The sequence below is a fragment of the Bombina bombina genome, chromosome 3 (genome assembly GCF_027579735.1).
Source record: "Bombina bombina isolate aBomBom1 chromosome 3, aBomBom1.pri, whole genome shotgun sequence".
Lineage (NCBI taxonomy): Eukaryota > Metazoa > Chordata > Amphibia > Anura > Bombinatoridae > Bombina > Bombina bombina.
Genome location: NC_069501.1, coordinates 197,947,781 through 198,019,869, shown reverse-complemented (window position 1 = coordinate 198,019,869; position 72,089 = coordinate 197,947,781).

Genomic DNA, 72,089 nt, shown 5'->3' with positions numbered 1-72,089 from the left:
GTAAAATTCTAGCAATTCTAAAAGAGTAAGTCTTCCAAACTCGATAATAAATCTTTCTAGAAACAGATTTATGAGCCTGCAACATAGTATTATTCACAGAGTCAGAAAAACCTCTATGACTAAGCACTAAGCGTTCAATTTCCATACCTTCAAATTTAATGATTTGAGATCCTGATGGAAAAACAGACCTTGAGACAGAAGGTCTGGCCTTAATGGAAGTGGCCAAGGTTGGCAACTGGACATCCAAAAAAAAGATCCGCATACCAAAACCTATGAGGCCATGCTGGAGCCACCAGCAGCACAAATGTAAGGAATATCCAATAAAGGAACACAAAATACAGATATTATAATATGTTTGTATCACTGCTAGTAATGAGTACCCAATTTCTTTAAGGCAATCTGATACAGCAGTGAGTTAATCTAGAATGATTGTGTCATAAGAACCAAAACTAATGTGGTTCTGATAGAGTTAATTAAAAAAAAAGAAATGGCAAATAGATGTGGAATTCAGAGTATCAAATATCAGGAATGAAAGGTAATTTAACTTAGCTATCCTTTTGTGAAAAACAACTGAGGAGAACAATTATAAGCACATATATTGTTAGATTATCACAGAATATTATAAAGTATAAAGGCTTAGTAGTCTTATTAAACAGTTCCACAATACATCGATAAAGCAGAGATGTTGAAATGCTTTCAGTTTCCCAGAAATGTATTAGGCAAAGATAGTTGTTAATGTCTCAATTTGATACCTTATTCCCCAGCAGAGAGTTATCCCTTTTACCTGTCAGCACTCTGGTATTGAGCTGTGCTGTGAGACACTGGTTTGTGTTTAACAGGAAGTTCCGGTTTTAGTCCAGAGGCCTTCTGGGAAATTTAGTTCAATACTGCATGGAAGGCAATAAACAAAGTAAAATGTAAATACTTGCTGTTTAAGGATTAGGAGTAAAGTACAGCTTACCAGGTCGAAATACTCAATCTCCAGTAAGTTGAAGGAAGGTAAGTGAGGAATCCTGTCCTGTAGTGGAGCTGGTAATGACACAGCTTAGTCGTGCAGAGATGAGAGATTCAGCTTACTGAACTTGGAAAAGAGGCTTGGCACTCAGGTGTTCGTAGAAACGAATTAGAATAACAAAGCAATGATGCTTAGTTGTTCTTGCTATTTAAAGGGGAATTACCCAATTAACAGGTAGAATGAATTAAAGGCACAGTATCCCTTACAACAAATGATTGCTCCATGATGATTTTGGAGATCACTCTTGGAACTAAAGGCGGAAAAATATAAGCAGGTTGATAACACCAAGGAAGTGTCAACGCATCCACTGCTACCGCCTGAGGATCCCTGGACCTGGACAGGTACCTCGGAAGTTTCTTGTTTAGATGAGATGCCATCAGATCTATTTCTGGAAGACCCCACATCTGAACAACCTGAGAAAACACATATGGATGGAGAGACCACTCTCACGGATGTAAAGTCTGACTACTGAGATAATCCGCTTCCCTATTGTCTATACCTGGGATATGAACTGCAGAAATTAGACAGGAGCTGGATTCTGCCCAAGCAAGTATCTGGGATACTTGTTTCATAGCTTGGGGACTGTGAGTCCCACCCTGATGATTGATATATGCCACAGTTGTGATATTGTCTGTTTGAAAACAAATGAATGGTTCTCTCTTCAACAGAGGCCAAAACTGAAGAGCTCTGAAAATCGTACAGAGTTCCAAAGTATTTATTGGTAATTTCGTCTCTTGAGATTTACAAACCCCATTGTGCTGTTAGAGATCCACAAACAGCTCCCCAGCCTGAAAGACTCACATCTGTTGTGATCACAGTCCAGGTTGGACGAACAAAAGAGGCCCCTAGAACTATATAATGGTAATATAACCACCAAGTCAGAGATAGTCGAACATTGGGATTTAAGGATATTAATTGTGATATCCTTGTATAATCCCTGCACCATTGGTTCAGCATACAAAGCTGGAGAGGTGTCATATGAAAATTAGCAAAGGGGATCGCGTCCGATGCTGCATTCATGAGACCTAAAACTTCCATGCACATAGCTACTGAAGGGAATGATTGAGACTGAAGGTTCCGACAGGCTACAACCAATTTTAAACATCTCTTGTCTGTTAGAGACAGAGTCATGGACACTGAATCTATCTGGAAACCTAAAAAGGTGACCCTTGTCTGAGGAATCAAAGAACTTTTTGGTAAATTAATCCCCCAACCAAGTTTTTGAAGGAACAACACTAGTTGATTTGTGTGAGATTCTGCAGAACGCGAAGACTGAGCAAGTACCAAGATCTGGATGAATCGGAATATGAAGATAAGCATCCTGTAAGTCTATTGTGGACATATAATGCCCTTGCTGAACAAAAGGCAGAATAGTCCTTATAGTCACCATTTTTAAAGTTGGTACTCTTACATAACGATTCAAAATGTTTAGATCCAAAACTGGTCTGAATTAATTTTCTTTCTTTGGAACAATGAATAGATTTGAATAAAACCTCTGACCCTGTTCCTGAAATGGAACTGGCATGATTACCCCTGAAAACTCCAGGTCTGAAACACACTTCAGGAAAGCCTGAGCCTTTATTGGGTTTGCTGGGATGCGTGAGAGAAAAAATCTTTTCACAGGCGGTCTTACTCTGAATCCTATTCTGTACCCCTGAGAGACAATACTCTGAATCCATTGATTTTGGACAGAATTTGTCCAAACATCCTTGAAAAATCTTAATCTGCCCCCTACCAGTTGAGCTAGAATGAGGGCCGCACCTTCATGCGGACTTGGGGGCTGGCTTTGATCTCTTAAATGGCTTGGATTTATTCCAATTTGAGGAAGGCTTCCAATTGGAAACAGATTCCTTGGGGGAAGGATTAGGTTTCTGTTCCTTATTTTGTCGAAAGGAATTGAAAACGTTTAGAAGCTTTAGATTTACCCTTAGGTCTTTTATCCTGAGGCAAAAAAACTCCATTCCCCCAGTGACAGTTGAAATAATCGAATCCAACTAGGAACCAAATAATTTATTACCTTGGAAAGAAAGAGATAGCAATCTGGACTTAGAAGTCATGTCAGCATTCCAAGATTTAAGCCACAAAGCTCTTCTAGCTAAAATAGCTAAAGACATAGATCAAACATCAATTTTGATGATATCAAAAATGGCATCACAAATAAAATGATTAGCATGTTGAAGCAAGCGAACAATGCTAGACAAATCAGGATCCAATTCTTGTTGCACTAAATTTTCCAACCAAAAAGTTGAAGCAGCTGCAACATCAGCCAAAGAAATTGCAGGCTTGAGAAGATGACCTGAATATAAATAGGCTTTCCTTAGATAAGATTCAAGTTTCCTATCTAAAGGATCTTTAAAAGATGTGCTATCTTCCATAGGAATAGTAGTACGTTTAGCAAGAGTAGAGATAGCCCCATTAACTTTGGGGATCTTTTCCCAAAACTCTAAAGTAACTGCTGGCAAAGGATACAATTTTTTGAACCTTGAAGAAGGAATAAAAGAATTACCAGGCTTATTCCATTCTTTAGAAATCATATCAGAAATAGCATCAGGAACTGGAAAAAGCTGTGGAATAACCACAGGAGGTTTATTAACAGAATTTAAACGTTTACTAGTTTTAATATCAAGAGGACTAGTTTCCTCCATATCCAATGTAATCAACACTTCTTTTAACAAAGAATGAATATACTCCATTTTAAATAAATAAGTAGATTTGTCAGTGTCAATATCTGAGGCAGGATCTTCTGAACCAGATAGATCCTCATCAAAGGAGGATAATTCAGGATGTTGTCGGTCATTAGAAATTTCATCAACTTTATGAGAAGTTTCAAAAGACCTTTTACATTTCTTAGAATGCGGGGTGGCAGACAAAGCTTTCTGAATAGAATCAGCAATAAATTATTTTAAATTTACAGGTATATCTTGTGCATTAGATGCATTGGAACAGCAACAGGTAATGAACTACTACTGATGGATACATTTTCTGCATGTAAAAGTTTATCATGACAACTATTACAAACCACAGCTGGAGATATAATCTCCACAAGTTTACAACAAATGCACTTAGCTTTGGTAGAACTGTTATCAGGCAGCAGAGTTCCAACAGTGATTTCTGAGACAGGATCAGATTGAGACATCTTGCAAATGTAAGAGAAAAAAAACAACATATAAAGCAAAATTATCAATTTCCTTATATGGCAGTTTCAGGAATGGGAAAATAATGCAAACAGCATAGCCCTCTGATAGAGAAAAAAGGCAAGAGGCATATAGGAATGGGGTTTTAAATAATGAAAATATTTGGCGCCAAGTATGACGCACAAAACAAACAGAAACATTTTTTTTGGCACTAACAACATCCGGAAATGACGCACTCGCGTCATAGAAGACGCAACCTTGTGAAAGGACTCGCCGTCGACTAAGATGCCGGAAATGACGAATTTGCATCATCAAACGTAACTTCGCGCCAAAAAAATCTTGCGCCAGGAATGGTGCGATATACTTTGGCATTTTGCGCCCTCGCAAGCCAAATTCTGCCCGCAAATTTAAAAGACAGTCAATTGAAAAAGAGACTATACCCCAGGTAAGAAATAAATGTTTCCTAAAAAAAAAGCATTTCCCAGATATGAAACTGACAGACTGCAAAAGGAAATATACTGAAAACCTGAATCATGGCAAATATAAGTACAATACATATATTTAGAACTTTATAAAAATACATAAAGTGCCAAATCATAGCTGAGAGTGTCTTAAGTAATGAAAACATACTTACCAAAAGACACCCATCCACATATAGCAGATAGCTAAACCAGTAGTGAAACGGTTTTCAGTAGAGGTAATGGAATATGAGAGTATAGCGTCAATCTGAAAAGGGAGATAGGAGATGAATCTCTACGACCGATAACAGAGAACCTATGAAATAGATCTCCCGTGAGCAAAACCATTGCATTCAATAGGTGATACTCCCTTCACATCCCTCTGACATTTACTGTACTCTGAGAGGAATCGGGCTTCAAAAATTCTGAGAAGCGCATATCAACGTAGAAATCTTAGCACAAACTTTGCGCCAAAAATTTGCGCCATAAATTCGCGCTAAAAAATCACATTTCAAAAGTTTGTTAGAATGTTAGCCCCCATTTCTAGTATGTCTTAATTTGTGAATTTTTGTATATTGTTGTCTTTGGATTTATTATATTTCCATAATACTCCTTTTGTGTCCGCTTTCCGGATGTTTATACCGGATATGTATACCAACCGGAAGTGACGTATATTTGCGGACACTTTGGGTGCAAATTTACAAACCATCCTATTGGCTATCAGAATACATTTAAGGTGTAGAAGCCAGATAGCTGCTACCAGTCTTGAGAAAGGTCCCTGAGGACCGAAACGCGTTGGCTATATACTGGTATTGCAGCTCAGAATATATCTGGTGAGTAGAATACTTATATTGCTTTTTTATGGTGATTTTATTGCACTATGTCCGTTTTCTGTACACTTTTTTAGGTACAGGAGGATATCCCAATACATTGATAACCCTTTGAGAAGAGGCACATCAACCCAGCACCTTATACATCCATATTTGGATTAATTTGGAGCTATTCACAACCCTTATATTGTTTATTTGAACATTATTAGACAATTATTTGATTATTTCACTTCATAATTTAAATACATTTTTTCTCTTCACAAGGATTCACAATTTGCAAGGACTTTCATAGGCCATTTTTTTGGATATATTTTTTATGACACATTTTTAGGTGTACACCTTCACTACATCGACTTATTATTTATATATATATATAATTTTTCCCATATGGGTTGCTGATCCCAACTCATATATTTTTATATTTTTATTTTTTATATTTTATATATCTTTTTTCATATATTTTTTCCACACAATTTTTGATTTTTTCACCTGGATTGGAGTTTTCAACACATCACACACATATATATATATATATATATATATATATATATATATATATATATATATATATTTGTATTGCCACTCACACATAACAATTTTTTAGTCACTCAGCTTTGGACACCTAACTTATTATATTTTTGGGACACTAATTGTTTTTGGACACATTTTTTGGACATTTTTGTATGGGACTTTACTCATTGAGCATTGTATGGGACATTCCATTAGTTTGGATACCAATTTTAATTTTAATTTTATTTTAATAAAACGATTGTTATTCTTATTTTTACAATTTATAAATTTTATAAAGTTTACAAATTTGTATTTCACACCCTCAACTTTTTTACGTTTTTTATAGTACCATTTTTATATTAATTTTTATATAATATATATATCTATAGTCGTGGACACCATCTTTAGCCACACAACCCTCATTGGGGGTACCTTGGCATTCTATTTTTTAGTAACTCAAATAACCACTCATTACAACCAAAGTATGCAGAATACCATCTCTGAAAGCACAATACATATAACATTGAAGCAGATGGGCTACAGCAGCAGAAGACCACACAGGGTGCCACTCCTGTCATCTAAGAACAGGAAACTGAGGCTACAATTCGCACAGGCTCACCAAAATTGGACAATAGATGATTGGAAAAATGTTGCCTGGTCTGATAAGTCTCAATTTCAGCTACGACATTCAAATGGTAGGGTCAGAATTTGGCGTAAACAACATGAAAGCATGGATCCATCCTGCCTTGTATCAACGGTTCAGGCTGGTGGTGTAATAATGTGGGGGATATTTTCTTGGCACACTTTGGACCCCTTAGTACCAATTGAGCATTGTTTAAATGCCACGGCCTACCTGCATATGTTTGCCGACCATGTCCATCCCTTTATGACTACAGGGTACCCATCTTCTGATGGCTACTTCTAGCAGGATAAAATCCAATAGAGCACATTTGGGATGTGGTGGAATGGGAGATTCACATCATGGATGTGCAGCCAACAAATCTGCAGCAACTGCGTAATTCTATCATGTCAACATGGACTCAAATGCCTGAGGAATGTTTCCAACACCTTGTTGAATCTATGCTATTAAGTATTAAGGCAGTTCTGAAGGCAACCTGGTACTAGCAAGGTGTACCTAATAAAGTGGCCGGTGAGTGTATATATGTGTGTATGTATAATAACAAACATATGAAACACAATGTGCATTAATATAAAAAATATAAATGCAGCATGCCTTGTCTTCTTGGCAGAGAGATCCTGGGCAGCCACAATTTCAGAGGCAGTATCCTTTATAATGCTGTCTGCATAAACACTGTGAATGCAGAACATTTGAATACTAAAATTTAATTTAAACACTTTCCCAAATACCAGCTATAACCAGCTTACATATTTGCAGTTTAGCTAAAAATAAAATTCTTCATGGAGTTCCTACTGCTTAAGGAAAGCAGCAAACGCACCAGCCGACACCAAGGCTTTAGAGATTGGCACACGCACGTCAACAGAACAGCCCTCAAATATGGCCCCCATGACATTGCGTCCGGATGATGTCACAGTTAGATGGCGGCCTCCAAAAGACAGCTTCTGGTAAAGTGTCCACCGCCTGAACAGGACCACAGTGCCCCAAGGACAAAGAACTTTGCTGTGCAATAAAAATGGGTAAGTATAACCCTAGGGAAGCCAGGTAATGCCCACACACCAACGAAAGAAACAAAAAAAATGTACAATATATATGCTGCAATATAAATATTTAAACCTTTTCAATGTAAGCAGTTCAATTTATATATCCAAAAGGTTTCTTGCACTTTGAGCAAACGATTATGTTGAGAAGAATGTACCTGATCCATTACTTGAACTGAAAGAGATTTAAGGTCACTTTTCTGATGTTTGGAAATGTTTGGACACACTATGTTTGGTGAGTTTTCCTTTAATATTATACACATGTTCATTAATCCGTGTCCTTATTTTCCTCTTTGTGTGTCCTACATAAATGTAACCACACCCACAGGTAAGTATACAACATATGTGGAATCACAATTGAAACAATGTTTGATATTAAATACCTCAGTGTTATCAAAGTTCTTAAAGATAACCGAACGGTTGATGTGACTACACATGTTGCATACTGCTTTACCACATTTTAAGGTTACTTATATATTATTCAACCAATTTGATTGAGTAACTTTATATATATATTTTTTAGGTTTCTATTTTTCCTAAAAGTAATAGAAGGGCATTCTTCTAAGGATGGCCCTAAAAAAGGAACTGCTTTAAGGACTGCCCAATGTTTATTAAGGGCTTTTTGAGTAAGGGGGGGCAATCTAATTTATATTGTTGTTATTATTAATGCGACTACCTGTGGGTTGTATAAGCTCTGCTTTTGGATTCTTCTATAAGCTGACTATCATACCCTTTTTCCAGGATTTTTTTGTCCAATATCTCTGATTCTTTAAGGAAATTTTCCGTATAGGAACAATTTCTTCTCATTCAGAGATATTGGCCATAGGGAATATTTTGAATCCAGCTATATTTATGTGCACTGGAAGCATTGCTATAGCTTTTCTTTTCTGTAGGTTTCCTAAAATTGGATACTGCAATTTTAATAGACTTGCCTATAAACAAATTTAGATCTAAAAACTCTATATTTTTATTAGAATATTTACCTACAAATTTAAGATTATGGGGCCAAATTATCAAGCTCCAAATGAAGCTTGATGCCCCTTGTTTCTGTTGTCGGTATATATCGATGTGCAGCGGACATGATACGCTACATTGTATCATGTCCGCTTGCACTTTGATAAATATGCCCCTATATAAGTTCTTATTAAGATATTCTAAATAAAATTGGGATAGACAAAATATCATTACCTTTCCAAAGAATGATTATATCATCTATGTAGCATTTATACTCCATGATTTTCTTCTGAAATGGGTTATTAGACCAAATGTATTTTTCCTCAAATTAATTCATATAAATATTAGCACAGGATGGGGCAAAAGTGGTCCCCATCGCTGTGCCTTTTGTTTGGATATAATATTTTTGTTGAAACAAAAAAATAATTATGTATCAAAGAGAAAAGGGGCGTCCCTTTTCTCTTTGATTCAGATTCTCAAGGTAAATGGACATCGTTCCCTGAAGTGAAGGTGAAGCTGCCTCTCATATCGCTGCTATTTTTCGATTTGAAGTTGGACTTTTGTTCTCATTCAATACAGACATTGATCATATGGTTTGTTTTATTAAGACTATTTATATTTTTTGTTCCACTGTTTATTTCACTATAGTTCATCAAATTGTGTATTTATCACTAATTGCTACCAGCATATCCAGCTGTGCGCCACCTTTCTAAAGTCTTTTTTTCTCAAAAAATAATTATGTTCAAGGATAAACTTAATGCTATCCTAAAGGAATTCTGAATGGTGTACAGGAATACTCCAGTGCATTAGTTCATCATTGACTGCTTTAATACCTGTCTCATGAGGTATGCATGTATATAAAGCTACAGCGTCGCAAGTTATTAACCAGAAATCTGATTCCCATCTAATTCCCTCAAAAATGTTGATAACTTCTACAGTATCTTTAAGGAAGGCCTTTGTCTTCATTACAATCGGTTGTAGATAGGAATCTACATATTTGGAAAGGTTATCGCAGGAGATGGGAAGCCATATTCTTGTTTTTAGCCGTTGATGTATGTGTCTTTGATGTATATTTAATCACATATGTTTTTTAGGTATGGTTTAGCCTCCACTTATGGTTTTATATTAGTACATTTACTATTGGATCTTTCCAATTGTTGACTCTAAAGGGCAGGATTAAATAGCCGTAACTGTGCAGGAATCTACACTTCCCTCTTAAGAAAGCCTGACTATGGATCGGACGAAACACATTGAGGAATGTTGTCTCTTTTCAGTACCCGTAGATAAACACGCAACTTTGTGTTGACCTCTGGGAACCTGTTTCCATAGACTAGCTTGGATTACTGTGGAAAACGCCATAAGGTAACACCACTTGTTGCAGGACGGGGAACCTCAAGAAAAGACTCATGTTTTTATTGCAAAGCTTTTATCTTTTGTTTAGTAAGTGCCTGAATATTTGCACACTATCTGGGATGCGCTTGTGTTCTTCATTTTTCTTTACAGTTCCTTCCCCAGGTTTGAAGAGGAATCGCTCTTTACACTTTTCTGCAATTCTTTGGAAGATTAATGTTTTGACACGGCCAGATTACATTTCCAGATGCGACAGGGACCCTCACCAATTACTGTTTATATGTGCTCTGTTTTTATGGGCTCTGACTGTGGGGTAGATTTATTAATGGTCGAGCGGACATGATTCGCTGTAGCAAATCATTTCCACTTGACCTAGCTAAATGCCGACAGCATACACTGTCGGCATTTAACATTGCACAAGCATTTTTGATGACATGTTAATGCAATGCTGCCCCCTGCTCACTGGCGGCCAATCAGCCGCTAGCAGGGGCCATCAATCATCCCAATTGTATCGGGATGATTTCAGTCCACCACCTAAAAGGTGGCAGCGAAGTTAAGGAGCAGCGGTCTTATGGCAGCTGCTTCTTAAATTCCATTTCTGGCGGACCAGAAATGATGGGGCATCAATGCAGCATCCTCTGCTTAATAAATCGACCCCCATACCTCTGTTTTGTTATTATATGAGAGCCACTCATTTTGTGGAACTCCACAGAAGAGTCACTAGAGAGGGAGGGATAAAACTAATAACAGACATTTTCCACTGAAAATAGTTTTTTCTCATAGTTGAAAAGAAAAATAAAACACGGAGTTCTAAAATATTGATTGGTAACCTCGCCTCTTGAGATTTCCAAACCCCTTGTGCTGTCAGAGATCCCCAGACAGCTCCCCAACCTGAAAGACTTGCATCTATTGTGATCACAGTCCAGGTAGGACGAACAAAATAAGCCCCTTGAACTATACGATGGTGATCTAACCACCAAGTCAGAGAGAGTCGAACATTGGGAATTAAGGATATTAATTGTGATATCTTTGTATAATCCCTGCACCATTGATTCAGCATACAAAGCTGGAGAGGTTTCATATGAAAACGAGCAAAGGGGATCGCGTCCGATGCTGCAGTCATAAGACCTAAAACTTCCATGCACATAGCTACTGAAGGGAATGATTGAAACTGAAGGTTCCGACAAGCTGAAACCAATTTTAAACATCTCTTGTCTGTTAGAGACGGAGTCATGGACACTGAATCTATCTGCAAACCTAAAAAGGTGACCCTTGTCTGAGGAATCAAGAAACTTTTTGGTAAATTGACCCTCCAACCATGTCTTTGAAGAAACAACACTAGTTAATTTGTGTGAGATTCGGCAGAATGTAAAGACTGAGCTAGTACCAAGATAACATCCAAAAAAGGAAACACTGCAATACCCCGTTCTCTGATCACAGAGAGTAGGGCACCAATAACCTTTGAAAAGATTCTTGGAGCTGTCGCTAGGCCAAATGGAAAAGCGAAAAATTGGTAATGCTTGTCTAGAAAAGAGAATCTCAGAAACCGATAGTGGTCTGGATGAATAGGAATATGAAGATATGCATCCTGTAAGTCTATCATGGACATATAATGACCTTGCTGAACAAAAGGTAGAATAGTCCTTATAGTCGCCATTTTGAATGTTGGCACTCTTACAAAGCGATTCAAAATTTTCAGATCCAGAACTGGCCTGAATGAATTTTCTTTCTTTGGGACAATGAATAGATTTGAATAAAACCCCAGACCCTGTTCCTGAAACGAAACTGGTATGACTACCCCTGAAAGGTCCAGATCTGAAACACACTTCAGAAAAGCCTGAGCTTTTACTGGATTTGCTGGGATGCGTGAGAGAAAAAATCTTCTCACAGGATGTCTTACTCTGAATCCTATTCGATACCCTTGAGAGACAATACTCTGAATCCATGGATTTTGGACAGAATCTGCCCAAATGCTTTGGAAAAATCTTAATCTGCCCCCCCACCAGCTGAGCTGGAATGAGGGCCGCACCTTCATGCAGACTTGGGGGCTGGCTCTGGTTTCTTAAAAGGCTTGGATTTATTCCAACTTGAAGAAGGTTTCCAATTGGAACCAGATTCTTTGGGGGAAGGATTGGGTTTCTGTTCCTTATTTTGTCGAAAGGAACGAAAACGGTTAGAAGCTTTAGATTTACCCTTAGGTCTTTTATCCTGAGGCAAAAAACTCCCTTCCCCCCAGTGACAGTTGAAATAATCGAATCCAACTGAGAACCAAATAAATTATTACCTTGGAAAGATAGAGATAGTAATCTAGACTTAGATACCATGTCAGCATTCCAATATTTGAGCCACAAAGCTCTTCTAGCTAAAATAGCTAAAGACATAGATCTAACATCAATTTTGATGATGTCAAAAATGGCATCACAGATAAAATGATTAGCATGTTGAAGCAAGCGAACAATGCTAGACAAATCAGGATCCATTTCCTGTTGCGCTAAACTTTCCAACCAAAAAGTTGATCCAGCTGCAACATCAGCCATAGAAATGGCAAGCCTGAGAAGATAGCCAGAATATAAATAAGCTTTCCTTAGATAAGATTCAAGTTTCCTATCTAAATGGTCCTTAAAGGAAGTACTATCTTCCATAGGAATAGTAGTACGTTTGGCAAAAGTAGAAATAGCCCCATCAACTTTGGGGATCTTTTCCCAAAACTCCAATCTAACTGCTGGCAAAGGATACAATTTTTTAAACCTTGAAGAAGGGATAAAAGAAGTACCAGGCCTATTCCATTCCTGGAAAAACCTCTGGAAAAACCTCTGGAGTAACCACAGGAGGTTTATAAACAGAATTTAAACGTTTACTAGTTTTAGTATCAAGAGGACTAGTTTCCTCAATATCCAAAGTAATCAACACCTCTTTTAACAAGGAACAAATATACTCCATTTTAAATAGATAAGTAGATTTGTCAGTGTCAATATCTGAGGCAGGATCTTCTGAATCAGATAGATCCTCATCAGAGGAGGATAATTCAGTATGTTGTCGGTCATTTGAAATTTCATCAACCTTATGAGAAGTTTTAAAAGACCTTTGACGTTTATAAGAAGGCGGAATATCAGACAAAGCCTTCTGAATTGAATCAGCAATAAAATCTTTTATATTCACAGAGATATCATGTACATTAGATGTTGAATGAACAACAGGCATTGTACTAGTACTGATGGATACATTCTCTGCATGTAAAAGCTTATCATGACAACTATTACATACTGCAGCTGGAGATATAATCTCCACAAATTTACAACAGATACACTTAGCTTTGGTAGAACTGTTATCAGGCAGCAGGGTTCCAACAGTGGTTTCTGAGACAGGATCAGATTGAGACATCTTGCAAATGTAAGAGAAAAAACAACATATAAAGCAAAATGATCAATTTCCTTATATGGCAGTTTCAGGAATGGGAAAAAAATGCAAACAGCATAGCCCTCTGACATAGAAAAAGGCAAGAGGCATATAGGAAATGGGGTTTTAAATAATGAAATGAACAACAACATCTGGAAATGACTCACTCGCGTCATTGCAGACGCAACCTTGTGCAAGGAAACTCGGCGTCAACTAAGACGCCGGAAATGACGCAATAAACATCAGCATTTTGCGACCTCGCGAGCCTAATTTTGCCTGCAAAAATTTAATGAGAAAGTAGTCAATTTGAAAAAAAGACTAAACCCCAGGTAAGAAAAATATTTTCCTGAATTTGTTTCTTCCCAAATATGAAATTGATAGTCTGCAAAAGGAAATATACATAAACCTGACTCATGGCAAATATAAGTACAATATAAATATTTAGAACTTTATATTAAAACATAAAGTGCCAAATCATAGCTGAGAGTGTCTAGACTCTTAAGTAATAAAAACATACTTACAGAAAGACACCCATCCACATATAGCAGATAGCCAAACCAGTACTGAAACAGTTATCAGTAGAGGTAATGGAATATGAGAGTATATCGTCGATCTGAAAAAGGGAGGTAGGAGATGAATCTCTATGACCGATAACAGAGAACCTATGAAAAGATTTCCCATGAGGGAAACCATAGAATTCAATAGGTGATACTCCCTTCACATGCCTCTGACATTCACTGTACTCTGAGAGGAATCGGCTTCAAAATGCTGAGAAGTGCATATCAACGTAGAAAATCTTAGCACAAACTTACTTCACCACCTCCATAGGAGGCAAAGTTTGTAAAACTGAATTGTGGGTGTGGTGAGGGGTGTATTTATAGGCATTTGGAGGTTTGGGAAACTTTGCCCCTCCTGGTAAGATTGTATATCCCATACGACACCAGCTCATGGACTCTTGCCAATTACATGAAAGAAATTAACTGTGTAAACCAGATTTCTTTATTTTTCATCATGCCAAATTGTACAAAATTATTCCAATCTAGGTATATTATAAATACAGTTGTCACTGACACAATTCACTGTACATATTTATACAAAATGTATGGATAAACAAATAGAAACAGTGAGTCCCAAAACAATTACAAGTTAAAAATCCCCAAAATAAAATAAAAATACAAGGAAAGACACAGGGCCTGCTCTAGGGTTTGTGAGGCCAGGTGCAAGGTAAAATGTGAAGCCATTTGAATTTAAGAGCAAATTGTCAAATTGTTAAAAGTTTAAAAATACAGCTTTATTTGGTACAAAAAATGTTAAAATCAGTTGCATGTAAAAACATGAAAGAAAAAGCAAAAATCAGCTACAGTCCTGTAACTGACAGAGCAACAGCAGCCAAACATGTTTCGGGGCTAGTGTCAGCCCTTGTTCACTGGCATAACTAGTGCTGGGAAAAGCCTTAATTTAAAGGGAAAGTTAATTATCAATTACATGCATCTGTTGAATTAACCCATGACTACCTAGATAGTCATGGTTAAAGGTAAATTATCATTAATTGTTTTTTTGTTTCTTATATTAAACATTTTCATTTTAAAGCAAACATAAATGTTAAGTGTGTTTATTTAAAACTGTCAGATGGCTAGATATATATGAAAAAAAAATTTTTATTACTCTGATTTGATCCTAAATGGATGTAGAACTCAATCTCCACTTAAAGATATTTTTTACTTAAAGATATTGTTTTTTATACTTTAATTCATTTTCTCTTTTGTCAAAAAGGAGAGAAAATGAAAAAAACAATCATAAATCTATTAGTAAAATAAATCAACATCCATTATGGAATTTAGACCAAAGGGGTGCTTTGTTTTAAGATGGAAAATCCAAAACACTTCCCTTTGGTCCAAAAGTCTCTCTCTATCGCCCCCTCTCCTGTGTCTAGGGACATGGTCAATGCCTTGTACTGTCAAGAGGGTATCATTAGAATTATGTTCCTCTCTAAAGTGCTTAGCTATTGGTGTATTGCAATCCAGGTTGCCAATATCTCTGAGATGTTGTAAGAACCTGTCACGCAGGGCACGTTTAGTGCGCCCCACGTACTGTTTTTTACATCCTTGGGATGTAAGTAAATAAATGACAAATTTGGTGTTATATAAAATGCTGAAGCGTATTTCAAACTCCCTATTTGTTGTACTTGATACAAATGTGGGACCCTGTTGGATGTGTTTGCAGGTTTTACAAATATTTCCTTGACATTTCATGGAACCTATTCTTCTCTTTAACCAAGATTGGTTAGTTTGTGACGGTAGCATTGAGGGAGCTAATAAGCTTCCTAAGGTCTTTGCTTTACGTGCTGAAAAATTACAGCCGTGTTGAACTATTTTGCTTAACTTGGCATCACTTTTTAAAATTGGCAAACAGTTACGAATAATGTCACAAATTTTGTTATAGTCTTTACTGTAATTTGTTGTAAAGTATGGTTTATTGTTATATCTCTTATTCTGTGTTTTACTCACACATTTGGTAGTAAGAAGATCATCTCTGTTTAATTTATCCACTCTATTCTTGGTTTCCTTTAATAATTTCATATCATAACCTCGGGCTTCCAATCTGTGGCCGGTGTTGGCTGCATGTGATTGAAATTTGTCCTCAGTGGTGCAATTCCTTTTAGTCCTAATCATTTGGCCATAGGGTATGGAATTGATGGTGTGTTTTGGGTGACAGGAGGAAGAGTGAAGAATGGTATTACCCGCTGAACTTTTTCTGTATAACTCTACCTCCAAAGAATGTGTGTCAGTATGTGAAGTGAGTGTGATATCCAAAAAGTTTAGGCAATCACTACTTTCAAACATGGTGAATTTAAGGTTTAGATTATTGCTGTTGGCGTGTTCAAGGAACAGTAGAACCGAATGACTGTCCCCATCCCACACCAAAAGCAAATCATCTATATACCTACCAAAATAAACAATGTTCTCACGAAAGGGATTAGTATCCCCAAAGACGTGGCACAGCTCCCAAAACCCCATATACAAATTTGCATATGAGGGTGTGAATTTCGCACCCATGGCTGTGCCACGATAGTACTTGCCCTCAAACATAAAAAAATTGTGTGTAAGTAAATATTCAACAGCAGTGTACAAAAATTGAATTGTCAAAAAATCATAAGTAGTGAAATTCGTAAGGAAAAACATTAATGCTTGTAATCCCATATCGTGAGGGATGGATGTGTATAATGATGTCACATCCATTGTGACTAATCTGTAATTCTCACACCAAGTTATGTGTTAGACCTGTGCAATAAGTGCTGTAGTGTCTCGTAAATAACCATATAGATTAGTAACTATAGGCTGTAAAAACGTATCAACTAGATCCGAAAGTCTTTCATTAAGTGAACCAATACCAGCCACGATCGGACGGCCCGGAGGGTTTTTGGGATCTTTGTGAAGTTTAGGCAAGTGGTGGAATATCGGCATAGTTGGATGTTTAGGTAATAGATATTCCACCACCTTCTCAGAAATCACTCCATCCAGTTTAGCTTTGTGAACTATCTCAGCTAATGATCTACGAAAGTTGTCAGTAGGGTCACAGATCAAGGGCTGGTATACAGTCTCATTGGCAAGTTGCCTATTGGCTTCTGCCACATAATCACATTTGTTTAAGATAACAGTATTACCACCCTTATCTGATTCCCTAATGACTATATTCGGATCATTTTTAAGATCAATGATGGCTTTTCTTTCAAGTGCAGTCAAATTGTTATTTTTATAACCTTTACTAGTAGTGCTTTTATTTTTGCTGTCCAATTCAATGAGCTGAGTCTCAAGTGTCTGTTGAAAGACCTGTAAGTTTAAGCCTCTACTATGTATAGGATAAAAATAGGTTTTATCTTTAAATCTACCAAGATCAATATCTTTTTCTGAGGGGCCAAATCTTTGATCAACATTGCTATCCCTCATTAGTTCCAGCATGTCTGTCATGGCTGCTTGATCGTTAAAGTTAAAATTGAAATGATGTGTTGACTCAATAGTAGTACTATTATCACCATCTTTTTGTGTTACACTATGTTCCTCTGACTCATCATTAAAATAATGTTTCTTCAAAGTAAGGTCTCTTACAAATCTATTTACATCTAGAATGGTGGAAAATAAATCAAAACTAGGGGCAAAGCTCAAACCTTTTTGTAAAAGTCAAATTTCCTGTTTGTTCAAATTTCTAGATGATAGATTAATAACATTATTTAAGGAGGGGTTGTCCTGTAAGACACTCTTTTCCTTTGAGGATACCTGTTGTAATTTGCACTTTCCCCCTCTTCCCCGACTCCCTCTACGTATTTTCTTTTGGTTTTTATCTTTATATTTGGTTTGCTGGGGCCCACCCCGTTTTTTGACTGGGAGGATGTGCCTGGGGTTAGGGGATCTAATACAGAAATGGTGTCTCCTACTGAATTACCACTAGATGTGTTTTGTTGTGATGTTTCCTGGTCAGAAGTATCATAGTCGTATTCAGTTTCACTGAATGTAACTTTTTTGGATTGTTTAGGCCCTGCATTTGTGTTACCCATGCCTTTCTTATGTGTAACTCTATTCTTATATGGCGTCCTATGTTCATTACTACTGGACCACTTATAGACCTTATTAAGTTCATAATCAAGCTTGTCCCTGTGCATTTTTTGTTGTTTGAACAACCACAATTCCCTTTTGAAGGACCTCATGTTGTCCTGGAATTGTTTATCATAATCTTTAAATTCCTTTTGATGTTGATGTTTTTTTAGGTCTCCCTGTAACTCCTGCATATGTTGGATAAGTTGCAATCTCTGTTTCTTTTTGTATTCAATCAACAAATCTATTAATGCTTTGGAACAGGCTGTCAATACATCATTCCATTTGGTTATAAAATCTTGGCAGGTCACTTGAAAAGAGGGAAATTTAGAAATTCTCAGGCCTCGTGGAATCCTAGACTGTTGTTGGTAAATCTGAAAAGTTTTAATGTCCAGTTCTAGTCTAATGTCCCTTTTTCTGAGATTATCCATTTGATGAAATAAGTCATCCAACACAGTCTCTATATCCTCCAAAATGTCCTCCATATCAGAGGAATCACAGTCTATATTAATGTCCTTTAAGACATAAATGCCTTCCATTTTTACGTAAAAAAAAGGAGATATAGCAAGAGTGTGTTTGTGGTAACTGAAAAAACTCCCAGAGGGAACAGCTGAAGTTTTTTTTTTTTTTTTTCACAATCTTTATTGAGCAAAATCAACTTTACACATAATTGTTTTCACATAAATGCATAGATCATATATAGATACAGAGTGTCAATGAAAACTGGCTAACATGTGGTGAGTCCTACAGGCAGAATGTGATCAAGAAATATGTCCATCTGTTGGGTCTGTAGGCATAGGATTTTGCTCATTATTTTTTTACTTTTTTTTTGTTTTTTTGTTTTCTTTTTTTGTTTTTGGTTTTACCACAGGTCTTAAAAAGATATTATTTAACATAAATTGTCAAGACATATAAAAGTAATATTCTTCAACAATATCTTACCTGTTCTTATATGTATAAACTAATAGGAGTCACAGAACTTCGGACTCCGATATGTAATAAGATATGCAAAAAGTTAACTTCACATGTTACTACAGAATTCTCTACTCTCTCACGACCAGTACACTCGGTGCATGGGTTACATGTGATTTACAGACACCGAGTCATCCAGGGCGGGCCCCGATCACCATCAACATCTCTCTCTCATACTGCTATGCTTAGGTAGCCATCCTATTGGAATGATCTGCTGACCACATTGTCAGCATTGTCTCGTGGGTGTCCAATATACCTATTAAGAAATAGTGGTATCTCTCCAGTTGTAGTGTGAGATTTACCCTTGTCTTCCATTCTGAGTGGGTGGGTGTACAAGTAGTTTTCCAATTAAGGGGGATCAGGGCCTTAGCACTTGACAACATTAAAATTAGTAAAGCCTTTTGTGCCTGTGTTTGAAATTTAAGTGGGAGGTGGAATAGCAAGGTTTCAGGAGTTCTAGGTACTGGGATTCCAGTGATTGCGCAAATATCTTTCCAGACCTCCCCCCAGTACTGTTCAATTAGTGGGCAGTCCCACCATATGTGTACCATTGTACCCTCCAACCCGCAGCCTCTCCAACACTTCCCCGTTGTAGACGGATAGATTTTTTTCAGTCTACTTGGCGTAAGGTACCACCTGCTCAGCAATTTGTAATGTGATTCTTGTGTGCGTGCCGAAACCGACACTTTTTTCCCCAGTGCGAACATTTGGTTCCACTCTTCAATTGTGAAGTTGGTTCCTAGTTCTTTATGCCACTGTGTGGCATATTGTGGGAGAGGATTTTCGGTAGACGTCAGAATGATCCTATATATGATTGAAATCATGTGTTTAGGTGCGATTGGGGACACACATAACTGTTCAAACTTTGTCAGGTCCCTGGCAAAAAGAGTCTTTGCTTTATGTGTGCTGATGTAATGCTGCAGTTGTTTGTATTTAAACCACAAATTGGCTAATGTCGGATAGTCCTTCCTCAGTTCTTGTGGGTTTTTAAGTCTCCCTTGTGTTATTAGATTGTACATGCAATTTAGTGGGAAGGTGAGTAAGTCAGACGTCCCCGCCTTGTGTAATGGTAGGTCATGATTATCGAATATTGGCGTAAGAGGTGCACATCTAGTGGAAACATGTGAATCTGTAGAGATTACCTTGTCCCACTCATTGAGCAGCTCCTCCAACAATGGTAATTTCAGTGCGTCTGGGGGTCTATGTTTTTTATCGGTCCAGAACAGTGTGGCTAGGTTGGTGTTTTGTATAGTGTGTAGACCTATCTGTTTCCATGCTTTGTCGGCATGGGTCCAGCACCACTCCACTACTCTATGAAGCAGTACTGCTCTTCTGTATGACTGGATATGGGGAATACCCAAGCCTCCCTGCTCCCTTGGTAGGTATAGTGTCTGTCTATTAATCCTTGGTTTGATTCCTTTCCAAATGTATTCCTCAATTAAAGACTGTAAAGAGGGGATAAAGGAATGTGGGAGAGCAATCGGTACAGTTTGTAGTAGGTATAGAATCCTAGGTAGGACATTCATTTTAATGACCCCAACTCTTCCTAGCCAGGATATAGTTTTATTTTTCCATTCTGAGAGGTCTCTGACTATTTCCTTTTTTATCTGTGCATAATTTGAATCAAATATTACAGAGTTGAATTCTGATATGTAAACTCCCAGATATTTTAGCTTTTTAAATTTTTGTATGAAAGGGGAATGGTCTGTGAGCCAAGCTTGTGTCTCTGTGGTTAGGGAGATCCCCAAAAGTTCTGATTTTGAGAGGTTAAGTAAAAAGTTGGATACTGTCCCATATGATCTATATTCCAACAGTGCTGCTGGTATTGATGTCTCTAGTTCTGTGATGGTTAGCATTAGGTCGTCAGCATATATCGCTAGTTTATTTTCGGTGTGTCCTGTCAGTATACCTTTTATCTCCGGGTTATTTCTAATGTTGCTAGCCAGTGCTTCAATTACAATGGTGAATAAAGTGGGGGAAAGAGGGCAGCCCTGTCGTGTCCCATTAGTTATATAAAAATGATCTGACAGAATACCGTGCAAAGATAGTTTTAAGAAATTTTTCACGAAATCCCATTTTCTCCATAACTTTACGCAGGAAGGCCCAGTTCACCCTGTCAAAGGCTTTCTCTGCGTCCGTAGACAACAGAGAAAGCGAGATTGAATGCATTTTGGCATATGCTATAAGGTCAAAAATTTTCAGGGTATTGTCCCTGGCTTCTCTGCCAGGGATGAATCCCATTTGGTCATTGGAAATCAGCTTTGGGAGATATGTGTTTATTCGCGTTGCCAAAATTTTTGCTAAGATCTTAATATCGCTATTAAGAAGGGAAATAGGTCTATAGCTCTCAGGTTTATCCGGGGCCTTCCCGGGTTTTGGTAGGACGGTAATGTGCGCAGACAACATAGAGGCAGGTAGTGTACCCGTGTCTGTCAGTTCATTAAATATAATTTGTAAGTAGGGTAACAGCAATGGGAGAAAGGTCTTATAATATTTGGTGCCCAGTCCATCAGGCCCTGGGCTCTTCCCATTTGGGAGATTTGTTATTGCATCGGTTATTTCTTTGTGAGACATAGGAGTCTCCAAGAAATCTGATTCCTCCGTTGCCAATGACGGAAGAGGTGTGTGTGCTAGGTAATCTTGTACTTTCTGTGAGTGATTGCTAGCTTCCTCAGTTTTAAGATTATATAGTTTTTCATAGTAACTACGGAAAACTTTTGCAATATTATAGCTATCTCGCTTAACTATCCCTTGATCATCTTTCATGGCATAAACATGAGATTTTAGTTTCTGGCGATTAAGAGCCCTAGCCAATAATTTACCTGCCTTGTCCCCTCCCTCATAGTACTTCTGTTTGAGTTTTAAAGCTAAGTATTGGTGTTCCTCTTGTAAGAGTGCCCTAAGATCAAGCCTGGCCTGAAATAATTCCTTTTCTAATGGTATATTGTTTGTATCTTTCTTATGTCTCTCTTCCAAAATGTGAATGGTGTGGAGTTTAGTGTTATATGCGTCTCTGCGTTGTCTAGTTAATTTGGCCTTATGTTTGATTAAAATTCCTCTAAGGACACATTTGTGCGCCTCCCAAACCGATGTGAGCGGTAAATTATCTTGGGTGTTAATAGCAAAGTATTCCGTCAGGGATGTTTCTATGTCAGTTTTAATTTCAGGGAGATCTAAAAGGGTGTCGTCCAGTCTCCACAGGTAAGGTGTATCAATCGAATTTGGCCAGGCTATGTCGCATGAAACAGGTGCATGGTCCGACCAGGTCATGGAGGTAATATCACTATGTGTAATATACGATAGTCCCAATGAGTCAGTAAATAAGTAATCTATTCGGGAGTACTTCTTGTGTGGGCTAGAATAGAAGGTGAAATCCCTATCTGTTGGATGTGTAGTTCTCCAGATGTCATGGAGAAGGAGGCCCTTAAGCAAAGAGTTAAGTTGTTTCAGGGTTTGGTGTGGTACACTAGAAATTCCGTTAGAGGTGTCTGCCATTGGTATCAAAGGTGCATTTAGGTCTCCACCCACAAAGAGAACCCCCTTAGCAACCTCCTGAATCTTAAGGGTAACAGATTTAAGAAAACTGTCCTGTTTTACATTGGGAGAGTAGATATTGACCAATGTGATCAATTTGTTGTATAATTGTCCTATAAGTATTATGAATCTACCCTCCTTATCTTTTTCTGTTTGTATAAGTTTGAATGGTAGTTTGTGGTGTATGAGTATCCCTACTCCATTTCTTTTATGAGGGCCTGAGGATAGGTAAACATTTGGGTAAGTGTGGCAGTGCCACTTGGGTTCTTTAGTTCTCACAAAGTGAGTTTCTTGGAGGAACACAATGTCCCCCCTCATTCTCTTCAAATCCCTTGCTACAATGGAACGTTTCCCAGGATTGTTAAGGCCCTTGACATTTACCGTGAGTAATTTAATTTGCTGTAATTTGTGGGTGCCTCGTTGATTCATCATGATAGCAATTATTAGAATAGTGTGAACTATAATGATAGGGAGGACTTATATGAGAGGTATGTTTCAAGAGAGAGAGCTGTGAATGTATGTAATCGGTGTCAGGACCCACCCCGTGTGCCCACCTATATACAATAAGTAAATATAAGTACTGTACAACCAGCCCGAGAGAGCAGTAACTGCAAACAATTTCGTAATGAAACAAGAATTAGGTCTAGAGGGATGTGCCCTGCTAGGCCCTTAGAAATGCAAAATTCGGGAGTTTAACTAAACCATGTGGAATATTCACAATTAAGACTATAATAATGCACAGGAAGCCTCAGCGGCCGCCCCTACTGTCTTTGTCCAAACCCTGGAGCAGAGCGAGGACCCCACAGCTATTATCCCACTTCTGGGGGGGGGGGCGGTGGGCCCAGAGGCCTTGTTTTAATTTCGTGCCCACCTGGTAAGCGCTCTGTTAGTGTAGGATCGTCTGCCCGCCCCAGGCCCGGACAAGTATATCTTACAACAGCAGTTATAATACATAGAACATCTTATAATATCTAAGAACTTTATATTAAGTGCAAGAATAAACATTTTGGAAAACATTATGTCCTTTTCTTATTTCAAACCAAGTGTCTATTATATAAAGGTCAGCGACTCATGAGCTACATTTATATGCAAACCTGGATTTCAACTTCTTCCCTTCTCAGCCAGTGAGAGTTCACCGCTCTTCACCAACAGTATCTTGAGGTTTGGGGTTGTTGCCATTATTTGACGGCCCTTCTTCTGCATGCATCCTTGGGAGAGGAGGAGGGGCTATTCCCAAAGAGTGGCAAAAGGTATCCAAGTCCTCCATGGTTCTGTAAATTGCGGTATGGTCTCCTTTGGTAGCTATGATGCTTGTAGGAAATCCCCAGCGATAGGTGATCTTGTGTTCTTGCAGGGTACTTGTTATGAATTTCAGCTCTCTCCTTTTCTGCAGGGTAGTTGGGCTTAAATCTGAGAAGATTTGTAAGGTCACTCCTGCATGCGTAAGCGGGTGTTTATTTCTGCTGTGTTTCAGGATTTCTTCCTTATCTTTGAAGTTTAAAACCCGGATGATGACGTCTCGGGGTGGTGCCTTCAATGGGGGTTTTGGGCGCAATGCCCTATGGGCTCTTTCTATTTCAATGTTAGGTGACATAGGTGTGCCTTTAATAGTCCTAAATAAATCTTGGAGGTATCCCTGAAGGGCTGTAGTATGTATGGTTTCGGGGATTCCCCTAATTCGCAGGTTATTTCTTTGCCCGCGATTGTCCAGGTCCTCCACTTTATCCATTAAACTGTGAATCATGTCAGTGTTATATTGTGCTCTAGAGGACGTATCTTTAACCTCTTCTTGGATATTATCTTGGTGCTGTTCTATATTATTGACCCTAGCTGTAAGGCCGTCAATGTCTTTCCGTAACTCCCCAAAGAGGCTTCTAACTTCTGTCATAACTCCCCTAATGTCTTCTTTTGAAGAAAGTGTTTTCAAATCTTCCTTAGTGACATATGCTGGGGGTATCGCCACTGCCTCTTGGGGATCTGTGGAAGTTCCTTGCATTTTTTCAGATAGAGTTATGTTGGTATCTGGTGTGTGGTGATCGTTTGGCTTGAGATAGTGGTTCATATTTCTTGATTTAGAGTGTTTGTCTCCTGCTGTGTTCTTCTTTTGGGGCATTACCAATTCTTGGGTTCACTAGTCTGCAGAGTTCTCACCCTTTCGATTAATTAATCCTGCTACAAACTTTTAATAGTTCTTAATACTTGTGATTGTGGTAAGGTGATTCAGCTTGCAGGCCTTGTTCTAAGTAGGCTTTAAGTGGCTCAGAATTTGCCACGTGGCGTCGTGTAGCTAAAGTGCTTAAGTTGTCTTAATGGTTATAGACCCCTTATGTAGCTCTGTCTTTTATAGTCTGTGTCTTAAATCATATATCTAGTGGTATAGTATACAGTATATGATATCCGTTTACAGAGGAGTGTGCTGCAGTCACCTCTTTTATATGTTGCCACGTGTCTCTCGTGGTTATATTGTGTTCCCCACGTTTCTGCTGCCGTCTTTTTTTATTTGCAAACCTTTAATGTCTAAGGGCTCTGTTATCATATACTTTCCAGTCCCTTTGTGTGTGAGGTGCAGTTTCTTACCCCAGTGTGGTAGCGTGGAGTCTCGAAGTTATGCGCTGTAGTTATATTCTCAGCGTGCAATAGACTCTGTCTGAGCAGTGAGTACCGCACCCGGTAAGTCACGGGTGTTCTATATTGCTCAGCTGTAAGATGAAGTTGCGGTCTGTTGTCAATATTATCTTCTGCTCCGGTGCCGTTAGGGTCTGTGTTCCGTTCTCCGTGAGTTCTGCCCAAGCGCCAGGTCACACTATTTGGAGCGTCATACAGCTTGCTTTGCTAGGCTCCGGTTATGGCCTGATTCCTAAGGTGCGCTCACGCTGCATGCAGTTCTCAGTTAGGGTTCAGTAATCTGCCCAGTCCGAATTGTTTAGGGACTGTTCCCCTTTGCTTTCCTGTTAGTATCCACAGTTCAGGGTCTCCCTATATCTCTGATTAATAATTATGGGCCTTTGCAGTGTGCTAGAGCTCTAAGCTACAGTGGCCATCTTCCAGCGCGGCCAAGCTCCGCCCCACAGCTGAAGTTTTTATATATAAACAGCTAAACAACTGAACACATTTTTAATATGTATGTAAAAAAGGTTTTCTTCAGACAGTTGTCTAAACTTCACATTAAGCAAACTGTTATTGATTCCACAACCTTGAATAGAGCTGTCACATTATTCATTACTGAGTTAAAAAAAGTAAGAGATGTTTTATTTCTTACTGTATGAGTGTCCTGCAGCTCCGCTGTCCAAATCCTAGAAACGCAATCCCCTATGTGCAGTTGATATATATATATATATATATATATATATATACACTATTTTATATACTTATAAAGTTAAAAATTGTATCAAATTATTCTTAAACCTAAAAATACATATTTATCTCTCAGATGGCAGCAAGAGACACAGAGAAAGAGACAAACACATAGACAGCGATAGAATAACATAGGCAGATAGACAAAACCAGAGGCAGAGACACGTAAACACTGGCAGACTCACAGAAACACCCCACAGAGGTAGAGACACATGGGAATGATGTTCCTGCACTATTTTTTGCAGGTGGAACTAAGTTCCTCGTGGACAGAGAACAGAAACTCTTCAGTAATGTTGCTGCTGCTGCTGGTGGGACAAGCTGGAGCACAGTCTGGTTAGAGGGATAGTGAAATCCTCTAGTAATGGGCAGTAACACTTCCAACAATATACTAAATGCAAGCCTGTCAAAAGTCCTGCTGTGTGATCACCCCTCACTGTATGGAACACATGGTGCTTACATTTCTGCGTGGCTTGCTCTGGGGTTATTTAGCTCACCTCAGCAGAAATAGGACTATTGCAATTTAAGTGGGTGAGACTCTGTGACAGAGGAGTCTGGAGTTGCTGTCAGACATGGAGGTCTGAGCCAACCTTGGAAAGGAAGGAGGGGTGAGGAAGGAGGGTGTGTGGAACTGAATCTAAGCTGGCTATGCACCATGTGAGTTAAAAACAAAGTATGGACACCCTGGATCTTGACATTAAACAGCAAGCATTCATGTTTGTCTAGTTTAGTTTTATTAAAGTGGCTTTAAAAAAAGTTCGGTGTTTCACCAAAGAAAAAATGAGCTCATCAAGCAGGGAAGTCATGTCCTTCCAGCTTCCTCTCTGATTGGAATTCCTTTTAGTTCTTCTAGAGATAGCTGTCATGATGTTTGCAAGGGAAACATATGTGTACACACAAAGGAAATAGTCCTTGCAATTTAAAATGTGTTTTTTTTTTAAACATCTTGTAGTCGGATAAGCCCAAATACTTTATTGTATACACCAATAGTATGTGCAATCTGTTTATATTTGTCGGTGTCTGTATGTCTATCAACTTATTGTCAGCAGGCCAGTTTCTCTGTAGAATACTGACCTGTGCAAGATAATGTATTTGCTGCAGATTCAACCTTACCAGTTTCATCCCAAAGTAAAAGGTGACCTGTTTTGCTTTCAATGTTACGGTGCCCTCATGACTCCTTTCATCCTCTGCCAGTGTCACTTGCTTCACATTTATTTGGTATATGTGTTAATTGTAAAAGAAAATGATACTCAAAAGCCTTGTGAATATTTTTTTTCTTTAACCCCTTGAGTGTTAACGACGGCTCTGAGCCATCGCAGAGTTTCCCACTCTGGTGCTAACGACAGCTCAGAGCCGTTGCTAGCACTCTCCCACCTTGAGGGAGATCTGGGGGCACCCACCCACTCCTACCCCGGCGATCGGGCCTGCATAGTGACAGGCATCGCCGGGGCTTCACGTTTTGCGTGGTGACGTCACGTGCAATGATGTGATGGCATCCCTGCGCAACTTTATTAAAACTTTACAATACAAAGTATAGGAAAGGGGGCATGCTGCCTAGACGCCTGTATCTCAGGCATCTAAGCAGCTACAGACCCCCAAGACCCACCGTTGGAAAGGTAATCGCCTAATCTTTCCAACGGTTTAAGTCTTGGGGATCTGAAAAATAAATACAAAAGTAAAAAAAAATGATATAAGATGTTTACATTACAGAGACTTACACATCCTGAAAGCCAGGGAGTAACATCTCCTAAAATTTTACTAAGGCTCTTAGCTTTTAGGATTATTCAACATCATCTATATGCAAATGCCCCTTCATATGTTCTAAAAAGTGTGTGTCTGGCTTTTTATCATTCAGTATCAGTTGAATCCTAAACTACAAATTAAAATTTCACTCTGCCATGTAAAAATGTAACCATGGGTGTCCATCTTCAGGTCCAAAGGCAGCCATTCAGCCCTTCATTGGTTTATATTGGCTTTCATTAACCAGGTATATAGATTATATGCATATACATACAGTGTGTGTGTATGAAACAATATTAATTTTGAGGGTGGTGAAAGTCTTTGAGAGTTCCCACACTTTTTTTTGTAGGACTTGACCCCTGCTGGCAGCCTCACAGAAACATCCCACAGAGGCTTAGACTCATACACACTGGCAGCCTCACAGAACCCCCCCCCCCCCCCCCCCCAGCGGCAGACACAGAAAAAATTGCAATAAAAATGTATAAGGAGGTCTCAGGTGTTAGGAAAAAAAAAGGTGCAAGGGGTTTTAACATAGAGATACATACATATACATATCTAAATATGTATATGTATGCATATATACATGAATATATAAACATATGTTGAGAAGAATCTGTACTCACTGTTCGCTATTATGTCAAAAACCAGGGTACAATATTCCATAAAGTTCGCACACACTGTCAAATTTTTCTAAAATTTTGCATTTCTTCAATCCAGTTGAAATAAATACCCATAACGTTTACGTACCTAACTGATATGATAGCTTTGTCAAATGGATTACGTAACAAAATAAATCCTCAGACACTAGTAAATGATCATGGAGGATCTATTACACTTATATAGAGTTAAAATACAAATGAATACATGACAAGTAGCTAAATGCCCACATCATGCCCAGAATATGTCCCTTGCATTCATTTAACTCATAGACCAACAAGAGACCCAAAACCAATGCCATTTATTCCCTTTCCTTGTTGCTTAACATAACCAGCATGTGTCTGGACAAAGTAGAAGGTGGGAAGTAAGAATAGGGTAGTAAGCCTAGCTGTTGCATGGACACAGTTGCCAGGCAGATATAGGAGCAGTGCGGCATTCTGCAAATGGGGAAAACAGTTGGGACAAAAGCCTGTGCCTTACTCTGGCAGGAAGATGATTCCAGTGATGCAAATTTTTATTCTTCTGGTGAGCAGTCCAGTCTGAGAGACAATTATACATGCTTTCTTTTCCATATTGGTATGTAAAAAAGTTTTGCTGTCATCTCTTAGGGGCCAATTTATCAATGTCTGTTCGACATGATACGCTGTAGCATCGCAAAAGCTGTCGGCATTTATCATTGCACAAGCAGTTCTTGGTAACTGCTTGTGCAATGCCGCCCCCTGCAGATTCACGGCTAATTGTCCGCTAATAGAGGGTGTCAATCAGCCCGATCATATAGGATCAGGGGGGATTGCAGACCGTAGCCTCAGAGGCAGCGGACCAGTTATGGAGCAGTGGTCTTAAGACTGCTGCTTCATAACTGCTGTTTCCAGCGTGACGGCTCACGCGGAAACAGGGGCATCAAGCTCCATTCAGAGCTTGATAATTTGGCCCCATAGTCTGTTATTTGTATCTACTGGGTAGTTAAAGTAAATAGGAAACAGTTGCTTATATATTCTGTATGTATGCACATAAGTGCACCTAGTATATGTGTAGGGTGAATTAGTCGTCAAAACCTTAAAAAGGTAAGGTTGTTTTCTATGATATAGAACTTAAAAATTAAGCTTACGTCAGCAGGTCTATTTTAAAGAAGCTGTTCATAGAAGTAAATTTGTTAAGGCAAAGCTGACATGTTTTACACTGTAAACATAGAATTACCAGGTAATGAAGACAAATTAAAAGGGAGTGATTGTTAGTGCTGTAAAACCATAAATTTAGTATGCATTAAATTGTAATTCTCTTTAATTTGACCAGCTAATAATCTGCAAAAAATGTCAGTAAGAATGTATATCTAACAGAAGCAGAATAACTATCTGGATGACTGAACTCTGACTCATGACTCCAGAAGCAGATGGAGACACATACAAACAGCTTTCTTGTGTGGGTTGCACAAGTATCCAAAGTTCTTTACATCTGAGGCAGATAAGATGCGACTCCTAATGCAAAGCTTTCATTTCAATACACTTTCATGTAAATTGCAATAATGTAAGCACCTTTCTAGTTTTCAGACTGTAGAACTCTTACAATGGCATTGTATGTCTGATGAAAATGCATAATGCTTAAATAATAAATATTCCATGAATTTCTAATATAACTGTAGTGTTCTATTTATTAAAAAAATTATTGCAACATTCTATACAATAAAGGGCCCTGGCGGCTAACCTCAACTGATAGCCTTGTGAGACAGTGAGCCCTTTGTGCCCTTGGGTGATGTGAAATAAGTGATTTTTATTATATTTTTTGAACCATCTATTATTGCTAGCTGCTGCCAGAATTTGAATAATTTCAGTTTTCATTAATCTTTGTTAAATGTAATCATAATGCTTTATAACGTTATCACCTAAAATACTAATTACATAAAGAAAAATGTAATATAAAAAGGATTGGTCATTTTTAAAAATTCTAATGAATGAATTAACATTCCATGGAATGTTTTTTTTATGCTGTAAGCGGAAATTAGAAACATTTAGTCTGATATTATAAAATAAATACATAAAATAAAAGGGTTCTAAGTACAGTAATGGGTGAGGAAGGGAGAAGTAATCCTAGGGTAGGGTGACTAGACGTCCTGTTTTTTTAGCACCTTGTCCCCTGCACTTTTTGAATGGATGTCCTGTTTTTTTATGCTCTTATTTTATTTTTAAGTTTACCAATGTTTGTGCTACAATGTAAGGTGTTTAAATCAAATAACAAGAGGGCCCCACATGGCCTAGTACAGTCACAAAAAGAGTATAGATGTAATAAAACGATAACACTCAAGTGTGTCGAGCACCTCCAAGTGCTGTATAAGCAGACTGGAACCTCTCAGTCTTCCAGCTAACTGCACTCCATGTCAATGCAGGAACTAGAGACTTCCACTCTCATAGCAGCAGACAGAGGCAGGAACTCATAAGTGCAGACAATAATTATAAAATAGTGTAGAGTAATTAATGTTATATGATATAAATAGTTAATTTAAAATCAGCTATGCAATGCTAAGCCATGTTTTTGACCGTTTCCCTAGGCTAGCACCTGGAGATGCTTAACACTTGATAGTGTTTTGTTTTTGTTTTTTACATATATTTTTTATTCATTGCAATCCAATATACAGGTACAGCAGAAGACATAATAGCAGCAAAAAAGATAAAAGATACGTAATAAACACATCTGCATATTTTAACTGAAAATCTTTAACCTCAAAAATTCAGAAGATGCCTTCTTATTTATACATATGCTTTTGGATTAACAATTTTTTGAACCTGAAAATAAGAGAAAAGAAAAAGAGAGGGAAGAGAAAAAAACAAAAAAAACTGAATTCCCCCTTGTCTCCCAGGAGCCCAGTCCCTAGCCCATAAGGTATAATTCAGGAGCAATAACCTTTAAGATATTTAATGACCCTTAGTATACTTCTCTGTAAAGTGAGATCCAAGATGCTGGAAATTCACCAAGTAATACTATTTCTGCAAAGCTATCAGAGCTCAAGAAGGGATTCAATATGCATCTTTGGACTTGGGCGGGATATGTTTTAATTATGGGGAGCCATCTTATTAGAAATGTTTTAATTTTTTTTTTCCCCCTGCTAATTGCATATGAAAAGATTCAAATATAATTTGGTTTTGTATTTCTTTAATAAAGAGTGGAAAACTAGGGGCTGTTTTTCCCTTCCATGTTTTCAATATTAAATGTCTAGTCAGTAAGATTATTGTGTTAAGTACATTTTCATGTAGAGCTTGATTATTTGTATGATTTTTAAGAAATATAATCTCTTCTAACCCAATAGTAATGTCAACCCTAAAGGTTTTATTAAGCCAAAAAATAATCTTTTTCCAGAATTGATTAATCTTAGGGCAACGTACAAACATGTGCAGGATATCTGCTTTTAAATACATACAACGTGGGCAGGAAAATGTTCGTGATGTGAACATTCTTCTTAATCTAGATGGGGTATAGTAATAGTTATTCAGCAGCTTCATGTGTGATTCTTTCCAATTCATTGAGATCTTACATTTACTCAGGGCTAGAAAGCTTGTCTTTATTTTTTCATGGTTCATATCAGGGAAATAGGGTATCCAAGTATCAGATATTTTATCTAAAATAATTTGACTTTGTTTAGCCAACATTATATTATATATTAATGAGATTGATGATGTTCCACCTGAGAATTTTTGTATATATGTTCTAATATCAGACCATGCACCACATCTATCCAAGATCCAATCTTTACTACCAATAAAATGCCGTACTTGTAAGTAAGCAAAGAGACTATTTCTGGGAAGTCCAAATTGCCTTACAAGTGATTCAAATGAAAGTGCCTGACCAGAGTCTAGTAGTATTTGATAGACATATTTCAAACCCTTTTCTTCCCAGGTTTTAAATATTACCTGGGTATTTCCAGGAATGAATTCCGCATTGCCTCTTATTGGGAGATATTCGGAAAACAAATAGTTTGCTCTAATTAAATGACAGAATTTGCGCCATGCTGTCAATATATTATTAAAAGATATCAAGTTACGTATACTAATCAGGATTTCACCTGGGAAATTATGTAAAATAGCTTTAAGTGAATAAGGATAAATCATATAGCTTTCAAGATCAGTTGCAGAAAACCAATTGGTTTCTGCTAACCAGTCAAATGCAATTTTGACCAGAGCGGCCAGGTTATACAGACTAATATTGGGTAGCGCAAGGCCCGCAGTATCACGTTTTTGAGTCAATTTATTGAGAGAAATACGTGCTTTCTTACCATGCCATATGAACTTACTAAACATGGCATTTATTTTATTAATATCTGATTTCTTTAAGAGTAACGGTAGATTCTGCAGGGGATATAATAATTGTGGAAAAATAATTGTTTTTAATAGACTGACTCTAGCTGTTATAGATAACGGGAAAGCTGTTCAAATTTCTAGGTTTGTCTTGATCTTTTGAATAAGCTTTTGATAATTTTAATTATACCAATTTTGGTTTTTTTTATGCAGATATAAACCTAGATATGTAAGAGTGTCAACAACTTTAAACGGAAGTTCCCGTATACTATATTTAGTCTTCTGAAGCCACATCAGTTCACTTTTAGTATAGTTTATTTTATATCCTGAAAAAGTACTAAAAAGATTTAAGTATGTTAAGATTACAGGTATTACCTGGGAAGTATTATATAGAAAAATTATAATATCATCAGCATATAGAAGGATTTTTAATGTTGGTGTAACTAGAGGGGTCCCTATACATACCTGTCTTAACCGGATGGCCAGAGGTTCAAGAGCAATGTTAAACAGTAGCGGGGAGAGTGGGCAGCCCTGTCTTGTGCCTTTTTTTAATGAAATTGCCCTGGTTAGTGATCCATTAATCAATAGAAAAGATATTGGGTTCCTATATAAGTTGTGTATAAAGTGAACAAAAACATAATTTATGTAAGAACTTACCTGATAAATTCATTTCTTTCATATTAGCAAGAGTCCATGAGCTAGTGACGTATGGGATATACATTCCTACCAGGAGGGGCAAAGTTTCCCAAACCTTAAAATGCCTATAAATACACCCCTCACCACACCCACAATTCAGTTTAACGAATAGCCAAGAAGTGGGGTGATAAGAAAAAAAGTGCGAAAGCATATAAAATAAGGAATTGGAATAATTGTGCTTTATACAAAAAAATCATAACCACCACAAAAAAAGGGCGGGCCTCATGGACTCTTGCTAATATGAAAGAAATGAATTTATCAGGTAAGTTCTTACATAAATTATGTTTTCTTTCATGTAATTAGCAAGAGTCCATGAGCTAGTGACGTATGGGATAATGACTACCCAAGATGTGGATCTTTCCACGCAAGAGTCATTAGAGAGGGAGGGATAAAATAAAGACAGCCAATTCCTGCTGAAAATAATCCACACCCAAAATAAAGTTTAATGAAAAACATAAACAGAAGATTCAAACTGAAACCGCTGCCTGAAGTACTTTTCTACCAAAAACTGCTTCAGAAGAAGAAAATACATCAAAATGGTAGAATTTAGTAAAAGTATGCAAAGAGGACCAAGTTGCTGCTTTGCAAATATGATCAACAGAAGCTTCATTCATAAACGCCCAGGAAGTAGAAACTGACCTAGTAGAATGAGCTGTAATCCTTTGAGGCGGAGTTTTACCCGACTCGACATAGGCATGATGAATTAAAGATTTCAACCAAGATGCCAAAGAAATGGCAGAAGCTTTCTGGCCTTTTCTAGAACCGGAAAAGATAACAAATAGACTAGAAGTCTTTCGGAAAGACTTAGTAGCTTCAACATAATATTTCAAAGCTCTAACAACATCCAAAGAATGCAACGATTTCTCCTTAGAATTCTTAGGATTAGGACATAATGAAGGAACCACAATTTCTCTACTAATGTTGTTGGAATTCACAACTTTAGGTAAAAATTCAAAAGAAGTTCGCAACACCGCCTTATCCTGATGAAAAATCAGAAAAGGAGACTCACAAGAAAGAGCAGATAATTCAGAGACTCTTCTGGCAGAAGAGATCGCCAAAAGGAACAAAACTTTCCAAGAAAGTAATTTAATGTCCAATGAATGCATAGGTTCAAACGGAGGAGCTTGAAGAGCCCCCAGAACCAAATTCAAACTCCAAGGAGGAGAAATTGACTTAATGACAGGTTTTATACGAACCAAAGCTTGTACAAAACAATGAATATCAGGAAGATTAGCAATCTTTCTGTGAAAAAGAACAGAAAGAGCAGAGATTTGTCCTTTCAAAGAACTTGCGGTTAAACCTTTATCTAAACCATCCTGAAGAAACTGTAAAATTCTCGGAATTCTAAAAGAATGCCAAGAAAAATGATGAGAAAGACACCAAGAAATATAAGTCTTCCAGACTCTATAATATATCTCTCTAGATACAGATTTACGAGCCTGTAACATAGTATTAATCACAGAGTCAGAGAAACCTCTTTGACCAAGAATCAAGCGTTCAATCTCCATACCTTTAAATTTAAGGATTTGAGATCCTGATGGAAAAAAGGACCTTGCGACAGAAGGTCTGGTCTTAGCGGAAGAGTCCACGGATGGCAAGAGGCCATCCGGACAAGATCCGCATACCAAAACCTGTGAGGCCATGCCAGAGCTATCAGCAGAACAAACGAGCATTCCTTCAGAATCTTGGAGATTACTCTTGGAAGAAGAACTAGAGGCGGAAAGATATAGGCAGGATGATACTTCCAAGGAAGTGATAATGCATCCACTGCTTCCGCCTGAGGATCCCGGGATCTGGACAGATACCTGGGAAGTTTCTTGTTTAGATGAGACGCCATCAGATCTATTTCTGGAAGCTCCCACATTTGAACAATCTGAAGAAATACCTCTGGGTGAAGAGACCATTCGCCCGGATGCAACGTTTGGCGACTGAGATAATCCACTTCCCAATTGTCTATACCTGGGATATGAACCGCAGAGATTAGACAGGAGCTGGATTCCGCCCAAACCAGAATTCGAGATACTTCTTTCATAGCCAGAGGACTGTGAGTCCCTCCTTGATGATTGATGTATGCCACAGTTGTGACATTGTCTGTCTGAAAACAAATGAACGATTCTCTCTTCAGAAGAGGCCAAGACTGAAGAGCTCTGAAAATTGCACGGAGTTCCAAAATATAGATCGGTAATCTCACCTCCTGAGATTCCCAAACTCCTTGTGCCGTCAGAGATCCCCACACAGCTCCCCAACCTGAGAGACTTGCATCTGTTGAAATTACAGTCCAGGTCGGAAGCACAAAAGAAGCCCCCTGAATTAAACGATGGTGATCTGTCCACCACGTTAGAGAGTGTCGTACAATCGGTTTTAAAGATATTAATTGAGATATATTTGTGTAATCCCTGCACCATTGATTCAGCATACAGAGCTGAAGAGGTTGCATGTGAAAACGAGCAAAGGGGATCGCGTCCGATGCAGCAGTCATAAGACCTAGAATTTCCATGCATAAGGCTACCGAAGGGAATGATTGTGACTGAAGGTTTCGACAAGCTGAAATCAATTTTAGACGTCTCTTGTCTGTCAAAGACAGAGTCATGGACACTGAATCTATCTGGAAACCCAGAAAAGTTACCCTTGTCTGAGGAATCAATGAACTTTTTAGTGAATTGATCCTCCAACCATGATCTTGAAGAAACAACACAAGTCGATTCGTATGAGATTCTGCTAAATGTAAAGACTGAGCAAGTACCAAGATATCGTCCAAATAAGGAAATACCACAATACCCTGTACAGACAGAAGGGCACCGAGAACCTTTGTAAAAATTCTTGGAGCTGTAGCTAGGCCAAACGGCAGAGCCACAAACTGGTAATGCTTGTCCAGAAAAGAGAATCTCAGGAACTGATAATGATCTGGATGAATCGGAATATGCAGATATGCATCCTGTAAATCTATTGTGGACAAATAATGCCCTTGCTGAACAAAAGGCAAGATAGTCCTTACAGTTACCATTTTGAACGTTGGTATCCTTACATAACGATTCAATATTTTTAGATCCAGAACTGGTCTGAAGGAATTCTCCTTCTTTGGTACAATGAAGAGATTTGAATAAAACCCCATCCCCTGTTCCAGAACTGGAACTGGCATAATTACTCCAGCCAACTCTAGATCTGAAACACAATTCAGAAATGCTTGAGCTTTCACTGGATTTACTGGGACACGGGAAAGAAAAAATCTCTTTGCAGGAGGTCTCATCTTGAAACCAATTCTGTACCCTTCTGAAACAATGTTCTGAATCCAAAGATTGTGAACAGAATTGATCCAAATTTCTTTGAAAAAACGTAACCTGCCCCCTACCAGCTGAGCTGGAATGAGGGCCACACCTTCATGTGGACTTAGAAGCTGGCTTTGCTTTTCTAGAAGGCTTGGATTTATTCCAGACTGGAGATGGTTTCCAAACTGAAACTGCTCCTGAGGATGAAGGATCAGGCTTCTGTTCTTTGTTGAAACGAAAGGAACGAAAACGATTATTAGCCCTGTTTTTACCCTTAGATTTTTTATCCTGTGGTAAAAAAGTTCCTTTCCCACCAGTAACAGTTGAGATAATAGAATCCAACTGAGAACCAAATAATTTGTTACCCTGGAAAGAAATGGAAAGTAGAGTTGATTTAGAAGCCATATCAGCATTCCAAGTTTTAAGCCATAAAGCTCTTCTAGCTAAAATTGCTAGAGACATAAACCTGACATCAACTCTGATAATATCAAAAATGGCATCACAGATAAAATTATTAGCATGTTGAAGAAGAATAATAATATTATGAGAATCATGATCTGTTACTTGTTGCACTAAAGTTTCCAACCAAAAAGTTGAAGCTGCAGCAACATCAGCCAATGATATAGCAGGTCTAAGAAGATTACCTGAACACAGATGAGCTTTTCTTAGAAAGGATTCAATTTTCCTATCTAAAGGATCCTTAAACGAAGTACCATCTGACGTAGGAATAGTAGTACGTTTAGCAAGGGTAGAAATAGCCCCATCAACTCTAGGGATTTTGTCCCAAAATTCTAATCTGTCAGACGGCACATGATATAATTGCTTAAAACGTTTAGAAGGAGTAAATGAATTACCCAATTTATCCCATTCTCTGGAAATTACTTCAGAAATAGCACTAGGAACAGGAAAAACTTCTGGAATAACCACAGGAGATTTAAAGACCTTATCTAAACGTTTAGAATTAGTATCAAGAGGACCAGAATCCTCAATTTCTAAAGCAATTAGTACTTCTTTAAGTAAAGAACGAATAAATTCCATTTTAAATAAATATGAAGATTTATCAGCATCAATCTCTGAAACAGAATCCTCTGAACCAGAAGAGTCATCAGAATCAGAATGATGATGTTCATTTAAAAATTCATCTGTATAAAGAGAAGTTTTAAAAGATTTTTTATGTTTACTAGAAGGAGGAATAACAGACATAGCCTTCTTGATGGATTCAGAAACAAAATCTCTTATGTTATCAGGAATATTCTGAACATTAGATGTTGATGGAACTGCAACAGGTAATGGTACATTACTAAAGGAAATATTATCTGCATTAACAAGTTTGTCATGACATTTAATACAAACAACAGCTGGAGGAATAGCTACCAAAAGTTTACAGCAGATACACTTAGCTTTGGTAGTTCCAGCACCAGACAGCGATTTTCCTGAAGTATCTTCTGACTCAGATGCAACGTGAGACATCTTGCAATATGTAAGAGAAAAAACAACATATAAAGCAAAATTGATCAAATTCCTTAAATGACAGTTTCAGGAATGGGAAAAAATGCCAATGAACAAGCTTCTAGCAACCAGAAGCAATAAATAATGAGACTTAAATAATGTGGAGACAAAAGTGACGCCCATATTTTTTAGCGCCAAATAAGACGCCCACATTATTTGGCGCCTAAATGCTTTTTGGCGCCAAAAATGACGCCACATCCGGAACGCCGACATCTTTGGCGCAAAAGAACGTCAAAAATGACGCAACTTCCGGCGACACGTATGACGCCGGAAACAGAAAAGATTTTTTGCGCCAAAAAAGTCTGCGCCAAGAATGACGCAATAAAATGAAGCATTTTCAGCCCCCGCAAGCCTAACAGCCCACAGGGAAAAAAAGTCAAATTTTTAAGGTAAGAAAAATAATTAATTCAAGTGCATTATCCCAAATATGAAACTGACTGTCTGAAAATAAGGAATGTTGAACATCCTGAGTCAAGGCAAATAAATGTTTGAATACATATATTTAGAACTTTATAAACAAAGTGCCCAACCATAGCTTAGAGTGTCTCAGAAAATAAGACTTACTTACCCCAGGACACTCATCTACATGTTTGTAGAAAGCCAAACCAGTACTGAAACGAGAATCAGCAGAGGTAATGGTATATAAATAAGAGTATATCGTCGATCTGAAAAGGGAGGTAAGAGATGAATCTCTACGACCGATAATAGAGAACCTATAAAATAGACCCCGTAGAAGGAGATCACTGCATTCAAAATAGGCAATACTCTCCTCACATCCCTCTGACATTCACTGCACGCTGAGAGGAAAACCGGGCTCCAACCTGCTGCAGAGCGCATATCAACGTAGAATCTAGCAGAAACTTACTTCACCACCTCCATAGGAGGCAAAGTTTGTAAAACTGAATTGTGGGTGTGGTGAGGGGTGTATTTATAGGCATTTTAAGGTTTGGGAAACTTTGCCCCTCCTGGTAGGAATGTATATCCCATACGTCACTAGCTCATGGACTCTTGCTAATTACATGAAAGAAATGATTTTTGAATCCAAATTTTTCCAATGTTTTGAAAAGATAGTCCCATTCAATCGAGTCAAAGGCCTTCTCGGCATCCAGCGTTAATAAGGCTGTATCGTATTTTGATTGTTTCCCTTTGGTATTTTTTATATTCCATATATAGTCTACAAAGGTTATCACTTTGCGGATATTTTTTGATGATTTTCTAGATGCCATGAAGCCCGTTTGATCCGAGTGAATGATTCCATCGAGACAATTCATTAATCTAGCAGCCACAATTGATGTTAAAATTTTATAGTCTGCGTTCAAGACCGATATTGGCCTGTATGATGATAGATCTTCCATGTTTTTACCTTTTTTTGGTATTAGCGTAATGTTTGCCGCTGAAAAATAAGCTGATATTGGATTATTATGTATGAAATAACTATTAAAAAGTTTTTCTAGTATCGGACTAACCTCCTCTACCAAGATTTTCAAGTATTCAACCGGGAGACATTCTGGACCTGCCGCTTTATTTAGGTTAGCCTTGTTAATTGCCTTAACTATCTCTTGTATAGTGATAGGTGCATTCAGGGCTGTAAGTTGTTCCTCAGTAATTCGAGGTATTGTGACTTGTGACCAGAAATTTTCTTGATTAATCTCATCCCCACTAATATTTATATACAACTGCTGGTAATAATTAAAAAATAACTTGCTAATATCTCTAGAGTCTGTATACCTCTGGTCGCCATCTTTAATAGCTAATATGACATTTTTCTTCTTTCTATTTTTAATTATGCTGGCTAAGTACTTAGCCGAGCATCCATGAAATCCTTTAAACTTAGTGCTAATCTTTTGCTCTTCTTCCTGAGATTTTTGTCTTAGCACGATATCCCTTTCCTGTCTTGCCTTATTATAATTCCCCCAATTTATATCTGATGGGTTATTATAAAACTTTTTATACGCATTTTTGACCTGATTAGATAACTGTCTTTCCCTGGCTAGTGCTTTCTTTTTCCTACTATTCACATATGACTTAATTTCTCCCCTTAACACCGCTTTAGATGCTTCCCAAAAAATTTGGACTTTATTGAGGTATGTGATGTTGTGTGTACAATAGTCTCTCCATTTCTGTTTTAACCAGTAGGCAAACCTAGTATTATTATATAAATATCGTGGAAAGGGGATGTTTTGAGTATCAGATTTAAGCCTAGTTCCTATCTGAAAAGACAATGAAATGATCGCATGGTCCGATACTAGAATATCATTTATCTGGGGTTCAATCTTCATTACAGAAAGAGATTCAGATACCAGTAAAAAATCAATTCTCGAGAAAGATTTATACGATTTGGATTCACATGTAAAAATATGTAGATTAGGGTTTTTAATACGCCAAATATCGAAAAGCTTGAGTTTGGAGCAAAAGCTCTTAAAGTATTTGGCATATTTATTGTGAACGTTCATGTTTTTTTTAGTAAATCTTTCTGCTTCTGGAAATAGGGACATATTAAAATCACCGCCAACAATTAAATTAGCTGATGCAAATGGGAATAATTTAACCTTAATTTTTTTCCCAGAATTCCTCTGAAAACTTGTTTGGAGCATAAATGTTACAAAGCACAAACTTAACTGTATCAACCTGAATCTGTATAATCATATACCTTGCCTCTTTATCTAATTCAATCTTATTAATCTCATAGGTTAAGTTTTTATTTAGCAGTATAGCAACACCTAACTTTCTATTAACACATGGAGTGGCCAACACCTCACCGACACATTTGGTTTTTAATTTAGAAATTTCAGTCTCCTTCAAATGTGTTTCCTGTAGGAAAACGATACTTGGATTATGCTTGCCTAGTTCTTTAATTATAAGTTTACGTTTGATTGGTGAGGTGATGCCACCTATATTCCATGAAAGCACATTCAGATCATCAAGCATAGTCACCTATTTTTCTTTTTTTTCTATTCCCCTCTGTTACCTTCTTCCTAGCCAAGATTAAAACTAGCATTACAATGTCTAACTGGGAGACAGAGGAGAAAGAGAGAGAGGAAGAGAAAAAAAAAAAGAGAGAAAGATAGAGAACCCCCCCCCCCCCCCAGGAAGAAAAAGAATATACATCTTTATGACGAAATTGCAGAAGGATATACACATATGATAATACTTCTTGAAAATTAGCTTCTAATAAATTTATATCCTTTTGCAGATAATCTGTATCCTGATACAGTTATTTGGAATTTAAAAATTCTTTAGCCTCATTAGTATCACTAAATGTATGTCTATTACCATTTTCTTCCACTATGGTTTTGGCTGGATATATCATACGGGCTTTTAAACCTTTTTTAATCATTAACGAACATATAGGGGCCATATTCTTCCTTTTCTGAGATGTCTCTACAGAGAAATCTTGGAATAACAAGATCTTTTTCCCTCCTATCATAAGTGTATCCATTTTCCTGAACAGTTTTAATAATTCTAGTTTGTCTTGATATCTTAATAATTTAAAGATGCACATTCTGGGTCTTAAGTTATTTTCAGTAGGTCTCCCAGCACCTATTCTATGCGCTCTTTCAATAGGAAGGGGAAGACAGTGCGCAGGAAATCCTAGTACTTGGGGCAAGATCTTACTAGTAAATTCTATTAGATCCACATATTCTTGGGTTTCAGGTAATCCAACTATTCTTATATTATTACGTCTGGAGCGATCCTCCAGACGAGCTTGCATATTTTGGATCTTAGATGTTTGTATAGTTAGGGCTGATTCTTGTGAACCCACTAGGTCCTCTAAGTCCGAGACTCTATTCTCCACCTCCGTCATCCTATTAGCAAACTGTTTTACCTCAGTATTTAATGTAATTAGTTCAGAGGATATGCCCGATAGCTCTTTTTTAATCATATCAAATTGTGGGGAGAAGAGATTGCTTAACTGCACTACTAGGGTTTGCATGTCAAAAGGGGGTAGAGATGTTTCAATACAATCAGAGCTAGTATCGGTGACCTTAGTTCTTTTATCTTTAGCTTTGGCAGGCATTGTGGGAGAGTGATATTTTACCTGGGTGACAAATTTTTCCATTTAATTATGTGCATAAAAAGAAAGGGAAAGAAAAAAAAAAAAAAATTGAAAAAAGAAAAAAAAAGCCAGTGAGTGTGATATGAAAGATGATGCAACAAACAGAGAATCAAAGACCACCAGTAGGTGGATAAAAGAAAGAGAATTTATTCCCCCTTAGTGTAGGGATTAGTGAAATACTACTATCCCCGAAGGGATTATACTAAAGTGCTCGTGTATGTGTATTATTGAGTGCTTATTAAGCCTGTATTCAGTTATTTGACTTTGTAATACTAAGTCTCGCCTATACCAATATTAAATCCTTTACTTATGTATTTAGTTATAAGGTACCTTTAAATTTTAAGAGAAATTAACTGTACTTTCCCAAGATAGAAGTTTTTTTTTTTTTAAACCTTACTATTTTCCCCTTTCCTTTACCTTTCTATCCCTTACCCCTTTAACTCTTCTTTGGCCTTATCCTTTAATATATTGAGTTACAAATCCAAAGGCGGATACTAATCGCCAAAAATATTGTACAATATAGCCTGCGTTTATATAGCAGATACCATGAGATAATTTTTTAGCTTAATGTCCCGATTTACATCAAGTTATATAAGCAAGATCTTAGCTAGATGACATAAACCAGCTAGTTCACAATACAATATAGCCTGGGTTGTACAGCAATACTATAGAATAATTTTAGCTTAATGTTGCAGTTTACATCAGTTTGCATAAGCAAAATCCTAATTAGATGACATAGACCAGCAAACACATTAATACATGTAACAATACAACCTTAATCAACAAAAGCCATGAGCTAGAAACAACTGCAGGGTTTCATGTATTCCTTAACAGATATAATTATTGCAGCTATAACCAGCGATTACACCTCCAATTCAGAGGTATAATCTAGCAAATAATACCTATATATTAGGGTTCTGACCCCTCTTTCCCTTTTTTTCTTCTTTTTTAAGACAATAAGCCTATAACAACTCTAGATAGCGTCTTTAATAGGCTCCCATATATTAATCCAAGATGTAAAGAGTAGAAACATCAAGCAGTCAGTATTAAAAGCCAGTAATAAATGCCTTGAATTCTGTTAGTTGCACCATTATGAATGATAATTAGCAACAGTTTGTATCAATCATAACATACAAAGAGCAGCCACTAACAGAAGAATTTGTATCCGGTACTAGTATGTTTCAAGCCAGGATCTTATCACTATGATCTGAAAAGATGGTTAAGGTAGCAAGTCCCGCAGTAAACTTACAACTCCACTTTATCCATCTTATCCTTGCAGTGTGCAAGATTATTAATTTCTTTCCCAACCTTTTCTGGGTAAGCCAGGAGACCACCAGCAGATTAATAATAAGGGCTAGTCAAATTGAGCACAGCGAGAAGCTGAGTTCTGAGATATAAGTATCAACTTATCTTATGTTCTTTAACACTGCGCCCTGACACAGCATACTTTTCCACATTTGATGTGCGCTCTCAGCGCAGGTCTGGCTTACCCCAATTCTCGCTTCTCCGGTCCTCGCAGGACACCAGGAATTACCTGTAGTTTGATCTCAGCCGCACACCTCCTCTCCTTAAGTGCGGCCACACAGATAAGCGAGTGCCCTGCCAAACACCGTCTACATCCGGGCGCGGGAGGTTCCCCCCTCAACCGCTATCACCATGAGAGTTAGTCAACAGCGGGTCTGCTGTAATGAGTAGGCAGGGACCGATACCGCCACAACTGCTCACCCTTGTTCCTCCTCGGGGAGTCAACGGGAAGTCTGCTGTAGTGGGTAGGCAAGGACCGACACAACCACGGCTATTCACCCTATTCAGGCCCACTTTACCGGTAAAGAGCTTCGATATATCAGGATGTTCCTTTTCCCTCCGAGGGAGGCTTGCGGGGAAGTTCCCCTGAAGCAGTTAAAAGTTCTTCGCGAACAAATCGCTTGCTGAATCAGCTGTTAGGAGACTCCTTAACTCGGGCGGGCCGTAGCCTTGCAGAGCGCCACACAAGACACCTGGTAAGCACTCCAGGACAAGTGGCTGGGAGCGGGGAGCGATAGAGTAGCGTTCTCTCACAACACCTGTGCGCAGGTAATCTGCACAGCACCTCCCTCACCGGAAGTCTCCACGATGGATCGAGAATAAAAAAAAAAACACTTGATAGTGTTATCGTTTAATTACATCTGTACTCTTTTTGTGACTGTATTAGGCCATGTGGCACCCTTATGTTATTTGATTTCAGATAAACATTGTGGACAAGGTGGACTAACACCTGGTGACGAGGAGCGGCCTGTGCTGTAACGTTTCTTGGGAGATATGAAGGAGAATATATATTTTTTTAATTTAGTCTTATAGAAGACTTTTTTATGTTGGGTTTGCTTAGTATATATATATATATATATATATATATATATATATATATATATATATATTTGCATCTGAAGGGCGCCACCTATGTTGGTTTATAAATGTTATGTATTCATGTTACTACATAAATGACTTCCTAAAGCTTGCGCTACTATAGCTATATTGCAGATAGCTCTACATGCTGGTGTGGGGAACACATTTTGCAAGTGTAAAAGGAGGGATGACCCAGTCTGTTCACTATATTTTTGTTGCACTGTGAGATGAGTAGAGGAGATATTGGGAGTGGGCAGCCTGTGAGCAGCAGATATTGTATGTAGCAGATATTGTGAGGGGCAGATAGTAAAACACTGAAGTAACTGGTAACTACTAAGTGTACAGGTGGAAGAATATTTAGGGACAATGGCAGATTGGAATGCAGTGTTAAGGTCTTTGTATCTTAGGGTCAAGTTTTTTAATTTTATTCTTAATGCTAAGGGAGCTACTGGAGGGACTGAAGCCTTTGAGATATTCCAAGGGATCCGCCACTATGTCGAGTTAGCCTGTGAGAGTATTCCAAGCTTCCAACATAGATGCTAACAGGCGTTTACTATACATGCCATTGGTCGGCGATGTATAGTAAATTATACCTTGGAATACAACTGTCGTGCCTAACCACTAATCCTAATACCCCTAAACCGAAGTACTCCACGATCACAAACTAACCCAACACTAATAAATATCTAAACAGCCACATATCCACTGCAAGTGTCTATCCTGTTAACCCCTATACCGCCACATACCCACCACAAGTACCCATCTAATCTATTAACCCCTATACCACCACTAGCCAACCGCAAGTACTCATCTAAACTACTAATCCCTATACTTCCACTAGCTCACCGCAGGTACCCATTTAATCTATTAATACCTTTATTGCCACTAACCCACTGCAAGTACCCATCTAACCGCAACTCTATTAACCCCTCAACCTCCACATACCCACCGCAAGCATCTATCTTGTTAACCTCTATACTGCCACATACCCACCGCAAGTATCCATCCAGTTAAAACCTATACCGCCACATACCCACCGCAATTATCCATCTAATCTATTAACCCCTATACCACCCCTAGCCCATTGCAAGAACCCATCTAAACTATTAACCCCTATACCGCCATTAGCCCACCGCAAGGACCCTACACTATTAACCCCTAAACCATCACAACCCAGTTTAGGGGTTAATTTTTTTTGAAGAATAGGATTTTTTAATTTTAAAGTTGAATTTTTAGGATAGGTTTTGTAGTTAGATTATTTTGGTGGGTGGGTTACTTATATTGTAGAGGGGGCAATGTGCTACAAAAGGACCTTTTAAGGGCTATTGTAATTAAAAATTAGGGTTAGGTTTTTTTTTGTTTTGGGTGTGATTTTTTTATGGGGTGTTGGGATGTGGCGGTTTAGGGAATAATCACCTAACCACCCCCCCCCATACCTGTATGGGGGTTGATTAGGTGATTATTGTTGCAGCAACCTCCAGTGGGAACCCCCCAATGCCCATGTTCCAGCTTTTGCAAAGAGCAGACCAATTGTCCAGAAATATAATCTGCTTGTGAATTACAGGAATCAAAGTTGAGTCTGTTGGAGTCAGAGGAAGCTCAGGGAGCAGCCTCCCTGTAGAAGTTGATTCAATGCAGTGGTTAACAGTAAGGTTTGTGTGTGGTTCTTGCTGAACTCGGTGATAGATTATCCAAGGTGCTAGTCTGGCTATGGGCGATTACCACATTTATATTACATTTGATATTCACGGATGTTATGCTCTTGTGGATTGAGCAAGTAATGCAATCTACTAAGGACAATAAAGTGGTGCACCACTTTAACACATTATAGCTGTCTTATTTGTGAGTGGCCCATTAGGATGTTTTGTTAATTTTATCTTTGATATGTTGCACATAATTTAATAAATATATGGGTTTTGTCCTGTAGAATTTTTTTACTTTTACTGTCTTGTGGGGGTCCTTATTAGGAACTCCCACTCTTTTTCTTATATAGGTATATGCTTTTCTGGTATGCACCTGTCTATAGCTTAATTTATCTCTATTTAAATTATAGTGGGTGAGCAACTATTTTTGTTTTCTAATATAAGGGATTAGATTTGGACCTTATATCCTGTATTTATTACAGTGTTCTTTTAGAATATGGTGAGATCTGTAAAATGATCAAGTGTCACAATTAAACTTTCATAATTCCCAATATACAATAAAAAACCCTTCTTATTAAAAAAATGCCTGTAAATGTTTTTAAATCTTGTATTTACTCTAAATTAGGAAATATTTGTTTCTTTAAAGGGACACTAAACCCAAAATGTTTCTTTCATGATTCAGATAGAGAATACAAATTTAAACAATATTACAATTTACTTCTATTATTTATTTTGCTTCATTTTTTAGATATCCTTAGTTGAAGAAAAAGCAATCCACATGCGTGAGCCAATCACACAAGGCTTCTATGTGCAGGAACCAATCAGCAGCTACTGAGCCTATCTAGATATGCTTTTCAGCAAAGAATATCAAGAGAATAAAACAAATTATATAATAGAAGTAAATTAGAAAGTTGTTTAAAATTGTATGCTCTTTTTAAATCATGAAAGAAAAAATGTGGGTTTCATGTCTCTTTAAGTGTAGAACATTCGTTCGTTCATACATAGATTGCAATATCAAATTTGTAATGTATTTAATTACGTTACTTGTGCCATGTTCAGTATTTATAGGCATGTGAAGAAAAATGCCTGAAAGACTTTCCGACGCAAGGTATTTACCACACAGCACAACATGAGACTGTAAAAAAGGAAAGCAAATATAAGTGTAGACAACCTAAGGTGAACATAAATCTAGCTGTAATGCTTTCTCTTCTGAGCGGTTTCCATTCATATAAGATGGTACACCATCTTGCAAAGTTGTGACTCTATCTTTAAACAATATGGGCTCCATTTATGAAGCTGCTATAGCTGTCGGCTGCAGGCTCGCACAAGATAACACTTCTTAACCCATTAAGCCAACTGTTTTGTGGCGTATATCAACCCCCCTAGACTTTTTTGACTGGGGAGATTAACAGCCCCTGCTCACGTGTGATTGGCTTCCCATGAGCAGGGGGCGAGGTTGTACACTTCAGTGAGTGCGCAATAATAAATGCGGGCAGCGTATTACTGCCTGCTAGATGCGATGCCAACCAGACAGGATGAAGTTGTACACCCCTGTCCACCCGGTCTTTGATAAATTTAGGCCTATGTCTGGAAGGCTGTATCAATCCTGGCAAAAGAAGAGTGCAGTTCCATCAAGCTCTTTGCATCCTCAATGCTCAGAGTATTTCTCCACAGCTGATGAGTGAGTAGGGGGTATGCTTTGAAAGTCTCTTATTCCACTTAAAGGGACATGAAACCCAAAATTTTTCTTTCATGATTCAGATACAGAATACAATTTCAAACAACTTTACAATTTACTTCTATTATTTAATTTGCTTCTTTCTCTTGTTATCCTTTGCTGAAATGTTTATCTAGGAAAGTTAATGTGCAGCAGAGAACCTAGGTTCTAGCTGTTGATTAGTGGCTGTATATATAAACTGATTGTCATTGGCTCACCCATGTGTTCAGTTAGAAACCAGTAGTGCACGGCTGCTCCTTCAATAAATGATACCAAGAGAATAAAACAGATTAGATAATAGAAGTAAATTAGAAAGTTGTTTAAAATTGTATTCTCTATCTGAATCATGAAAGAAATTTTTTGGGTTTCATGTCCCTTTAAGATATCTAAGTTACCAACACCCACTTCAGAAACAGAAAGCTGACTCAGCATATTCATTAGGTAACTGTAATATTGGATGTTCCTCTAAGTCCGCCTGGTAGCTGCAGGACGCCGGGAATGCTAAAGCCAGCAGGTGTTCTAGTTTAGCATAATGTTCATCAAATGCCTGTAGTAGTTCAGATTCCCATGCAGTCACCATTGGCTTCTTTAGACAAAGAGACTTCAGGGTTCAGGGTATAAGACTGCCTTTCAATCCAGTGTTGGCTGTTTGGTGTTGATTATAAAATACATCCATCCATTAGCACCTGAAATTGCAACCATCCCAAGTCGCTGTGCGGACACGCCATCTAATGTACTGATTTTTTTTTTAAATGAAATGGTAAAATCCCCTGTTGCACCTTCTCCATACATTTATAATATTTTACTTTATTTTCCATAACTAGTCCAGGTAAATAAAGCCAGTCAAACAATGCACTGTCAAAGCCTTTCTGAGCTATAAAGGATGCTTTCCATGGATGCTCATTTCCAAGTGAAAGATTGGTGCACTATTGTGCAAGAACAAAACATTTAAGTTATGAACAAGATATCATGCTTGCTGCATCTAGTGTGCACAAAGTTAAGCCTATGATTGCTTGTTTCCATTGTGATAGTCCATTTCAAATGCAGGCTTCTTTAGGGAAAAAACAAACTGTGTGTCGAATTACCAAGAGATGCAAACCCCCCCAAAAAACGCTTACCTGATAAATTCTTTAATGATGGTGAGATTCCACCAGACATCACATGTGGGATTACAATCCCGCATCCCTAAGAAGGAACAAAAAACACCCCTAATAGAACTTTAATATCTCCCACTGTCCCTAAATCCCTCTGTAAAATATAGCCATATAGATGGAAGAAAACAGAAAAGCAGGAAAGATAAAACCGGGCAAATGAAGTGTAAAACAAATACTGCCACCAAGTACAAAGAAAGGGCAGGGCTCATGTACTGTCATCATCATGAAAGAAAGTAATTTATTTGGAAAGCATACATTTTATTTTCCTTCCTAAAATGGTAAGCGTCCACGAGACATTACATGTGGTATCCTATACCTAAGAAGTGAAGCCCACTATAAAATAGGGTAAGAAGTGACAACTGCTCTAGTGACCAGTAATACGCTCAAGTGGAGTCTTTCTTACAACCAGGTATGCCTTACAAATCAAAGCTTTAAAACAAGCAGCTATGGTAATTGCTTTAGCTTTATCACCCTTGCAAGGTCCTGAAAAATAGATGAAGAAGTCTGAAATAATTTGTGGCTTTAACATAGAATTTATAGAAGTCATTCCTTAGCATTCTTACGAGCTGGACACTAAGAGAGAACCACAATTTTTTGATTGATAGTATCTATAGATTCTACTTTAGGAAGAAAATAATAGCTGTTTTGAACAGCTAACAGCTTTATCATGATAAAAAATCAGGAATGGAAGGTTGCAAGATAAAACTGAAAGCTTAGAAACTCTTGTGGTTGAAGAAATGGCCAAGACAAAAACAATCTTTCAGTATAAAATCTGAAGATCTAAACCATGCATGGTTCAAATTAAGGGACTTGAAGATCCCTCAAAAGCAGATTAAGATTCCACAGAGGATTAACTGGTCAAATTATCAGTCTCATCCTGATCAAGGCCTGAACAAAAGTATGGATTTCTGGGATCTTGGCAATTTTCTTGTGAAGCAAGATGGATAAAGCACAAATGTGACCTTTAAGAGAACTGGCAGATAAGCCTTTATCCAGATTGTTCTGTAGGAACTAAAGATCTTTATGATTTTAATAGGAATTCCAACGGTATCCTTATCTAGCACTCCAGGATAAAAAGGTTTTCCATGCCTTGTGATTATGCATTTCGGCTGATGGTGCCTTAATCATAGACATATTTAATCAACTTAAAACACTTTCTTAGTCTTTTGGTGCAATATGATTGGTCGATGCCGATGTCTCCTAAGCATGATTTCAGACAAAAACATAATTTATTTAAGAACTTACCTGATAAATTCATTTCTTTCATATTAGCAAGAGTCCATGAGCTAGTGACGTATGGGATATACATTCCTACCAGGAGGGGCAAAGTTTCCCAAACCTCAAAATGCCTATAAATACACCCCTCACCACACCCACAAATCAGTTTAACGAATAGCCAAGAAGTGGGGTGATAAGAAAAAAGTGCGAAAGCATAAAAAATAAGGAATTGGAATAATTGTGCTTTATACAAAAAAAATCATAACCACCACAAAAAAGTGTGGGCCTCATGGACTCTTGCTAATATGAAAGAAATGAATTTATCAGGTAAGTTCTTACATAAATTTTGTTTTCTTTCATGTAATTAGCAAGAGTCCATGAGCTAGTGACTGAAATTATAAGCAGAAGAATCAAACTGAAACAGCTGCCTAAAGTACTATTCTACCAAAAACTGCTTCTAAAGAAGAGAAAACATCAAAATGGTAGAATTAGTAAAAGTATGCAAAGAAGACCAAGTCATTGCTTTGCAAATTTGATCAACAGAAGCTTCATTCTTAAAAAGCCTAGGAAGTAGAAACTGACCTAGTAAAAAGAACCATAATCCTCTGAGACGGGGAATAATCTGACTCCAAATAAGCATAATGAATCAAAAGCTTAACCAAGATGGCAAAGAAATGGCAGAAGCCTTCTGACCTTCCTAAAACCAAAAAAAGATAACAAATAGACTAGAAGTCTGTCTGAAATCTGAGTAGCTTCAACATAATATTTCAAAACTCTTACCACATCCTAAAGAATGTAAGAATCTTACCAAAGAATTCTTAGGATTAGGACACAAGGAAAAGACAATAATTCCTCCACTAATGTTGTTAGAATTCACAATTTAGGTGAAAATTGAAATGAGGACAGCAAAAAAACACCTTATCCTGATGAAAAAAACAGAACAAGGAGATTCACAAGAAAGAACAGATAATTCAAAAACTGTTCTAGCTGAAGAGATGTCCAAAAAGAACAATACTTTCCATGAAAGTAATGAATGTCCAGAGCAAGCATATGCTCAAAATAGAAGAACCTGAAAAACCTTCAGAACCCAATTAAGACTCCAAGGAGGAGAAATTGGCTTAATGACAGGTTTGATACGAATCAAAACCTGAAAAAAGTGATAAAAATCAGGAAGTAACACTGCCTTATCCTGATAAAAAAATCAGAAAAGGATATTCACAAAAAAGAGCAGATAACTCAAAAACTCTTCTAGTAGAAGAAATATCCAAAAGGAACAATACTTTTCCAAGAAAGTAATTTAATGTTCAGAAAATGCATAGTTTCAAACGGAGGAGCCTGTAAAGCCCTCAGCACCAAATTGAGACTCCAAAGAGGAGAGATTGAATTAATGACAGGCGTCAAAGCCTGCACAACACAATGAATATCAGGATGATTAGCAATCTTTTCTGTAATAAAAAGAACAGAAAGAGTAGAGATTTGTCCTTAACAAAGAACTGAAGACAAAACCTTATCCAAACCAACCTGAAAAAATAATAAAATTCTATGAATTTTAAAAGAATGCCAAGAAAAGTAGGTCTTCCAGACTCAATATAAATCTTTCTAGAGACAGTTTTATGAGCCTGAAACATAGTATTAATCAATGAGTCAGAAAAACCTCTATGACTAAAAACCAAGCGTTCAATCTCCATCCCTTCAAATTTAATGATTTGAGATCCTGATGTAAAAAAATGGCCTTGAGAAAGAAAAGGTCTGGTTTAAACGGAGGTGTCCAATGTTGGCAACTGGCCACCCGAATGAGATTCGTATACCAAAACCTGAGAGGCCATGCTGGAACTACCAGCATAACAAACAAATACTCCATAAGAATTTTGGAAGAAGAACTAGAGGCGGAAAGAAATAGGCAAAAGATAATTCCAAAGAAATGTCAATGCATACACTACTTCCGCCTGAAGATTCCCGGACCTTAATAGGCCCCTGGGAAGTTCTTTATTCAGATGAGATGAAAAACATATCTGGGTAAGAGAGACCATTCTCCCGGAGGAAAATATGGATTAACAGAGATAATCCGCTTCCCAAATATCCATACCTGGGAAAAAACCCCACAGAATTTAGATAGGAGCTGGATTTAGCCCAAGCTAATATCCGAGACACTTCTGTCACAACCTAAGGACTGATAGTCCTACTCTGATGATTGACATACACCATAGTAGTGATATTGTTTGAAAAACATTAAACGTCTCTTCTTCAAAAAGAAACTAACTGAAAAATTCTGAGAAAACACGGAGTTCTAAAATATCAAATGGTAATCTAGCCTCCTGAGATTTCCAAACCCCTTGTGCTGACAGAGATCCTCAGACAGCCTCCCAACCAAAAAGACTCGCATCTGTAGAGATCATGGTCCAGGTTGAAAGAAACAAAGAAACCTGTAGAACTAAATTATGGTGATCTTAACCATCAAATCAAGAGATAAATATTAGGATTTGAAGATTTAAAATGTGAAATCCTAGAATCCCTGCACCATAATTCAGCATAAAAGACTGGAATGGTTCTTTCTATTGAAAATGAGCAAAGGGAATTAAATCCAATGCTGTGGCCATAAGACCTAAAACTTCTATGCATATATAGCAACTGAAGGAAATAATAGAGACTAAAGGTACCGACAAACGGAACACAATAAAATTGTCCCTTGTCTGAAAGAGACAAAGACAGTGACACAAACTATCTGGAAACCTAAAAAAGGTGACCCTTGTGTGAGGAATCAAGAGCTTTTGAAAAAAAGATCCTCTAACTATGTCCTGAAGAGCAAGTGAATCATATGAGATTCCGCATCCTCAGAAAATAATCTGAATGAAAACAGAAAAATGAAAATATGCATTTATTGTATCTAATGAACACAAATAATGCTATCACTGAAAACCTATTTCCTAAAAATGGAACTGGAAGAAATACCCCAGAAGATTCCAGGTCTGAGCAGCGCTTGAACCCCATGGGTGCCCAGCCATGCTTCAACAGTACCCAAAATATATAGGACCCAAACACACTTAAAGAGAGTGTTAGCCTTATTGGAATAAAATCAAAGAAATTTGGACTGAATAGAACCAAATAAATTTCAAAGAAGTCTTAACCTGCCCCTTGCCAGCCAAGCTGGAATACCGCACGTACATCGCAATATTAGGGAGCTGATTTTGAACTGAAACATTTCCAATTATAAACATGTTACTTGGGAAAGAATTCAGGAATTCGTTCCTTAATAAGAACAACCAAACTAGTATAAGCTTAAAGTTTTAGTCTTAGAACTCAATCTTGAAGCCCAGAGTAACAGTTAAGAATTGAATCCAATTATAAAACAAATAATTGATTATCTTAGAACAAAAGAAATATGGATTTTTTTTTTTTTTAAAAATCACAAAATTCTTCTAGCTAAAATAGCTAAAGACATAGATTAACCCTCATTTGCGAAAATATTCAATAAAATGAAGACACAAATGAAATTATTAGCATGATAGTCCAGATAAAGGAACAGTCAATACAGTGGACTTGCATAATCAATAAATGCAAAACAACAAGACAAATGCAACAGCACCTAGTCTAGTAAATTTTGTCCCTTAACAATGCTAAAATAAATCATAATCTGATACTTGATCTTAAAGTAAACAGAAAAAAATGAAGCAATTGCAACATTATCCAAATAAATCACAGGTCCAAGAAAAGTACCTGAAACTAAATAATTTTCCATAAATAAGATACAACCATCTAAAGGAAAATAAATACTATTTTGCTATAGAAACAATAGCATAATTAGTAGGAGTAGAGATAGCCCCAATAAATTGGAGAACCCTCCAAATTGAATTTAACTGCTGGCAAAGAATATAGTTTAAAACCTTTGAAGAAGGAATAAAAGAAAATGCTCAGCCTATTCCCTTCCCTAGTATGAGGAATTGGAAAGAAAACTTCTGAAGACACAGAAGAATAAATAAGCAGAAATAGTGTCAGCTAGTCTTAAAGAACTAGTTACCTTAATATCCAAAATAATCAACACCTTTTCAACAAAGAACAAATGTACTTTAATAAAAAAATAATAAAAAAGTAGATTTGCTAGTGTCAATATCTGATGAAGAAAATTCTGAAAAGAGAAAAAACATCATCAGAGAAGGATAAAACAGTATGTTGTTGGTCATTTGAAACTTCAATAATTAAAAAAAGAAGTGAAAAAGACCTAAAATTTTTTATTAGAAGGCACGAAGTCAGACAAAGCCTTTAAAATAGAATCAGAAAAATATTTCTTATAAATCTTCTAAATATTTTTTGAACATAAGATGTAAGAATGGCAATAAAGCATAAATACTAATGGATTCTGCATGAAAAAGTTTATCATAATAACTTATTACAAACCATAGCTAAAGATAAACATTTATAACATTTAAAATAAATGAACTTAGCTTTGGTAGAACTGAACTCAGTTAAGCGTTTTTCCAGAAGTATCTTCTGATCCAGGGTCAATCTGAGACATCTTGCAATATGTAATAGAAAAAACAACATATAAAGCAAAATTTATCAAATTCCTTAAATGACAGTTTCAGGAATGGGAAAAAAAATGCCAATGAACAAGCTTCTAGCAACCAGAAGAAATAAACAATGAGACTTAAATAATGTGGAGACAAAAATGACGCCCATATTTTTTAGCGCCAAAAAAGACGCCCACACTATTTGGCGCCTAAATGCTTTGGCGCCAAAAATGATGCCACATCCGGTAACGCCGACATCTTTGGTGCAAAAAAAGTCAAAAAAATGACACACATACAAACAACTTCCGGTGACAAGTATGACGCCGGAAATGACTAAGAATTTTTTTGCGCCAAAAAAGTCCGCGCCAAGAATGACGCAATAAAATGAAGCATTTTCAGCCCCCGCGAGCCTAACAGCCCACAGGAAAAAAAGTCAAATTTTAAAGGTAAGAAAAATTTAATATTCAAATGCATTATCCCAAATAATGAAACTGACTGTCTGAAATAAGGAACGTTGAACATCCTGAGTCAAGGCAAATAAATGTTTGAATACATATATTTAGAACTTTATATAAAAGTGCCCAACCATAGCTTAGAGTGTCACAGAAAATAAGACTTACTTACCCCAGGACACTCATCTACATGTAGTAGAAAGCCAAACCAGTACTGAAACGAGAATCAGTAGAGGTAATGGTATATATAAGAGTATATCGTCGATCTGAAAAGGGAGGTAAGAGATGAATCTCTACGACCGATAACAGAGAACCTATGAAATAGACCCCGTAGAAGGAGATCATTGAATTAAAATAGGCAATACTCTCTTCACATCCCTCTGACATTCACTGCACGCTGAGAGGAAAACCGGGCTCCAGCCTGCTGCGGAGCGCATATCAACGAAGAATCTAGCACAAACTTACTTTACCACCTCCACGGGAGGCAAAGTTTGTAAAACTGGGGGGGGGGGGCGTGTCCAAGCAGCGACTCAGAGCTGTCGCATTCTTCCTGGGCTCTGAAGGAAAATGCAATAAACTGCCGATTATTGTATTAAATTTACAGCAAATATCTATAATATGATTACCTTTGTGTTATCCTACATATTTTACAGCTAGATACAGAAGAAATTGCTGTATTGATGAGATCAGAGACGGAACTGGACAATAGAGGCCTGTAGTGGCGGCACATTTGCAGGCAACGTTCCCCCCCCGGACCTCCGGGGTACTTTGCTGGAACTGGCTGCACATACTACACTTGCTAGTGATAGAGGCTACTTGAGCTTATATTGACTTTCGGGAAAATACACAGGACTCATACTTGACATTATACCGCTAAACGGTGAGCAATAACAGGGATCTCGACAGATAACATGTGGGCCGACAACTTTTCTGGCGGGTCCGACCTCCATTTTCTTAAAATCGAGCATATGCTGCAAAATATGATGGACAAGGCGCCGACAGAACAAGATCTGCAGCTCCTGATAAACAGATTACCACCTGTTAAAATGATGGTAGCAGCACCGCTACACTTACCAGAACACAGATCGGTCCCGACCTTGCAGAGAGAGGATAGCGATCAAATAGGCACAGCGGCGAGCGGGAGAGCAAAACAGTTGGATCCTGACCACGCAACATCCCTCATATCGGCTACACTGGGTGACAGATCTGCAAAGAGGGCTCACTGTCCCCACCAAGTCCCAACAGATGGAAGGCGTATCAAAATTCTCCCTGGAACTGATTATTTGCTGAATCCGGGATCCCCGCCTGACAAGAAAATTAATCTATCTGAGGCACACTCCGTTACTGGTTCCAGCAGATTGCTTCTTGCAATACCGCTTACCTCAGACCCTACAGGACCAGTGGGGCCGAAGCTGTCGCTGCGGGGATTTGAGGGGGTCCCCCGGGCGGCAGAAGACCTCAACGCTTTACACACCGCGGACACCACTGTGATTGCAGATGGAGCTCCGGAATCCATGTTGTGGACTAGAGCTTTCAACTTACGACAATGTTCGCTGCGAACCTGGATCCGACTAGAGCCACCATACCTCAATCTAACTAAGTCACATCTTGAACGGGCGAGGACGCTTAAACAACCCTGCTCAGATACCCTCATGGAGATCGTGTCCCACAAGACTATACACCCATATATGGGGAGATCCCAACGAGGATTTTACCATAGCGCTCGATACCCGGGCACATCTGATATATATAACCGCCCAACTTGCCACTTTAAAATGAAAGATCGCTGGCCAAGAGGAACCCTGGTAATTTACTAGATGGACATATAAAGCGATCCCCTGTTGTGCGAATTTTGCAGTTGTTTTGTGTGTTTGAGCATTTTTCGGTTGTCTACCATGTGGGCTCTGTCTATAAAATGGCGCTGATCCCACCATTATTGCTGATATAATTACATAGCCACCGGGGTCACTAGTTTCGCATTATTGAATTAGTATTTACCTTAGGCTTTTAGAAGTTTTGTGTTTCTGCCCTCTGAGTTGTGCATCGATCAAGTGCATGCTGCTGACTGTGTTTAATCCTTCCCCAAGCTAGCATTACAAGAAGTAACTTAACTAAGTGCGGCTTATTATGTCCCACTCCTTAATTATTCACTGTCACATTGTCCAATATAAACCAATGTCTCCTTTAGGGGGGGCCCCTGGGGTAATCAATGTTATAATACACAATATGCAGGGTAGGTGCTGACAGGATCTTTGAGCTACTAACCCACGCTCTGTAACTGACATATGGCTGCCGTCCAGACCTGGCGGTCCACGGCCGGGGCTGCTGGGTGGACATAGGCAACTCAGGTACCTGAGATACACAAAGCCTTATATTTTATTTACAGAAGGAATCACGCAGTGCATTTGCTCTAATGCTGCAACTCTATCCCTACAAATGTTATGAATATGGAATTTATAAACAGGGTGACTGACATAACTGTAAAAGTTTGTTGTTTGTTTTCTAAGTATAAAATTACTACGGCATCACATGTATGGATCTCAAGCTCCCTTCCTGTATCAAGAGCCCATTTACTGATATTCTGTAATTTTAAGATACTCAGTGCACTAGTTCTAGCATTAGCGTCTAACAATATATCTGAATAGTTTTATGCTAACAGTGTTTAAATAGTTGGATGCAGTTTTTTTGTTTTATTCTATGCTTACTTTTCATCAATTCTTTGATACGTATAAATCCCCTGGATCTGACTCAGACTATGCCTTTAGATCCAAGAGTGATCTATTATCTTGCTATAAGGGGAAAAGAAAGGACTGTAGCTAACTGCAAACATATACGACCTAATATGATATGTATATTTGAAGATTTGCTCTATCTAAGTTATTGTTTTTTGTATATCTTTTGTCCTTAATAAAAATGTTTAAAAAAAAAAAAAAAAGTAATCAAATTTACACATATTCAGTCTGAAAATGTGATAAATTACAAACTATCACGTGGTCTTCACATAAATATACAAATGTTTACATGGTGCACAATACATGTTCAGATGTATCCATTATCTGTTGTTTTTTTTGCTACATTTCTTTACAAATAAAGATGAAAACGTGACCATAATGGACACGGATTGCTCCAAAAAAAAAAAAAAAGTTTGTAAAACTGATTTGTGGGTGTGGTGAGGGGTGTATTTATAGGCATTTTGAGGTTTGGGAAACTTTGCCCCTCCTGGTAGGAATGTATATCCCATACGTCACTAGCTCATGGACTCTTGCTAATTACATGAAAGAAATGTGTTATTGAACTATCAAACTGTTACAAATGAAACTAAAATAAGATTGTAAGAGCAATAGACTTAACCTTAAAGGGATAGTAAAGTCCAAATGAAACTTTCATGATTCAGATAGGGCATGCAATTTTAAACAACTTTCTAGTTGAATTTTATCATCAAATTTGCTTTGTTCTCTTGTTATTCTTAGTTGAAAGCTAAACCTAGGTCGACTCATATGCTAATTTCAAAGCCCTTGAAGGTAGCCTCTTATATGAATGCATTTGACAGTTTTTCACAGCTAGAGGGCGTTAGTTCATGTGTTTCAGATAGATAAAACTGTGCTCATGCATGTAAGTAAAGTTATTTAAGAGTCAGCACTAATTGCCTGAAATGCAAGTCTGTCAAAAGATCTTTGATAAGGAGGCAGTCAGCAGAAGCCTAGATACAAGGTAATTACAGAGGTAAAAAGTATATTTCTATATCAGTGTTGGTCATGCAACTGGGGAATGGTAAATAAAGGGATTATCTTTCTTTTTAAATAATAACTTTTTTGGTGTTTACTATCCCTTTAACATTAGAATCAAATATAACTAAATTAAATATAACATTCTTCAGACATCACTCAAATGATTGAATATGTTATAAATATTTTGCTTACCCACAAGCAACAGGTTATGAAAATAGTAATTAGATAATGCCAGTCCTGTCCAACACCAAATATAGTAAAAAAATATATTTACAAATCCTGTCTCCAAAAATTGATCACATCCCAATAAATATTGAAATCATGGACTTTCCTAGTTTTAAGTTGAAAATTCAAAAAACTTCTCTGTGCAATCATATAGCTACCTCTAGGTGATCTACAGACCCATTATATCACTTGCTACTTAAAAGTGAACACAACTTGATTATGTTTAAAGATGAAATGCCTTGCTAAATCTTAGCAGTCATCACCTGTATGAATATTTTTCTAGTGTTCCCTAATCCTCACACGGACCTCCCTTGCGGTGCAACCAACATATTGGTTACATTGTACACATTCAACCAAACATATCACAAAGGTGGTCCTACAATTGGAACAACTAGTTAAATCATAATCTCTTTGAGTGACCTTGGACTGGAATTAGGAAGCAACCTTAGAATGGCTACAAGCTATATATTTAGTAACAAACAAAAAATCTCAAAAAGAAACTGGATGCGCCTCCCTACAATATTCTGATCCCTGTGATATAGAGTGAACAAATGTAAGTACTATGTAAAATGTCCTTCAAAAGATATATATAACACAGGACCTCTGAGCCGTGAAGTTGTGGGACTCGCTGGTGATAAAATGAGTCTATTGCCTGTGGTAGCTATCTGAATGGCTTGTGAAAGTTCAGCAGGCCCAACTGGCACTTTCTAAGTGGTGTCTAATTTGTGAGTACATTGTGATTATTTTTCTCAAATTTTTTATCTAGTGATATTGCACCATTGCAGTGCCTTCTCTTTCCTTTCTAGTATATATTTAGTAAAATTACATTTAGGGGCCTATCTATCAAGCTCCGAATGTAGGCTCGCGAGAAACAGCAGTTATGAATTAGCGGTCACAAAGACCGCTGCTCCATAACCCTGTCCGCCTGCTCTGAGCAGGCGGACAGGAATCGCCGGAAATAAACCCGATCGAGTACGATCGGGTTGATTGACACCTTCCTGCTGGTGGCCGATTGGCCGCGATTCTGCAGGGGGCGGGTTTGCACCAGCAGCTCTTGTGAGCTGCTGGTGCAATGCTGAATACGGAGAGCGTATTGCTCTCCGCATTCAGCGAGGTCTTGCGGACCTGATCCGCACTGTCGGATCAGGTCCGCAAGACCTTTGTTAAATAGAGGCCTTATAGTGTACCTGAAATCAGAGCCATCTACTGGTCCCATGTGCTTGTTTCACTATATGGCAAGTTTTGCAACAATGATATACATTAGCAAGAGCACTAGATGGCAGCACTATTTCCTGTCATGTAGTGCTCCAGACATATGCACGCTACCTATCTAGATATCTTTTCATCAAAGAATAACATGAGAACGAAGCAAATTTGATAATAGAAGTAAATTGGAAACTTTTCTAAAATTGTATTCTCTTTCTAAATCAAGAAAGAAATATTTTGGGTTTCATGTCCCTTAAAGTCTGTCCTCAGCCTTTCGAATTAGTGTCTATTGATGATTTGACAAATATCAAGAAATCACGGACTATGAGTAGTGATAAAACAGGTTTGGTATTGTCAAATCTGGCTTGGTTAGTGGGAGGCTTCACTTTTTTAAGCAGCAATGTTCTGTCATGTGTACTCACAAAAACGCTTTACTGATCACCTTATTTGAGCACCCTCATTAGATAAGTTGAGATTTCAAGATCTCACTTTCTCATAAGAAATCACTGTCCAGCAAGCAATTGCGCTTTAATCTTATAAATTCTCCTTTAGCCACCACAAAACATTTATATTTGGGGGTGGCTACTTCTAGCATGCAAAATGGCATTAGACATAATTGGTTTTCTATATAGAAATGTTTTAAATCTCTGGAGGGTAATATCCCCCTCTAGAGTAGCATCCAAGTAAGGACTACTCATTTTGTTCAAATGGTGGGTTAATTCTAAGCCAACGTGATTGCTATTAAGATAAGTCACAAACTGAACAAAAGTTTATCAATAAATATTTTGAAGATCTTGGTGAAGCGTTTAAAGGGATTTCAATCTCCAAAGACATGGGGTAAAGCTCCCACCAACATATATATATATATAAAATAATAGTGCTTTATTTAAGAGTCTACTAATCCAGCGTTATTCTCTTTACGAATCCATGCTGTGGAGGTTATTTGTGGGATCACCATCCCAGACATATCCCCCACGCCACCGGCTAAAAGGAGGAGCCTATGGATATGGTGGCATTCACTTGCCCCTCTGCTGCTTTGGAGGAAGCCTGCTAGAGAAGAGCGTTCAGTCTGTTGAAGAACAAAGCCTTACAATACCTACTGAACAGTGCGGGAACCTAGATTGTAAGGGTGTTAAGAGAAAGAGTGCCCTACCTATGGTAAGTCAAGATGGAGAGAATCCACATTTAGTGGTATGTGATAGTTTTGTGACCTTCAAGAAGGGGTTATCTGTGTTTGTGTATATAAAGCAACTAAGCATTTTATACTCCTACTTTACGTACAGCTTATAAACTAACATATGTATTTAGACATTCCTCTCACACGTTGAGCCATTTCACAGGAGGAACTGTGTTCACCTTCTTGAGAAAAAGCAACCAAGTACAAGGACATTTGAATCAGATCTGCATACTAAGTCTTGCAAGGCCACGCTGGAGAAAAGTGAATAACTGAAGAATCCTGAGACCCGGCACAATTTCAGGGCAGCTTGTTATTTAAACAAGAGGCCATGAGATTTATCTCTTGTAAGCCCCAGAATCTACCAATCTGGTCGAAAATCTCCTGGCTCAGAGCTCATTCTCCGAGATGAAGGTACTGACTACTGAGAATTTCCACATCCCAATTGTTCACTCCCAGTATGTGAGAAGCTAAGCTCATACAATGATGAAATTCTTCCCATTTGATAATGCGGGACACTTCCGCAGTTCTGCTAGGTAATTGATGTAAAACCACTGCTGTGACACTGGAATTGGAGAAATGATTCCTGCCTGAGGTTGTGCCAACTATGAAGAGCCCTGAAGATTTTGCTTCAGGGCTCTTCATAGTTTTAGGATGTTTATTGGTTACTAACCTCCAGAAGAGGCCAAACATCTAGCATATTCTGAGATCCCCAGAAACTGCACTCCAAACTGTTAGGCTTGCATCTGTGGAGATCACTACCCATGCCAGTTAGATAACCGAGGCCCCCTGGACAAGGGATTGTCCATTTTTGGTTCACAATTTCGGTTGCCCTTGCTGATTGGTGGATAAATGCTGTCCAGGGTCTGAACCAAAAATTTGGTTGGCTCCTTAGCTTAGATGCATTCTTTTTCAAATAAAGATAGCAAGAGAACAAAAAAAATGGTTAATATGAGTAAATTAGAAAGTTGCTTAAAATTGCATGCACTATCTGAATCATGAAATATAAATTTTGGGTTTAGTATCCCTTTAATTGGATGCTTGTCTGTGGAAGGGGAGTCATCCACTTCCAAAGCAATTAAAACTTCCCATAATAGAGGATAATTATCCTCAAGTCTCAAAATAAAGGATACATCCTCTGCCAATTTTTCAGGATTGGGGTGCTGAATTTCTTGTAGATTTTTCTTCAGAAGAGGAATCTTTATATTCAAATGTATCTCTCTTCTTTGCAGAGTATTTAGACAGGTCGCTCTTAAGGGATGTCACTGATGGGCTGAATACCTGGTAAGGGGTAAAATTATGAGGGAATTGCAATTTTAGGGGGTTAGCAAAGTCCAAAGACGAGCTGCACCAGTTTGATCCATAGTAAATTATAGAGAATGCAGTAAGGATAAATGCTGCTTAACTGAGATAGCACAAAAAAAAAACACACACAAAAACCTAAACCCAAACGTGTACTATCACTTTAGACCACTGTTTTTCAAACCTGTCCTCAGGCCTCCCTAACAGACCATATTTTGAGGATATCGGAACTGGAGCACAGGTGAAAACATAATTTATGCTTACCTGATAAATTTATTTCTCTTGTAGTGTAGTCAGTCCACGGGTCATCCATTACTTATGGGATTATATCTCTCCCCAACAGGAAGTTGCAAGAGGATCACCCAAGCAGAGCTGCTATATAGCTCCTCCCCTCACATGTCATATCCAGTCATTCGACCGAAACAAGACGAGAAAGGAGAAACCATAGGGTGCAGTGGTGACTGGAGTTTAATTAAAATTTAGGTCTGCCTTAAAAAACAGGGCGGGCCGTGGACTGACTACACTACAAGAGAAATAAATTTATCAGGTAAGCATAAATTATGTTTTCTCTTGTTAAGTGTAGTCAGTCCACGGGTCATCCATTACTTATGGGATTCCAATACCAAAGCTAAAGTACACGGATGATGGGAGGAACAAGGCAGGAACTTTAAACGGAAGAAACCACTGCCTGAAGCACCTTTCTCCCAAAAATAGCCTCCGAAGAAGCAAAAGTGTCAAATTTTGAAAAAGTGTGAAGTGAAGACCAAGTTGCAGCCTTGCAAATCTGTTCAACAGAGGCCTCATTTTTAAAGGCCCAGGTGGAAGCCACAGCTCTAGTGGAATGAGCTGTAATTCTTTCAGGAGGCTGCTGTCCAGCAGTCTCATAGGCTAAACGTATTATGCTACGAAGCCAAAAGGAGAGAGAGGTACCCGAAGCCTTTTGACCTCTCCTCTGTCCCGAGTAAACGACAAACAGGGAAGAAGTTTGACGAAAATCTTTAGTTGCCTGTAAATAGAACTTCAGGGCACGGACTACGTCCAGATTATGCAAAAGTCGTTCCTTCTTTGAAGAAGGGTTAGGACATAATGATGGAACAACAATCTCTTGATTGATATTCCTGTTAGAAACCACCTTAGGTAAAAACACAGGTTTAGTACGCAGAACTACCTTGTCTGAATGGAAAATCAGATAAGGAGAATAACAGTGTAGGGCAGATAACTCAGAGACTCTTCGAGCCGAGGAAATAGCCATCAAAAACAGAACTTTCCAAGATAACAGCTTAATATCAATGGAATGGAGGGGTTCAAACGGAACACCTTGAAGAACTTTAAGAACTAAGTTTAAGCTCCAAGGCGGAGCAACAGTCTTAAACACAGGCTTAATCCTAGCCAAAGCCTGACAAAAAGCCTGAACGTCTGGAACATCTGCCAGACGTTTGTGTAACAGAAGAGACAGAGCAGAAATCTGTCCCTTTAATGAACTAGCAGATAAACCCTTTTCTAAACCCTCTTGTAGAAAGGACAAAATCCTAGGAATCCTAACTTTACTCCATGAGTAACTCTTGGATTCACACCAATATAAGTATTTACACCATATTTTATGGTAAATGTTTCTGGTAACAGGTTTCCGAGCCTGTATTAAGGTATCAATAACTGACTCCGAGAAGCCACGCTTTGATAGAATCAAGCGTTCAATCTCCATGCAGTCAGCCTCAGAGAAATTAGATCTGGATGGTTGAAAGGACCCTGAATTAGAAGGTCCTGTCTCAGAGGTAGAGACCATGGTGGACAGGACGACATGCCCACTAGATCTGCATACCAGGTCCTGCGTGGCCACGCACGTGCTATCAGAATTACTGATGCTCTCTCCTGTTTGATCTTGGCAATCAGCCGAGGAAGCAGCGGAAATGGTGGAAACACATAAGCCATGTTGAAACCCCAAGGGGCTGCTAGAGCATCTATCAGCGCCGCTCTCGGGTCCCTGGACCTGGATCCGTAGCAAGGAAGTTTGGCATTCTGTCGAGAAGCCATGAGATCCAGTTCCGGTTTGCCCCAACGATGAATTAGTTGAGCAAAGACCTCCGGATGAAGTTCCCACTCCCCCGGATGAAAAGTCTGACGACTTAGAAAGTCCGCCTCCCAGTTCTCCACACCTGGGATATAGATCGCCGACAGGTGGCAAGAGTTGGACTCTGCCCAGCGAATTATCTTTGATACTTCCAACATCGCTAGGGAACTCCTGGTTCCCCCTTGATGGTTGATGTAAGCCACAGTCGTGATATTGTCCGACTGAAATCTGATGAACCTCAGTGTTGCCAACTGAGGCCAAGCTAGAAGAGCATTGAATATCGCTCTTAATTCCAGAATATTTATTGGGAGGAGTTTCTCCTCCTGAGTCCACGATCCCTGAGCCTTCAGGGAGTTCCAGACTGCGCCCCAACCTAGAAGGCTGGCATCTGTTGTTACAATCGTCCAATCTGGCCTGCGAAAGGTCATCCCTTTGGACAGATGGAGTCGAGAAAGCCACCAGAGAAGAGAATCCCTGGTCTCTTGATCCAGATTTATTAGAGAGGACAAATCTGAGTAATCCCCATTCCACTGACTGAGCATGCATAATTGCAGCGGTCTGAGATGCAGGCGCGCAAATGGTACTATGTCCATTGCTGCTACCATTAAGCCGATTACTTCCATGCACTGGGCTACTGACAGGTGTGGAATGGAATGAAGGGCACGGCAAGCATTTAGAAGTTTTGATAACCTGGCCTCCGTCAGGTAAATTTTCATCTCTACAGAATCTATAAGAGTCCCTAAGAAGGGAACCCTTGTGAGTGGTAATAGAGAACTCTTTTCCACGTTCACCTTCCACCCATGCGACCTCAGAAATGCCAGAACTATCTCTGTATGAGACTTGTCAGTTTGAAAACTTGACGCTTGTATCAGAATGTCGTCTAGGTACGGAGCCACCGCTATGCCTCGCGGTCTTAGTACCGCCAGAAGTGAGCCCAGAACCTTTGTAAAGATTCTTGGGGCCGTAGCTAACCCGAAGGGAAGAGCTACAAACTGGTAATGCCTGTCTAGGAAGGCAAATCTTAGATACCGATAATGATCCTTGTGAATCGGTATCTGAAGGTAGGCATCCTTTAAGTCCACTGTGGTCATGTACTGACCCTCTTGGATCATGGGTAGGATGGTTCGAATAGTTTCCATTTTGAATGATGGAACTCTTAGGAACTTGTTTAGGATCTTTAAGTCCAAGATTGGTCTGAAGGTTCCCTCTTTCTTGGGAACCACAAACAGATTTGAATAAAATCCTTGCCCTTGTTCCGACCGCGGAACTGGGTGGATCACCCCCATTAATAAGAGGTCTTGTACACAGCATAGAAACGCCTCTTTCTTTATTTGGTTTGCTGATAACCTTGAAAGATGAAATCTCCCTTGTGGAGGAGAAGCTTTGAAGTCCAGAAGATATCCCTGAGATATGATCTCCAACGCCCAGGGATCCTGGACATCTCTTGCCCAAGCTTGGGCAAAGAGAGAAAGTCTGCCCCCCACTAGATCCGTTTCCGGACAGGGGGCCCTTACTTCATGCTGTCTTAGGGGCAGCAGCAGGTTTTCTGGCCTGCTTGCCCTTGTTCCAAGACTGGTTGCCTTTCCAACCCTGTCTGTAACGAGTAGCAGTCCCTTCCTGTTTTGGGGCGGAGGAAGTTGATGCTGCTCCTGCCTTGAAATTACGAAAGGCACGAAAATTAGACTGTTTGGCCTTTGATTTGGCCCTGTCCTGAGGAAGGGAGTGACCCTTACCTCCAGTAATGTCAGCAATAATTTCTTTCAAGCCGGGCCCGAATAAGGTTTGCCCTTTGAAAGGAATATTAAGCAATTTAGATTTAGAAGTTACATCTGCTGACCAGGATTTAAGCCATAGCGCTCTGCGCGCCTGGATGGCGAATCCGGAGTTCTTAGCCGTTAGTTTGGTTAAATGCACCACGGCATCCGAAACAAATGCATTAGCTAGCTTAAGGGCTTTAAGCTTGTTCATAATCTCATCCTTGTTGAAAAAACATTTTCTTAAGGTAACCTTCTAATTTTTTATCCATTGGATCTGAGAAAGCACAACTATCCTCCACCGGGATAGTGGTACGCTTGGCTAAAGTAGAAACTGCTCCCTCCACCTTAGGGACCGTCTGCCATAAGTCTCGTGTGGTGGCGTCTATTGGGAACATTTTTCTAAATATCGGAGGGGAAAAAGGCACACCGGGTCTATCCCACTCCTTGCTAATAATCTCTGTAAGCCTTTTAGGTATAGGAAAAACGTCAGTACACACCGGTACCGCATAGTATTTATCCAGCCTACATAATTTCTATGGGATTGCCACCGTGTCGCAATCATTCAGAGCCGCTAACACCTCCCCTAGCAATACACGGAGGTTCTCAAGCTTAAATTTAAAAACAGAATTTATGCTTACCTGATAAATTACTTTCTCCAACGGTGTGTCCGGTCCACGGCGTCATCCTTACTTGTGGGATATTCTCTTCCCCAACAGGAAATGGCAAAGAGTCCCAGCAAAGCTGGTCACATGATCCCTCCTAGGCTCCGCCCACCCCAGTCATTCGACCGACGGACAGGAGGAAATATATATAGGAGAAACCATATGATACCGTGGTGACTGTAGTTAGAGAAAATAATTCATCAGACCTGATTAAAAAACCAGGGCGGGCCGTGGACCGGACACACCGTTGGAGAAAGTAATTTATCAGGTAAGCATAAATTCTGTTTTCTCCAACATTGGTGTGTCCGGTCCACGGCGTCATCCTTACTTGTGGGAACCAATACCAAAGCTTTAGGACACGGATGAAGGAAGGGAGCAAATCAGGTCACCTAAATGGAAGGCACCATGGCTTGCAAAACCTTTCTCCCAAAAATAGCCTCCGAAGAAGCAAAAGTATCAAATTTGTAAAATTTGGCAAAAGTGTGCAGTGAAGACCAAGTCGCTGCCTTACATATCTGGTCAACAGAAGCCTCGTTCTTGAAGGCCCATGTGGAAGCCACAGCCCTAGTGGAGTGAGCTGTGATTCTTTCAGGAGGCTGCCGTCCGGCAGTCTCATAAGCCAATCGGATAATGCTTTTAAGCCAAAAGGAAAGAGAGGTAGAAGTCGCTTTTTGACCTCTCCTTTTACCAGAATAAACAACAAACAAGGAAGATGTTTGTCTGAAATCTTTAGTAGCCTCTAAATAGAATTTTAGAGCACGGACTACGTCCAAATTGTGTAACAAACGTTCCTTCTTTGAAACTGGATTCGGACACAAAGAAGGTACAACTATCTCCTGGTTAATATTTTTGTTGGAAACAACTTTCGGAAGAAAACCAGGCTTAGTACGCAAAACCACCTTATCTGCATGGAACACCAGATAGGGCGGAGAACACTGCAGAGCAGATAACTCTGAAACTCTTCTAGCAGAAGAAATTGCAACCAAAAACAAAACTTTCCAAGATAATAACTTAATATCTACGGAATGTAAGGGTTCAAACGGAACCCCTTGAAGAACTGAAAGAACTAGATTTAGACTCCAGGGAGGAGTCAAAGGTCTGTAAACAGGCTTGATCCTAACCAGAGCCTGAACAAATGCTTGAACATCTGGCACAGCTGCCAGTCTTTTGTGAAGTAAAACAGATAAAGCAGAGATCTGTCCCTTCAGAGAACTTGCAGATAATCTTTTCTCCAAACCTTCTTGTAGAAAGGATAGAATCTTAGGAATTTTTATCTTGTTCCATGGGAATCCTTTAGATTCACACCAAAAGATATATTTTTTCCATATTTTATGGTAAATTTTTCTAGTTACAGGCTTTCTAGCCTGAATCAGAGTATCTATTACAGAATCTGAAAACCCACGCTTTAATAAAATCAAGCGTTCAATCTCCAAGCCGTCAGTTGGAGGGAAACCAGATTCGGATGTTCGAATGGACCCTGAACAAGAAGGTCCTGTCTCAAAGGTAGCTTCCATGGTGGAGCCGATGACATATTCACCAGGTCTGCATACCAAGTCCTGCGTGGCCACGCAGGAGCTATCAAGATCACCGAGGCCCTCTCCTGATTGATCCTGGCTACCAGCCTGGGGATGAGAGGAAACGGTCGGAATACATAAGCTAGGTTGAAGGTCCAAGGTGCTACTAGTGCATCTACTAGGGTCGCCTTGGGATCCCTGGATCTGGACCCGTAGCAAGGAACCTTGAAGTTCTGACGAGACGCCATCAGATCCATGTCTGGAATGCCCCATAATTGAGTTATTTGGGCAAAGATTTCCGGATGGAGTTCCCACTCCCCCGGATGGAATGTCTGACGACTCAGAAAATCCGCTTCCCAATTTTCCACTCCTGGGATGTGGATCGCAGACAAGTGGCAGGAGTGATCCTCCGCCCATTGAATTATCTTGGTCACTTCTTTCATCGCCAGGGAAGTCCTTGTTCCCCCCTGATGATTGATATATGCAACGGTCGTCATGTTGTCTGACTGAAACCTTATGAATTTGGCCTTTGCTAGTTGAGGCCAAGCTCTGAGAGCATTGAATATCGCTCTCAGTTCCAGAATGTTTATCGGGAGAAGAGACTCTTCCCGAGACCATAGACCCTGAGCTTTCAGGGATTCCCAGACCGCGCCCCAGCCCACTAGGCTGGCGTCGGTCGTGACAATGACCCACTCTGGTCTGCGGAAGCTCATTCCCTGTGACAGATTGTCCAGGGTCAGCCACCAACGGAGTGAATCTCTGGTCTTTTGATCTACTTGAATCGTCGGAGACAAGTCTGTATAATCCCCATTCCACTGTCTGTGCATGCACAGTTGTAATGGTCTTAGATGAATTTGTGCAAAAGGAACTATGTCCATTGTTGCAACCATCAATCCTATTACTTCCATGCACTGCGCTATGGAAGGACGAGGAACAGAATGAAGTACTTGACAAGAGCTTAGAAGTTTTGATTTTCTGACCTCTGTCAGAAAAATCCTCATTTCTAAGGAATCTATTATTGTTCCCAAGAAGGGAACTCTTGTTGACGGGGACAGAGAACTTTTTTCTTTGTTCACCTTCCATCCGTGAGATCTGAGAAAGGCTAGGACGATGTCCGTATGAGCCTTTGCTTTTGACAGGGACGACGCTTGAATCAGGATGTCGTCCAAGTAAGGTACTACTGCAATGCCCCTTGGTCTTAGAACCGCTAGAAGGGACCCTAGTACCTTTGTGAAAATCCTTGGAGCAGTGGCTAATCCAAATGGAAGTGCCACAAACTGGTAATGCTTGTCCAGAAAAGCGAACCTTAGGAACTGATGATGTTCCTTGTGGATAGGAATATGTAGGTACGCATCCTTTAAATCCACGGTAGTCATAAATTGATTTTCCTGGATAGTAGGTAGGATCGTTCGAATAGTTTCCATTTTGAACGATGGTACCCTGAGAAATTTGTTTAGGATCTTTAGATCCAAAATTGGTCTGAATGTTCCCTCTTTTTTGGGAACTATGAACAGATTGGAATAAAATCCCATTCCTTGTTCTCTTATTGGAACTGGATGTATCACTCCCATCTTTAACAGGTCTTCTACACAATGTAAGAATGCCTGTCTCTTTATTTGGTTTGAAGATAATTGAGACCTGTGGAACCTTCCCCTTGGGGGTAGTTCCTTGAATTCCAGGAGATAACCTTGAGAAACTATTTCTAGCGCCCAAGGATCCTGAACATCTCTTGCCCAAGCCTGAGCAAAGAGAGAAAGTCTGCCCCCCACTAGATCCGGTCCCGGATCGGGGGCTATCCCTTCATGCTGTTTTGGTAGCAGTGGTAGGCTTCTTGGCCTGCTTACCCTTGTTCCAGCCTTGCATTGGTTTCCAGGCTGGTTTGGGTTGTGAAGTATTACCCTCTTGCTTAGAGGATACAGAATTAGAGACTGGTCCGTTTCTGCGAAAGGGACGAAAATTAGGCTTATTATTAGCCTTAAAAGACCTATCCTGTGGGAGGGCGTGGCCCTTTCCCCCAGTGATGTCTGAAATAATCTCTTTCAAATCAGGTCCAAATAATGTTTTACCTTTGAAAGGAATGTTAAGCAATTTTGTCTTGGAAGACACATCCGCTGACCAAGACTTTAGCCAAAGCACTCTGCGCGCCACAACAGCAAACCCTGAATTTTTCGCCGCTAATCTAGCTAATTGCAAAGCGGCATCTAAAACAAAAGAGTTAGCCAATTTAAGTGCTTGAACTCTGTCCATAACCTCCTCATACGAAGATTCTTTACTGAGCGATTTTTCTAGTTCCTCGAACCAGAAACACGCTGCCGTAGTGACAGGAACAATGCATGAAATTGGTTGTAAAAGGTAACCTTGCTGTACAAAAATCTTTTTAAGCAAACCCTCTAATTTCTTATCCATAGGATCTTTGAAAGCACAACTATCTTCGATAGGAATAGTAGTGCGTTTGTTTAGAGTAGAAACCGCCCCCTCGACCTTGGGGACTGTCTGCCATAAGTCCTTTCTGGGGTCGACTATAGGAAATAATTTCTTAAATATAGGGAGGGGAACAAAAGGTATGCCGGGCCTTTCCCACTCTTTATTTACTATGTCCGCCACCCGCTTGGGTATAGGAAAAGCGTCGGGGGGCACCGGAACCTCTAGGAACTTATCCATCTTACATAATTTCTCTGGAATGACCAAATTGTCACAATCATCCAGAGTAGATAACACCTCCTTAAGCAGTGCGCGGAGATGTTCTAATTTAAATTTAAATGTCACAACATCAGGTTCAGCTTGATGAGAAATTTTTCCTGAATCTGAAATTTCTCCATCAGACAAAACCTCCCTCATGGCCCCTTGAGATTGGTGTGAGGGTATGTCAGAACAGTTATCATCAGCGTCCTCTTGCTCTTCAGTGTTTAAAACAGAGCAATCGCGCTTTCTCTGATAAGTAGGCATTTTGGATAAAAGATTTGCTATGGAGTTATCCATTACAGCCGTTAATTGTTGCATGGTAATAAGTATTGGCGCACTAGATGTACTAGGGGCCTCCTGTGTGGGCATAACTGGTGTAGACACAGTAGGGGATGATGTAGTATCATGTTTACTCCCCTCATTTGAGGAATCATCTTGGGTAATATCATTATCTGTTGCATTACTGTCCTTACTTTGTTTGGACACTATGGCACAATTATCACATAAATTTAAATGGGGAGACACATTGGCTTTCATACATATAGAACATAGCTTATCTGATGGTACAGACATGTTAAACAGGCTTAAACTTGTCAACAAAGCACAAAAAACGTTTTAAAATAAAACCGTTACTGTCACTTTAAATTTCAAACTGAAAACACTTTATTACTGAATATGTGAAAAAGTATGAAGGAATTGTTCAAAATTCACCAAAATTTCAC